This window comes from Caloenas nicobarica, chromosome 12 (assembly GCF_036013445.1).
Source record: "Caloenas nicobarica isolate bCalNic1 chromosome 12, bCalNic1.hap1, whole genome shotgun sequence".
Classification (NCBI taxonomy): Eukaryota; Metazoa; Chordata; class Aves; order Columbiformes; family Columbidae; genus Caloenas; species Caloenas nicobarica.
The window spans coordinates 651,954-722,511 of NC_088256.1; the positions used below are offsets into that span (position 1 = coordinate 651,954).

The 70,558-nt window shown below is 51.1% G+C and overlaps 2 protein-coding genes across 2 annotated transcripts; both read left to right on the plus strand.

The window, feature by feature from the left end:
- Positions 1-17,716: 17,716 nt before the first annotated feature.
- Positions 17,717-18,652, plus strand: LOC135993619 (olfactory receptor 14A16-like). Its single transcript, XM_065643612.1, has one exon. It carries the CDS (start codon positions 17,717-17,719, stop codon positions 18,650-18,652), a length of 936 nt encoding a protein of 311 aa, XP_065499684.1.
- Positions 18,653-27,989: 9,337 nt separating this feature from the next.
- Positions 27,990-34,155, plus strand: LOC135993661 (SUN domain-containing protein 3-like). The gene is made up of 9 exons (XM_065643671.1): positions 27,990-28,106; positions 29,284-29,348; positions 29,808-29,866; positions 30,335-30,543; positions 31,118-31,202; positions 31,591-31,706; positions 32,537-32,704; positions 33,222-33,314; positions 34,000-34,155. Exons 1-9 carry the CDS (start codon positions 27,990-27,992, stop codon positions 34,153-34,155), a joined length of 1,068 nt encoding a protein of 355 aa, XP_065499743.1.
- The last annotated feature ends 36,403 nt before the right edge of the window (positions 34,156-70,558 follow it).

The window sequence follows — 70,558 nt, forward strand, 5'->3', positions numbered from 1 at the left end:
ACACAGCCTCTCAGTGCTGCTTTCTCCCCCTTCTCCCGGTGCCTTTCCCTACCCACCACCATGGGTGGCACCATCCCACTGCGGGGCACGGCCATGGGCCCCCAAGTCCCGGGGCCATGTTGTTGGTGCCTCCTCCTGCAGAAAATCCTGCTGCAGGCAAGCTCAATTTGGTGCATTGCTCTGACCAGTCTTTCAGCACAGACAATCAGAAAAAGGCAACTGTTTCTGAAGAGGTGGTCAAGACGACCCTGTTATGACCAGGAAAGCTCACCATGAGCTCCGGAGGGAGAGAAAAACTTTATAGTAAGTAACAGGGAAATCAGAAACAGGTTTCTTGACCAACAATGTTGCTTCAGCATGCAATGAACTGGTTCATTCTGAGGTGGTCACAGTTGTTGACGACAAAAGGCTTTGTATTTGAATATGGCACATATTTTGGTCCATGTGAAAACAAGTTTGAATGTTAAATATTTTCTTATAAATAAATAAGTATATATATAACTAAGACACATGGGTATGGAGGAAGAGAGTGTTGTATGTGTGACGGTGTGTGTGTGTTTGTGTGTTAAAGACTGGAAGAAGCTGTGAAATAGAGGGGGATGGTAGGGTGTCATGCTGAAATGAACCAAGTTGAATTTTGATTTTTAGGCAGCAGAAGAAGGATGTGCTGTTAAGTCCTGGGATATGGAGCAAAAAGAGGATTCAAGGGAGTCTGGGGGCTGGGACATCTTCTGTGCTTAAGGAGCATTAGCTGGGCTTTGGAAGAAGTTGCAAAGCTTATTGGGAACTCACAACCATTGGCAAAACCTCTGAAAATGACAGCTTGGTGTTTGCACTCATTGTCAGTGAGGAAAAAAGTCATCAGTTAGCTGGGGACATGATGGGGCCAGAGCGAGGTGAAGGAGCAGGAGTGGTGGTTAAAAATCTGCAGAGATGGAGGCACAGGCATAGCACAGTGTAGGACAGCCTGTGGTGGGGACAGTCCCTTTGTGGGGGCTGGGAGCCCGCAACAGAACTGAAATTCTTGTCCTTTCGGCTGTGGCTGCTGTGACTTCCACTGAGACCCCTGAGAGGACACGAGCTCCTTGCAGCTCCAGCGCTTTGTTGCCTCCTCACCCACTCTCCACAGAGCCTGGGAGGAGCCCTACCACTGTCCTGCCCTCAGCATCACATACCCCAACATGTCACTGCTCCCAGGAGGAGCCCTGAGCATCCCATCAGGGAAAGGTTCCCTATTTCTGGAGTATGGGGGTCAGAGCTTGAATATCCTGCTTGGTGAAACACACCAAATGTCTTCACAGAAATCTCCACTTTGGATTTTCAACCTGTAACCAGTCTGTCTGACTTCCATTAGCTCAAATGAATGGCAGCCTTGTCTGCTCATTCCTTCCATGGTCTCTTCTGTGTTGGCCCTCGGTGGGGCCCACTAACTCCCTCAGAAACTTGGAGTTCTGCTGCTGCCTTTTCCCACTGTAGAGGCTCATTCAGTCCACTGTCAGGACCTGCAGTCCAGCGACTTGGCACCAGAGGGGTCATGAACATGCAAAATACACAACAAGCCAAATCTCTCAGCAGAGTTTTCTTAACTCCTCAGTTCTTATCTGGTTAATTAGAGAGATTTCAGAAGTGCACACAGTGTTGGCAGTAAGAGCTGTGGGGTCACTGTCAGTATAACCAATGAGCACATAGCAGGAGTGTGTCCTCTGGGGAGGACGGTGGATCTCAGGGGAGACCCAGGGAGATGAGGCGATAGCTGGGGAGGGTCCAGAGAGCCCTGGAAGATGAGGAGGGTCCTGGGGAGGCAAAGGAAGCCCTGGGTTATTTTTTAGAAGAGATTCTTGTGGAATCTAATTATGCTTTGCCATTCAGTCCTACCCAGAATATACGCCTGGTAGAAGTCAGGTAGTATCTGTGGTCTTGCTAGAAATTTAGTGTAACACAATAGCATCCTAATTTTTTAATCTGAAATTTCAATACACAATTTTATTAATAATATAGCTATTTTATTTAATTTTCTATCTACATCCTAGAAAAAACTAAGTTGAAATCTGTACTCAGTCCCATTGCAGTTGCAATAGAGGTAGAAAAGCGCAGGTGCTGTCATTTCCAGTGAGGGTCCAGGTGTTTTGGTCCCTTGGTGGGCGGGGCCTGGGGTGATTGACCCCTCCCCTTCCCCAGGTGATTGTGGGAAGGGGGTGGGTGGGGCCCGGGGTATTTGAGCCCCAGCCCCTAAGCAAGGAGCTCATTGTACTGCAGGGCTGCTTTGGTGCTAGCTTTCTGCTGCTCCTTCAGCACTTGGCAGCTTTTGTGCTGTTTAATCTACGTGGACAGATGTGTTTGGAGAAGTGGAGGTGTCTATTTGAGGTAAGAGCTTAAGGAGCAGTGAAGGTTCAACAGCAGCTGTAGTAGAGAGTATGTTTGTAACTATGCTTAATTTATTGATTCAATTCTAGGAGCTTTGCATTTTCCCGCGACTCCTGACTGCAATGAAAATGCAGTGTTGTTTTTTGGTTTTTACTGCTGTATACCAAGCTGCTGATAAAGTCTCTTCTCCTAGGACTGATGCTCAGGTTATCTAGCGGGGGTTAGAGTAAGCGTCTTGTATCTGTAGATGGAGTTCTAGCATTTCTGAAGGAAGCAGCAGGGTCATAAGGCAGAGTGTCTTTCAGGCTATGGGGTGGCTCATTGTCTCCCTGTTCACCCACAGAACACCGTGTTGTCCCCAGAACCCTTGCAGTGTGCAGTGGCCCCGGTAGATCATTCAAATGTACTTCCCAGAACTCAGCCAAGGTGAGCAATGGCTAGTGCACTAGTACTGGTAAATATTATCCTGGTGCTAAATAGTGTGCTTGTGATTTTTCTTTTTTTTTCTTATTGCAGGTGATGAAGGGGAAAGTGGCAACTGCAGGAAGATCCCCGCTAGCCCATGTGGTGTTTTCGTATGTTGAGGATGAATTCAGTCCCTTGGCCCTCCGAAAGATAAGTGGAGGCATGGGGGCTGAGAATTGCGGGGTGGGGGAAGTTAAAGTTCTCAGAGGGGAAAGGGCCATCCAGGAACAGTCCCCTTTGGGTGGCTAAAGGGTGCAGGGAACCTTACAGTGCAATGCCAGCTTGGGCAGGGCAGCTCCAGCCTGTGTCTGCGTTGGTGTGTACTTTGGGAAGACTGCCTTGCGCGTTTTAGACAATCCTGGGGTCTTGTTGTGCTTGAAGGGCACCACAGGCATCTCAGGTGCCGTTCCAGGGTCTGGAATGGCGGTGCCAATTGGCCTATTGCCAGTTGGGTGCTGGTTTTCTTGTATCAGCAGCTGAAAGCGTGGATGGTTCTTGCGCCTCAGACATTTCTGGTCAGTTGTATTTTATAGTGTTGTTCCGGGCTGCGTCAGCAGCTCTGCTCTCTACCCATCCAGTCTAAGGGAGTGGCACTTCACGATGCTGGGAAGAAGTTCTTAGGTCTTGCAGGACCCGGTTGTGCCAGTGCCGCCGTCTCGTAAAGAGCCGTGATGTTCGGCTCCTTTTTGTTTTGGGGTTGCAGTAGAGGCTCCTCGCCTCACCACTACCTCCCTGTAGTTTGTTTTGGTGCTGTCTCTGTTGTTGGAGTTGTTCTCCTTGTTGAACGTTTTTTGGTGCTGTTGGAGTGGCGGTGTTTGTAGCGTTCTGTGGAGTGTCAGTATTTGCACATGCGTGTTTGTCTGGGAGCTGCACTGCCCCGAGGCATAGAGTCAGGTGTGGTGGACTGAGCCCTAGGAGTCCATGGTTAATTTCTTGACATATTAAATACTGTAGGCAAAGGTTGTACCATCATCTGGGATGGAGTAGCCATGGCCGGGGGAATGGATGGTCCCTTCACCAGTGTTTTAGGGACTCGGTTAGAGCTTCAGGTGTTGTTTGTGAATAGAAAGCAGACCTGTGGAATGGTCAGGCTGTTGATCAGCTTCTGGGTGACCTGTTGAATAGTTGATTTCAGATGCAGAGGGACAGCTTGGCCCAAAAGAGCGACAGAAGAGGCAAGCAGAGCGCCGTAAGCAGGTGGGCTGGTGCGTGGTCTCAGAGAGAAGGTGTGCCATCTGCCTCTATGTAAGTTTGGTTGTTTCTCTACTTTATGGGTGTGAAGCAAAGAGGAAAGCCGGGTATCGGCAGCGCAGCTCCTCGGGCAAGGTGAGCAAGGAGTGCTGGGCTGAAGCAGCAGCTCGTTTCACATCTTGTGCTTGTGGTGCAGGTCTGAGCATCTTTTGCTTGTGTTTTACAGGTGGCAGCTGAACCTCAATGTGGTCAACAGCGTGGCAGTTGAAAGTGACAGAGGCCAGGTGGGTGAGCAGCCAAGGTAAAGGAATGGGAGATGGGACTGTCTGCAGGCAGGCTGTGCTTTTGGGCAGCATATGAGCATGTGCCTTTGTTTTAGCAGGTGCTACAGGCAAGCTTGGAGGGGTGAAGCCGCATGCCGACCAGCAGCCAGGAAGGTGAGGTGGTGGTTGGTGTTCAGGAGCGTAGTAGTGCCTGGTGACTCGGTTCAGCGTTTCCTTCTTGTTTTGCAGGTGCTTTGTGGACCCCTTTGGACTCAGAGGACTGTTTGTGGTGAGCAGGGGTAGGGGCGAGGAGCAGAGTGGGGCTGGGGACTTGTCCCAAGCGCTAGAGTTCTTTTGTTTCCTGCTGTCTTAGGTGCCATGAGTGATGAGGGTTTCTGCCTGCGCCCATGGCAGGAGAGCCTCAATGGAATGCCTGGGAACTTAAGAGGAGGTGGGTGTTGTGGAAGGGGTCAGTGTTGACCTCATGATACTTTGTGCTGGCACCGCTTAGTGAGTGTGTGTTTTCTTGTGTTATTACAGATGTTGAGGAGGAACCTGGCAATGCAGGAAGATCCTCGTGAGCCCATGTGGTGTTTTTTCTCTGTGGATGGATTCAGTCCCTTGGCCCTCTGAAAGATAAGTGGAGGCATGGGGGCTGGGGAGGGGCTGGGAATTGCAGGGGGTGGGAGGGGGTTGAAGTTCTCAGAGGGGAAAGGGCCGTTCAGGAACAGTCCCCTTTGGGTGGCTAAAGGGCGCAGGGAACCTTACAGTGTGCCAGCTTGGGCAGGGCAGCTCCAGCCTGTATCTGCATTGTTGTGTACTTTGGGAAGACTGCCTTGCGCCTTTCAGATGATCCTGGGGTCTCGTTGTGCATGAGGGGCATGACAGGCATCTCAGGTGCTATCCCGGGGTCTGGAATGGCAGTGCCGATTGGCCTAGTGCTAGTTTTCTTGTATCAGCAGCCGAAAGCGTGGATGGTTCTTGTGCGTCAGACACTTCTGGTCAGTTGTGTTTTATGGTGGTGTTCTGGGCTGCGCCGGCAGCTCTGCTCTCTACCCATCCAGTCTAATGGACTGGCACTTCAGGATGCTGGGAAGAAGTTCTTAGGTCTTGCAGGACCTTCTTGTGCTTGTGCTGTCTGTGTTTGCTGTGCCAGTGCCGCCGTCTTGTAAAGGGCCGTGATGTTCGGCTCCTTTTTGTTTTGGGGTTGCAGTAGAGGCTCCTCGCCTCACCACTACCTCCCCACTGGTTGTTTTGATGGATGCAGTCTCTGGTCTTGGAGTCCCTCACTGTTGTGCGTTTTTTGGTGCTGTTGCAGTTGTGTTGTTTGTAGCGTTCTGTGGAACATCAGTCTTTGCATGTGCACGTTTGTCTTGGAGCTCCTCTGCCTGGAGGCGTAGTGTCATGGGTGGGTGGACTGAGGTCTAGGAGTCCATGGTTAATCTCTTGACGTATTAAATAGTGTACGCAAAGGTTGTACAGTCATCTAGGATGGAGCAGCTGTGGGCAGGGGGAATGGATGGTCCCTTCACCAGTGTTTTAGGGACTTGATTAGAGCTTCAGGTGTTATTTGTGAATAGAAAGCAGACCTGTGGAATGGTCAAGCTGTTGATTAGCATCTGGGTGACCTGTTGAATGACCTGATTTCAGATGCAGAGGGACAGCTTGGCCCAAAAGAGCGACAGAAGAGGCAAGCAGAGCACCATAAGCAGGTGGGCTGGTGTGTGGTCTCAGAGAGAAGGTGTGCCGTCTGCCTCTCTGTAAGTTTGGTTGTTTCTCTACTTTATGGGTGTGAAGCAAAGAGGAAAGCCGGGTATCGGCAGCGCAGCTCCTTGGGCAAGGTGAGCAAGGAATGCTGGGCTGAAGCAGCGTCTCATTTCAGGTCTTGTGTTTCTGGTGCAGGTCTGAGCATCCTTTGCTTGTGTTTTACAGGTGGCAGCTGAACCTCAATGTGGTCAACAGTGTGGCAGTTGAAAGTGACAGAGGCCAGGTGGGTGAGCAGCCAAGGTAAAGGAATGGGAGATGGGACTGTCTGGGGGCAGGCTGTTCTTTTGGGCAGCATCTGAGCATGTGCCTTTGTTTTAGCAGGTGCTACAGGCAAGCTCGGAGGGGTGAAGCTGCATGCTGACCAGCAGCCAAGAAGGTGAGGCGGTGGTTGGTGTTCAGGAGCGTAGTAGTGCCTGGTGACTCGGTTCAGCGTTTCCTTCTTGTTTTGCAGGTGCTTTGTGGACCCCTTTGGACTCAGAGGACTGTTTGTGGTGAGCAGGGGTAGGATCTCATGTTTGTTGTGGGATTTCAGCCGCTTCACATCCCTTGATCATCTCCACGACAGCCTATACTATGCTGTGGCATCACCTGCACCTCTTTCCTTGCAGGCTGGAGACATCTCCCCCTGCTACCCCACCTAGCTCTTGTCTGACCATCTTCCTTCCCTTGCTGATCTCTCTCCATCCTCCCCAGCTGTTCCTTGAAGCACAAAGCCTTGGGCCGATCTAGCATGTCAGGTCCTCCTCAGCGTGCGAGGTCCTGCTCTGTCCTGATCGGTGGGGTATTCTCTTGCCCCAATACAGAACTGGTCACTTCTTATCAAACTTCAGAGCATTCTGATGGCAAAACCAAGATTTTCTCCAGATCTGGACTCTCCCTGGACTGAAGCTCCATTTGCTCAGCTGTTAATGTTTGCATGCAGATGGCTTCTCCTGATGAGTGTGTCTCTCCCAAGACAACAGCATGAGGATTTACAGGACACCACAAATAGCCCCTCCTGGAGAAACTGTGGGGTCTTGGGGGTCTGGTTCTCATAATGCCAGAGGTCTGGAGTCACAGGGGAAGTTTGCCTTTATGTGGGAGAGCAGCAGCAATGTGTGGAGCTCTGCCTGGGGACAGATGCTGTCAGCTGCAGGTTGAGGAGTCAGCATGAGAGGGCAGAACAACATCGACATCAGCTACAGCCTCAGTGAAGAGGAATTAGATGAGGCCTCTTTCAGACAAATGAAGGAAGCCTCATGTTTACAGGGCTGTGTCCTCGTGGCAGATCTAAGATATCCCAATAGCTGCAAGGTACCAGCCATCCAGGAGGGTTTTGGAGCTCATTGACAACATCTTCCTGACATGAGTGGCTGAGGAGTCAGTGAGGTGAGGTGCCCTGTGGGACTTCACACTTACAAACCAGAAAGAGTTGGTCAGGGATGTAACAGTCAGGGGTGGGAAAGTGGAGTTAAGGCTCCTGGAAGATGATAACACGGCAAAGAGCAGGATTTCGGGAGAGCAGGCCTTGGCCTGCTGAGGGACCTACTTGGGTCCTATGGGATATGACCTTGGTCTCTGCAGTGTGTGTTTTTTCTCACACATTTCCTCCCTCCTCTCTCCCACCTGCTGTTGTGCAGCGGTTTTTACCCTTTCTCAAATACAATATGTATTTGGGGTAAACAGTCAACATGGCTTCACCAAGGGGAAGTCGTGCTTGACCAACCTCATAGCCTTTTATGAAGACGTAAAAAGGTGGATTGATGGTGGTAGAGCGGTGGATGTGGTCTACCTTGACTTCAGCAAAGCATTTGACACCGTCTCCCACAGCATCCTCACGGCAAAACTGAGGAAGTGTGGACTGGACGATCGGGTAGTGAGGTGGACTGTGAACTGGCTGAAGGAGAGAAGCCAGAGAGTCTTGATCAATGGGGCGGAGTCTGGTTGGAGGCCTGTATCTAGTGGAGTGTCTCAAGGGTCAGTACTGGGACCAGTATTATTCGATATATTCATCAATGACTTGGATGAGGGAATTGAGTGTACTATCAGCAAGTTTGATGACACCAAGCTGGGAGGAGTGGCCGACACGCCAGAAGGCTGTGCTGCCATCCAGCGAGATCTGGACAGGCTAGAGAGTTGGGTGGGGAAAAATTTAATGAAATATAACAAGGGGAAATGTAGAGTCTTGCATCTGGGCAGGAACAACCCCAGGTTCCAGTGTAGGTTGGGGAATGACCTATTAGAGAGCAGTGTAGGGGAAAGGGACCTGGGGGTCCTGGTGGACAGCAGGATGACCATGAGCCAGCACTGTGCCCTTGTGGCCAAGAAGGCCAATGGCATCCTGGGGTGTATTAGAAATGGGGGTGGGTAGTAGGTTGAGAAAGGTTCTCCTTCCCCTCTACTGTGCCCTGGTGAGACCTCATCTGGAATATTGTGTCCAGTTCTGGGCCCCTCAGTTCAAGAAGGATAGGGAACTGCTGGAGAGAGTCCAGCGCAGGGCCACAAAGATGATGAGGGGAGTGGAGCATCTCCCTTATGAGGAAAGGCTGAGGGAGCTGGGTCTCTTTAGCTTGGAGAAGAGGAGAGTAAGGGGTGACCTCATCAATGTTTATAAATATATAAAGGGTGGGTGTCACGAGGATGGAGCCAGGCTCTTCTCGGTGACAACCAACAGTAAGACAAGGGGTAATGGGTTCAAGCTGGAACACAAGAGGTTCCACTTAAATGTGAGAAGAAACTTCTTCTCAGTGAGGGTGACGGAACACTGGAACAGGCTGCCCAGGGAGGTTGTGGATTCTCCTTCTCTGGAGACATTCAAAACCTGCCTGGATGCCTTCCTGTGTAACCTCACCTAGGTGTTCCTGGCCTGGCAGGGGGATTGGACTAGATGATCTTTCGAGGTCCCTTCCAATCCCTAACATTCTGTGATTATGTGAACATCACAGAGGTGCCGCTAGCATCACTGAGTGGCTCAGATTTGTCCAGGAGTGGGTCCATCTTGGAGCCAGCTGAAATCGGCTTTGTCTGACATCGGTCCAACTCCTGTTGTCTTCTCGGAGAGGTGACAACTGTAGCACACCCACACTCACCCCCTGTTCCAAGACTTTGCCATGTAAACCCGATAGATGGTGACACTGTGTTGGGTGTTACAAACTATTTGATCATGGAGAAGAAATGGAAAATATCTTCCGTCAGCAATGTGAGGAAGTCACCAGTGAATGAGCAGGTTCCTATGGGGAACTGTAATTGTCCTAACATTCACTGGCCAGGCAAAGCTGCAGCTGCCAACAGTCCAGAGGATCTTGGGCCAACTGCTTTACAGAGGGGAGGGAGGAAGTCCAGCAGCAGAGCACAGGCTAGTGGGCTCCTGAGGAGAAGACTTTGGCATACTGGAGGGTGGCCGGTGAGATGGTGACATCGTGATATGGAAGTAGGTCTGAAGGGTGAAGGAGCTCAGGAAACCTGAGAAGCCTTACACAACAGCCTGCTCCAAGCACAAGAATGATCTCTTCAAGTACCCACGAAAAGAAGCATTTATCTCATGAAGCTGCTCCTCTGAGCTGGTGCAGCTCCAGGGCAAAAAGGCAGCACACAGGAGGTGGAAGCAGGGGAAGCTGCAAAGGAGGAATTTAGAAACCTTGTCCATGGATGTGGGGATGATGCCAAAGCTCCCCTGGACTTGACTCCTGCAGCAGAGGCTGAGGGCAACAAGATGAGCTGACGCTGCTTCATTTACAGTAAAAGAATAGACAGGGTGAATGCGGGCCTGCTGCTGAAGTTAGTAAGAGAGGACTGAAAGTCGTAAGACAGGACTGAGGTACTTCATGGCTTCTTTGCCTCCATCTTCATCAGCAAGGTCTGCTGGGACTTTGTTCCTGTAAGCAAGAGTCTGGAGAACACCCAGGAGTGGATGGGGCTCAAGTCAGGGTTTACCTGAGCAGACTCAGACACTGTTACAGAAAAGCAGATGGGTCATTTGACAAGCTCCCCCAACACAAGTATGGCTATGCTGTTGCACCTGAGATTCCCAGGAACACCCACCTTTTGGTCCAGAGGAGGGTGATTCCTCTGGAGGTGCTCTCGTGACCTAGGCACCCACATTTCTGTCATATTCAGTCTTTATCAGGAGGTGCTCCACATCAATATGAACAGGAGACTGCTGATACCACCTGTTGTGGAAAGGGGGGGAAGGGTGAGGAGGAAAGGAAATAGAAGAAATACTGCTTTATTGCTATTTACTATGGAAATGCTCTCTGTTTGGCTATTCCTGAAATCTCTCTAATCATCCACACCAGACTTGAAGCATTTAGGAAAATGATGCCTAAAGCCTTGCCACGTAGGGGCATTTTAGATGTTAATGAGCCCTCTGCTGCTGTGGTCCTGAACTGCAGCTACAGAAAGAATGAACAAACCTCTAATGAAGTGGAAGGCCAAAGCAAAACTCAAGGTTCTGAGCGTGCTTTGGACTCCATGAAGGGCCATCACTGACACAGCTGTGAAGGAAACAACCAGTCGATGTCCCTGTCCCTGGGGGCTGGTGAAGCAAAGACTTGGAGACACTGGTTACAGGTAGTGAGGGCAATGTGGAGGTAGCTCTGCTGCCATGTCAGCCCTTGATGCTTGTTTATCACCAGAATGGCTGAGCTCTGACACCTGGTAGATATCTCTCAAGTGTTTTTTCAAGGCTTTGCCTGTGGTCATTGTGGGTGTTTTGTGTTTTGGGGCTGGGTTTTGTGTCAAGTGCTGTTGCTTTAACTGGAAGGCTCTGGTTTTCTGTGGAGCTGGAAATGCCTGTGAGTTCCTCACAACTCATCCAGCTTCTTTCATGCACCTGGCAATGGTCACCAATCACCTCAATGTCCCAGTCCCAAAGGTGTTTGAGTCCTCTATTTGTATCTGTACCCCATCACTCCAGGAAGTTCATGTTTCCTCCAGGCTCATGGTTGATTCCTGAGGATCATCCAAGTGTGGGGAGTGTAAGAGAGGAGCAGAGCAAGGTCAGCTCGTGGGCCATGCCTGAGCACAGCCACCCCCAGCAGCAGCCATTCCCCATCTCCCAGGCACAGCCATGCCCACAGCATGCAAATGTCACTGCCATGTATGACTAGTCCAAGAGAAGCCTGCCTTCTTTCTAAAATCACCAAAAATCTTTCTCCTATTCCTCCTCCACCTGCAGACATCAACCACATTCCATTTGCAGGCTCAGACATGGTTGTAAGGATTTGCTGAAGTCATCAGCCATCACCCTTTTCTACCTCACATCCCCTGACCATCTCTCCCACACCTACACATGGCTGCTCACTGCTGCTCAGGGCCTTTCACTCTTCAGAAGAGGCTTTGAGCTTCTTGGTTTTTCCTGGTGATTGTTATGATCTTCCTCACTCCCTCCAGAGCTCATGCTGATATTTCTTGTCCATAACAGCACCTTACTAAATGAGTGTCTGTCTATGAGCATTTGTGCAGAAAGAGTAGTCACAGGAAAGCACCAAATACATAAAAACTGCTGCTGAGTGAAATGCCATGAAGACCTGATGAGTTACCCCCATTGCTGTGTCTTTCCTGGAAGGAGTGTGTCCCGAGAAGGGGATCCAGCTTCTGCCACTCTCTGGAGAGGCACATGAGCAGTGTCCATGCACCTGGAGAGGAAAAGGGTGATTTTTGCCAGACCACCCTTCATCTGAACCACCTAGATATGTACATACCGATGGGGTATCATGTTTTATACTGAAAACACCTATTGGATTGGCACTGCCAGTGGGGCTACCACAGATGCAGACTGCTGTGTTGCAGATGTTTATATGTAGGCAGATGAACCCTTTTGTGTTTTTTAAAATTGTTATTTTTAATACTGACACTCTTAGAGAAATTACAAAAACACTTGAATGATTATTGATGCCTTTTAACATGATTATCCACAGAAGGCCCAGCAGCTTTGCATCTCAAGAAATGGGATGCCAGAGGCCAAGGGAAGGATGGCTTGGACTCTGTCCTGGGATCTGGAAACTGAAGTGTGCACCCATCTCCCAACACCTGCCCTGCTCAGTGAAGGGTGTGAGAAACTCTGCCGATGAGCTCTGAAGTCACAGCCATGACAGGTATCTTATGTCTAACTGCAGACAGTGTTGTCCTGCCAGCTCAGGATTGGAGCTTCCATCCCTGAAGGTATTTAAAAGATGTGTAGACATGGCACTTAGGGATAATGTATAATGGGTGGACTTGGCAGTGTCGTATTTATGACTGGACTTTATGACCTTAAGAGTCTTTTCCAAACAAAATTATTATTTGAGTTAAAGTCGTTTCAATTCCCATCACATCCAGCTTCCCCCGAGGTTGGCTGTTGTGTGGCACAACTGGCTTGGCTCTCTAGGCAGGTTGGGCATTGGTTTGATGCCTGCATTGGGAGTTTCCCCTTTCTGGGTTAAAAAATCTTCGATGAGAGACAGTTGTAGAGATCTGAGTTGCAGAGATTTCAAGCACTCCTTTCAAAATCTGAGCAGGCTCAGTTTCGAAGCCAGCGAAAAATAGAGACAATCTGAAGGATATTTTTGAAGAGTGGTACAATCACTAATAAGAATAACAGGGAATTCCTTCTTCCTGATGATGATGAACTAAAGTTTTTAAATTTCATTCCCAACAGTCATTCTTGCTTCTCAAAAGAACTGCTATGTCTCAGTAGCTAATCTCTTGCATGGAGTTCTTTTTAAGAGCTTTTTCTCTCACTTCTATTATTTTTATCATTCTAAAAGTATTTCTTTGGACAAAATTGCCCTGAAATCACCCCTTTCACACTTTTCCCCCTGTTTTTCTGGTGTGAGGGGAGGTGACATAGTGCAGTTTTATTTCTTTTTTAGCCAAAGAAGACCAAGGAACAGATCTCAGGTCAGTGCAAAGGCACAAAGGAATCCAGAGTGTTGAGGTGGTGCACACTGACACACACCGTCACCTGCATTTCCAGTCTCTGAAGTTCCAATGGTGCAGCAGAATCTGGAGTTCTGAGCTCCTTCCATCTGTGTAACACAAGTAAAATGAAACTACCCCAGCCAAAGGGTTGGTTTTGTTTCTCTTCATAGCCTGAAGCCCCACATGGGTCAGGAGACAAGTCAGGATACCCAACAAGGACTCACATGCTCTGCACTTCAAGTTCAGGTGTTCCCGGGAATCTCAGCAGACAAGTTGTGTCAATTCCTGGGTGCAAGGAGCTGGTCAAGAGCCTCGTCTCCATTTCTGTAACGATGGCTTTGCTGCCTGGCTGATGTGCAGACTCTGTACCTGGATGCTGACACCTGTTGAGCAACCTGCTCTGAAAGGATGAACAAGATGGGCATGAGGACAGCAAAGAAGAAGAACTTGGGTTGGGGCAAATGAAAAGGGATGCACAAGATGTGGTCAGGGCTGTTTGGGGGCACTTGTAAAGCAGCCCTGCACCTCATGTGAATTATTCCTATGGTCAGGGAGAACCTGAGAGCTGTCCCTAAATTGAAAACATGAAGGGGATGAAAGGACAGCGTCATTCAGGCTGGATGGGACCTTGGGAGGTATCTTGACCAACCTCCTGCTCAAAGCAGGGTTGGACCAGATTACTCAGGGCTTTATCCAAACACATCTTGGTCACTTTCTGGAGTAGAGTGGATGCGCAATCCTGGGAAACAGCTTCCAGTGCTTGACTCTCCTCATGATTAGAAAGTTTCTCCCTTTCTGTAGCACGTTTCCAAGCTCAAGCATCCAGATTGGTTTTTACTCATCTACTTACACACTGACACAGACCATAATATCCTACCTTGGACACAAGGATATTGTGGGGGATGATGCGGAATGCCTTGCCGACTTCCAGATAACAGACCACCACAGATCTCCTCACGTCCAGCAACCCTGTCCTTTCCTCACAGAAAGCAAAGAAGATGGACAGACACAACCTACCCTGGGTAAACCCCATCACCTTCTCTTTCAGACATCCAGAAATGGGGTCCCAGTGGACATGCTCTGGGGCACAGCCCTTAGTTCCCCTGCTCACCCATTGGCCATTTTTGAAAAGTGCACACAATGTGTGAGAGCTGCCAGTGGTCAGGGAGCCCCCCCCAGTCTCCATGAGCTTTCAAAGATGGTGGAGAGTGTCCTCACTGTGACATTGTCCTGCTGTCTCAGCTCCTGGGATGCTGCCCCTCCTGTCCCATAAACTGGTCAGGAATGTGTTAGTTCCAGTGACCCCTGACTTGATCCCCATCCACTGCTGGTTGTTCTGCCTCCAGCCACAGAGGCCTGAGGGACCTTGCTGGTGAAGATGGAGGACCAGAGACACAGAGAACATCACTTCTTTCCTTTATTAAATTAATGAGTGGCCACCCAGTGTCTTTGTTTCTTCTTTAACTGTTCCTGCAGTAGTAACAGCTCATAATGGGGCCCTTGAATTGCCTTACGGGTCTAGACTGAGTTTTGCTCTGGACAGTTGCTGTGCTTGGAGGCTGCTGTCCTTGAAGACCAGATGAACTAACTTCTGCCACCCTGCCTTGGCAGTTTATTCCATCCATGTCACAGCTCTGTCTGCAACACTGACAGCTCAAGCCCACCCTGTCAGGTCCCTGGCTGAGGCCATTGCCTCACATCTGGGCTGAACCACCCCAGCTGTGGCACCAGCCCAGCTCTGACCTGCCCCAAGGAAACCTGGTACTAAGTGTCCAAGAGCCCATGTGTGCAAAGCCTTTGCCTCAGAGCACGGACATGACACGGCCAAAAGATTGCTGGATGTCTCTAGACCTAGGAGTATAAAACCAGAACAAAACACCTAAATTCATTCCACTGAAGATATTCCTCCCCCAGCTTGGAGAAATTAGATCCTTTGCTGTAACCTCATGGTATCGTCTCTAATGATGGGACAAGAAAAGATGATTCTCATACCAATTTATTTTTTAATACAAAGAACACAATGCTGGCAAGAAGTGTCTCTGCAGAGGAAAGAGAATCAACATCATTGATTACTTCAGGTTGTTTCAAAGGATGTGACCCTGGAGACCCAGGGACACCTGCAGGGAGCCCAGAGGGGACAGAGAAAGGGACATCATGAGCTGCTCCTGTGCTGCTGAGCTGGGCTGGACTCCTGGGACAGACAGAGCTCATGGCAAGCGGCAGTGCTGCAGAGAGACAGCTCTGCCCAGGAGCAGCTCCTCTGCAAAGCGCAGCAGGACTGAGGGCTCTGCCTGTGGCACCGAGGGCAGAGGAGCCAGGTAGAGAGAGGGGAAACACAGTCTGGGGTGGGAGGATGCTGAGAGATCACTGGAAACAAAATCTTCACAGATATTAATCCTGTGGCTGCAGGGCCTTGCATCTGCAAATCATGGTAGGATCTCAGAAAGCTGGCAAATCACATAGACTACAAGAGATGTAAGTACAACTCTCAGAGAATCTCTGATTAGAGGAGGAGGCTGTGCTGCAGAGCAGGGATTGCCTTCTGCACCATCAGAGTGAAGAGGCATGAATGATGTGTTTCCCCAAGGATGGCTGTGGGGTGTAAATGTCAATGTGCACCCAGGGGTGCCCAGGGCTGTCCCACAGAGCAGGGTCCCTGCACCCCAGGGCTGTGCCGGGGCAGGGACTCTGCCGCCTGCCAGGGTCAGCACTCAGCCTGCCCGGGGAGATCCCAACAACACTGAAGGAGAAGCTGTGGGGGGAAGGAGCGACCCCTATCAGGGCAGGAAAGGTGCTTCTGCTGTGGAGAGGATGCCGTGTGGGTCAGGGCTGCTCACAGCTCCAGCTCACCCCCAGGATTTTTCCAAGTGGATGCCGCTAGCAGGACATCAATGCAAGGATTAGCAGACAGATAAGGAGCTTTCCTGACCCTGTCTTTTCAGTTTCCTATCCCGAGGGTTGGGGGGTGCAGGAAAGGTTAAAATGAAAATGAGCCCTCCTGCTTAAACAAGTCACTGAAACTCCTGAACTGCAACTCAGAGTCATCAGTACATCTGCCAGAAGACTCGTAACATCCCTTTAACTGCTGCTCTGCCTTTGCACAGCACCAGCATCACATCTGCTGAACCCGTCAGCCTTAGTCTGACCTGTCCTTTTCCCTAGCCTGCAAACAGGAAGATGCCCCCAGATAGTGTCCTGTGAACAGGCAGGTTTCTGTAGGGCCAGCATGAGGGCACAGAGGGTGGGATGGGGTCTGTGAGCACAGACAGGGAAAAGGGACAGGGAAACACCTCTCAGGGGGAGATTCTCCAAACAGCAGTGAAATGATCAGAAATGAGAGGTAACTAAACCCAGAACTGTTATGGGAGGGAGAACACAGAAAACCCCGTATGATCCCCCGCAGTGCAGATCCCTCCTGTGAGCAGCCCCCTCGCCTCCTCTCCCACCCAGAAAAGCCTCTGCCCTCAGGGCCGGGGGCTCCAAGGCATGAAGCAGCTCCTGTGCAGCCAGAGCTCCAGTTCCCTCTGCAGAGCACAGGGGCTGAGAGCAGCTGCCCAGCAATGCTGGTGTGTGGGAGGTGGCTGCACAGCTGGGGAAGGGTGACGCTGTCTGAGTGCCCGGCTGCCTCTGCCCTGGCCTCTCTCACACCCACCCTCACCGCATTTTCCTTCTTGATGCACTGCTCTGGGTCACTGTTGTTGTGATCTGGTTCTTGCTGGCAGGCTCTCTGGGGATGGGAGTTTCAGCTGCAGAGTCACAGCCTGACCTTGTGGGTCCTTTCCTGCTGCTGTGTCCATGGGAACAAATGTCCCAGCTTTCCTCTGAGCTGTGGGGCTGTGGGCAATGCAGTCTGTGGGGTGGAGAATGAGCTGAGTCTCCCTGAATCAAATGCCAGCATTAGGACACTTGGCTGTTTCCTTGAGGTTTGCTTCCAAGCTGTGATCCTCCCTCCAGGATGCAAACGTCCTACAGCGTATGTGTGTTATCTGAAAGCCCCACGGAGAAGCACAGAGATGCTGTGACTCAGAAAATGCTGTTTGGTTTGTGAAATGATCCGTGTTTCTCCTGGGTTAAACATGTCACGGTCTGACGTGGACTGCTCTCAGCAGCGCCCAGTGGCTTTTCAGGGTAACACGGGAGTGTGATCAGCCTCCATCTCAGAAAGGTGCCAGCCTAGGGCAGCTGGAGCAAGACAGAGGGACAGACCAGCTGCCCTCACTCTGCACTGACCCAGTGACATCCTCTGGTATCGCAGGACTCGCTCTGTTCTCCCTGAGTGCAGCAGAAATGCTGAGGGTTTCTGAAACCCAGCAACACTCTCCAGGGGAGTTGAAGGATTGGACTAGATGATCTTTTGAGGTCCCTTCCAATCCATTGTGTGATTCTGTGAAGCTGTCAAAACCCCAGTCATTTCAAGCTTCATTTTACCATCCTGTTTCATTCTCGGTGACAGTGCAGATGCTGACAGGCCCTTCTTCACCAGCAGCAGTTTCAGCTGACAACTTTGAACCCCAGGTCTGGCCCCTGCCCCCGTTCCCATGACCCCCTGCTGCAGAGCAGGGCTGACTCCTGGGCAGCCAGCGGGCACAGGCCCTGCTCCTCACGGCACCTCCAGCCAGCACCACCCAGGGTTCAGCCACGGAGCTGAAGGAAGGTCTGGAAAAGGACAAGGGGTGTGGAGCAGGGAACGTTGTACGAGAAATGGCTTTGATTTTGCTCAGAGAAGTGTCTCCTATCTTTTCATTTTCTTTTCCTCCTATGACAGTGTCCACGCTCAGATACAGCAAATGTCCAACAGCAGCTCCATCACCCAGTTCCTCCTCCTGGCGTTCACAGACACACGGGAGCTGCAGCTCTTGCACTTCTGGCTCTTCCTGGGCATCTACCTGGCTGCCCTCCTGGGCAACGGCCTCATCATCACCACCATAGCCTGTGACCAGCACCTCCACACGCCCATGTACTTCTTCCTCCTCAACCTCGCCCTCCTTGACCTCGGCTCCATCTCCACAACTGTCCCCAAATCCATGGCCAATTCCCTCTGGGACAGCAGGGCCATCTCCTATCAAGGATGTACTGCTCAAGTCTTAACATTTGCCTCTTTGGTTGGAGCAGAGCTTTCTCTTCTCACTGTCATGTCCTATGACCGCTACGTTGCCATCTGCAAACCCCTGCACTACGGGACCCTCCTGGGCAGGAGAGCTTGTGTCCACATGGCAACAGCTGCCTGGGCCAGTGGGTTTCTCACTGCTCTGCTGCACACAGCCAATACATTTTCGCTGCCGCTCTGCAAGGGCAATGCCCTGCACCAGTTCTTCTGTGAAATCCCCCAGATCCTCAAGCTCTCCTGCTCAGACACCTACTTCAGGGAAGCTGGGTTTATTGTGGTTAGTGTCTGTTTAGGATTTGGGTGTTTTGTGTTCATTGTGCTGTCCTACGTGCAGATCTTGAGGGCCGTGCTGAGGATCCCCTCTGAGCAGGGACGGCACAAAGCCTTTTCCACGTGCCTCCCTCACCTGGCCGTGGTCTCCTTGTTTGTCAGCACTGGCATGATTGCCTACCTGAAGTCTCCTTCCATCTCCTCCCCATCCCTGGACCTTGTGGTGTCTGTTCTGTACTCAGTGGTGCCTCCAGCGGTGAACCCCCTCGTCTACAGCATGAGGAACCAGGAGCTGACAGTGGCACTGAAGAAGCTGATTGACTCATTTTTCTGTCAGCAACAGTAAGTTACCCATGTCTCTTCAGAAGTGATTTCCAGCTCATCTCAGGAACCTCCTGGGCATTGAGTATTTTATCTGTGATTACCATGTTTGTCAAGGAATTTCTTCACCCATAGGCACTTCCCCAGTGCCATGACTCAGAGGCCTGTCTACCTGTTTCTGGGACCCTGGTACAGCTGGTGTCCTGTGTCACATCTCTGTAATACAGGGTGTTTCAAAAGGATGGACCCATTTTGAAATCACTGTATCTCTGAAATTGGGGCCATTTTTTTGAAACACTCCATAAAGGGGATTTCCTCAGTTGCAGTATTTGGAGCTTAGGCTCTTCTTCCAAAGCTGTGTTCACCCTGAATAAATTTCCCTCACAAGGCCATGCTGCTGTGCTTGGGTTTTTCATGGGCTCAGGGGAGGACATGGGGCAACATGTTACGTCGTGGTGCTGGTTTGAGTGTTCATCTGTGGGTGCCCAGTGTTCCTGGAGATGGTGAAGGACCTTCAGTGACCTGCCTTGGACTGTCTCGCTGTGGTTTTCAGGCACCACAGCCTGCTCCCAGTGCTCTGTGCTTCAACAAGGGAATAAATGATGCACAGAAACCTATTTCTGCATTCCCCAGCTCAGGGCAGGCTGCTCTGTCACTGTGGTAGCAGGAGCAGCATGAAGAGCTCCTGGGCCAGGAGTCTTGTGCTGGTGAGAGGGGCTGGCACAGGAGGGCTGCCAGCAATGGCTGTAAAGGATCTCTTGAAAACAAGAGCAGGGGACAAAGGGGGACTGGCCTTGCTTCCATCATGCCATGGCTGGCTGATAAGGAGGCTGATCCTTCACTCGGTCCCAATCCATCTATCCATCCATCCATCCATCCATCCATCTCAGTACTCCATCTGGGGGAGCTGCTCAACCATGTTTCTCATCTCAATGAGATCATAGAATCATTTGGGTTGGAAGAGACCCTCAAGATCTTCGAGTCCAACCATTAACCCAACTCTGGCACTAAACCATGTCCCTAAGAACCTCATCTATATGTCCTTTAAAAACCTCCAGGGGTGATGACTTAACCACTCCTTGGGCAGCCTGTTCCAATGCCTCATAAACTCTTCCACAAATAAATTTTTCCTAATATCCAAACTGAATCTTCCTGGGTGCCACTCCAGGCTGTTTCTTCTCCTTCTACCACTTGCCACATGGGAGAACAGACCAACACCCTCCATGGTAGAACCTCCTTTCAGGTAGTTGTAGACAGTGATAAGGTCTCTCCTCAGTGTTCTTTTCTCCAGGCTAAACAGCCCCAGCTTCCTCAATTGCTCTCCATCTGACTTGTTCTCCAGACCCCTCACCAGCTTTGTTGCCCTTCTCTGAACTCCCTCCAGCACCTCAAGGTCTTTCTTGTAGGGAGGGGCCCAAAACTGAACACAGGATTTGAGGTGCAGCCTCACCAGTGCCAAGAAGAGAGGGATGATCACTTGCCTGGTCCTGCTGGCCATGCTATTCTTGATGCGTGCCAGGATGCTGGTGGCCTTCTTGGCCACCTGGGCACATGCTGGCTCATGTTCAGTCACTGTCCATCAACACCCCCAGGTCCTTTTCCGTTTGGCAGATTTCCAGCCGCTCTTCCCTGAGCCTGTAGTGTTGCATGGGGTTATTGTGAGGCAACTGCAGGACCCAGCACTTGGCATGAAGTTGAACAAGTCCAAGTGCTGGATTGTTCACCTGGGATAGAGTAACACTGAGTGCAAGTGTAGATTGGGAGAGAGTGGCTGGAGCGCAGCCCTGCAGAAAGGGATCTGGTGTGATGGTCGGCCACAGGGTCAATAGGAGGCAACGCTGTCCCCCAGCAGCCAAGATGGTAAACTGCATCCCGGGGTGCATCAAACACGGCATGGCCATGTGGTCAAAAGAGGTGACTATGCTGCTGTATTCAACGTTGGTGTGGTCTCACCTTGAGTGCTGTGTGCAGTTCTGGGCCCCACATATTATTACAACAAGGATGTGAAGGTCCTTGAATGCGTCCAGAGGAGAGCAACAAACCTGCTGAAAGGGTTGGAAGGATTGTCCTCTGAGGAGCTGCTGAGGACTTTGGGCTTCTCTAGTTTGGAGCAAAGGAGGCTGAGGGGTGACCTCATTGCTCTCTACAGCTTCCTGAGGAGGGTACTTGGACAGGGAGGTGCTGAGATCTTCTCCCTGGTGTCCAGTGATAGGACATGTGGGAATGGTTCAAAACTTGGCCAGGAAAAGTTTAGACTGGATATTAGGAAACATCTCTTTATCAAGGCTGGTCAAACACTGGAACAGGCTTCCTAGAGAGGTGGTCAATGCCCCAAGCCTGTCAGTGTTGAAGAGGCATTTGGACAATGCCCTTGATAACATGATTTATTTTTTGGTCAGCCCTGAATGTGTCAGGTATTTGAACTAGATGATCATTGTAGGTCCCTTCCAACTGAACTATTCTACTCTAGTCCAGTCTGGTTTATATATATACCCGTTCAGGGTGGATTCTTCCAGCAGCTGGGCTCAAACACTCAGTCTGCTCAGTAGCCTCCCCAGGACACCGGCCTTGCCAGTTGCAGACATCAGGACACATGAGCGCCCAGGGCCGCAGCCCCATTCCAGATACTGGTACAGACAACCCCAGTCACACACATGTGCGCGCACTCTTATGCCCAGTCACTCTGGTCTCTCAGTTGCTGGCATCAATGACATACAGGCTGTCTGATCCCCTGGTCCTGCTCCAGTTGCTACACTCACGGCTCCATGCTCACACGCTCATGCAGAGAAGAGATTTGCTCACATAGCGAAGACTTAGAAATTCAGTTTAATGAGAAGACAGGACAGGCTGCACTGGTTGGGGTCCTTCTCCAAACTTCCCATGGTAAGTCCTGTGTAATCCAAAGATGCTCTTCCCCTGCATCCCCTAAGGTGTCCTGCACCCCTAGGCAACAATCCCGTTAGTCTAAATGGTGATCCAGAGAGCTGCTCTCAGTGGCTCCTCTTGATGGGCTTCACACCTGGACAATGAGGCTGATGGCTCTCCCAGGGTAGCCTTGGGACAAGATGTTCGTTCCTCAGAGCCTGTAATTTGGGTTCCCACTTGCCAATGAGCCTCTGTGCTCTTCTTGGTTTTGGAGATGGGCTCGTGATGAGCTGGTGGCTCTGCAGTGATGGCACTGGGAGCAGCCGGGGCAGGGTATTAACTGATTTCCTCCTCCTGCCATTGTTAGTGCCTTCTTTGTGTGTGCAGAGGAGCTTTTTATCTCTTAACACAATGCAATGAGATAGGAAAAGAGGAAATGGCCTCAAGTTGCACCAGGGGAGGTTTAGATTTGATATTAGGAAAAAATTCTTCCTGGAAAGGGTTGTTGGGCATTGGAACAGGCTGCCCAGGGCAGTGGGGGAGTCACCACCCCTGAAAGTGTTTAGATGAGGTTCTTAGGGACACGGTTTAGCACTAGAGCTGGGTTATGGTTGGATTCGATGATCCTGAGGGTCTTTCCCAACTGAAAGGATTCTATGATTCTATAAATCTCCTGAGGTATCTCTGTCTCGAGGTTACATACATACACATTGGTATTATTTAACATATGATAGCAGACCACTGGAAGTGCTGTCCAGAAATGCCTCATGATTAGGGGAAAAGTTGTGCACTTGTACGGGCAACGGCTTCATTCAGGGCCAGTATCACAGTCTTGTTTCTAAGACTGTAGATGAATGGATTTAAGAATGGGTACGGAACAGTGTTCAGCAACGCTACAAATCTGCTGTTCTCCAAGGAAACATCTACTGAAGGACACACATAGAGAGCAATGCAGCTCCCATATACAATTGCCAAGGTGGTGAGATGGGAAGAACATGTGGTAAAAGCTTTTTTCCTCCCAGAGGCTGCTGGAAGATGTAGAATACAGAAAAGGATGCACATGTAAAATGCCAGAGTTAAACATAAGGAACCCAGAATGACAAATGATAAGAAAACAGAGTCTATTTTCCAAAGCAGGCTGGTGTCAGAGCAGGACAGTTTGAAAAACGGAGAGTTGTCACAGAAAAAGTGGTGGATCTCATTTGAGCCACAGAATGTCAGCTGAGAGAGGATGACCAGGCGGTAACTCAAGAGTGTGAAGCCTGTGACCCAAGTAGCAACAACCAGGTGGATGCAGAGCTGAGGCTTCATGATGGCAGCATAATACAAAGGTTGGCAGATGGCAACATAGTGGTCAAAGGACATGACAACAAGTAGAATAAACTCTGTACAGCCCAGGGTAAAATAGGAAGAGGATTGGGCAAAGCAGCTGCTTAGTGAGATTGTTCTCCTACCAGAACCCAGGATCACAACCAACTTGATGCTTGGGGAGGATGTAAACCAGATTTCCAGGAAGGCCAGATTGCCAATGAAAAAGTACATGGGGGTTTGAAGGCAGTGATCTGCATACACGAGGAAAATGATGGTAGCGTTCCCCATCACTGTTGTCAGGTATATGAGCAGAAAGACCAGAGAGAGTACAAGCTGCAGTCTTTGATCAAGCCCTGCGAAACCCTCTAGGATGAACTCAGTAACTGCAGTTTCATTTTCTGGTCCCACATTGAATTTCGGTTCGTCATGCCGAGACAGGAACATGGCAAAAAACTAGTGTGATAATTCCACAGTCTGGGTGAAAGGCTCCCCAGAACTCTGCTTCTTTCCTTTCTTGCAGTCGTCCTATAGTACACAGATAGAGGACTTCAAGCACTTCTCATACCTGGATTTTTCTGTATGAAATTTCATTTGGAGTTCTGAGAATGTGTTGTCTTCTTTCTACCTTTTTCAAACTCTCATAAAGAATTCTTCCTTCATAACACAGGATTTTAAAGTCTGTTAGCTATTTTATCCCATTCCTGGCAAATTCCAAATGCACACAGGTCTTTTCCAAACATCTGTCACACCTATGTGCCTAAATCATCTCTTTTATTGCACAAATGCCAAACTATCACATCAAATCAAATCAAATCAAATCAAATGTATGCTGAAAGCTTTTCTTTCTACTTTTCAGTACTTGCCTTTTTGGATTAGGAATCCCTGAGTATCTATTGATTTCAGAATAAGCAGTATCAAGCATCTCTTTCGTAATCCCGTGCTTTCTTCCACAGCTTTGTGCTCTCTGTTTCTTCAGGAGAGGGGAGGGGAGGGCAGAATAGGGACCAAATATAACTCATCTTCTTTAGTTACGGTTCCACACAGTCTCATCTGACATCCATCTGCACCGAAATGCAGTTACTTCCAAACAGCTGCTCATTGCTATTACTATCAAATGTCCTGACCTAAACGCAGATCAGGAGAATAGTGACTGGAAGAGATTTGTAACTTTTATTTGCGTGCCAGCTCTAGGTTGGGAAGACCCAGCCTTGAGAGTTTTCTCCTGTCTCCATTGATTATACAGGGAGCCTTAGGAAAACAAATTCTCACAGGCACCTGTTGTGAAGCAGGTGAAACTCACTATTCAAGTCTCAAACCTCCGATTCCTTAAGTTATTTTGTTTTTTAAATCAAACTACACATCTAGAAGAAAGAAGGACAAAAAAAAATCCCACATATACAATAAAGACTGGTGTTTTTCCCTTCATCTTTCCATTTGTTTTCAGGCATAGAAAGGAGTAGAGCAGATGGCTCCAAAAAAAAGAATAATTCAAAATGCAAGGGGAGAAGAGGGAGAGGAGGAGATGGTGGGTTTGAGGTGGTGAAACAAAGTTGTATGGGTGTGCAACCAGAGCTCTTCAGTCATTAGTCACCTGAGTGGTCCAAGGACTTTCCCATCTCGTCGTCCACAGACACAACAGGAGGAACTGGTCTGAGACAATGGATCAACTTGAAACCAAGTGACTGAGTAAAGTCAACCTCCTTCAATATCAACCACCTCCAAAATCAGTAAAAATTAATCACCTTCAAATTAATTGTTGGCCTGACTTGTGTGGGATTTCTCCAGGTGGGATTCCAGACAGTGCTGGTGACAGGCAGATCCTGCTGTGCCTGGGCCTGTTTCCTGTGCATAAAGGTAGTTATTAACATCCTGGGTGAAGAATCTGACTGTTTCAGAGATCCCTGTAGCAGTTTCTGCTGCAAAACTGAATAAAATTGAGTAAACAGTAATCACTTAACTTGCTTGCACATGCCAGAGAGGATGTGCAGGACAGCAGGCTGGCTGAATTATAAGAACTCAGCAGAACTGTTATACAGGGAGCCTCACTTGATCCAATTGAAGACACTGTTGCAAAGATCCTTGCAGAGTAGTCTCTTCCAATCTATGGTATTCCATAATTCAATTAATCTTTTCCTCAGGGAGCTCTTCAAATAATAGGCAAGGAAGTAAAAGAGACAGAGGGAAAGAAGTAGAGATATAAAATGTGCCAATACAAATTGAGAAGATCCTCTGAACAGTGTTTCTCAACTAAAACCATTGGCAGGCTATGTATTTTGGGAAATGGCTGCATAAAAACATTCATATAGAGATACAGTGTTTAATTAGCTTGCTGACACTTGCCCATGGTACTGTCAAAACAAACTAACTAACTGACTGACTATGAAGAGTTTCACAGAAATTAGTTTAAAAATACTAGCAAAACCCCAAACCCGAACCCCTTATTCTTAGTCTTATCCTTTTACTCACTTTAATCCCTAACCTGTATCCCTAGCCTTAAAATACCAGCCTTAACCTAGGCCTCACTACAACCCTAAAAAAAACCCCTAACTCACAAAGCTAGCCCATACCCTTAACACTAACCACGCACCTAAGCAGATTACCCGATGCCTAAATCCTAACCCTGAACAGCGAGCTCTAATCCCTAATCCCTAAATTGAACACCTCATCCCCAAAGCTCTCATTCCCATGCTCACCCCCATCACCTCCAACCCCTCTCCCTACCCTACTTCAGCAGTTTGGCCCCTTGGGGCAACCCAGGGTTGTGGGGTTGTCCTGTGCATGGACAGGAATTGGACTCGATGATCCTGTGGGTACCTCCCAATTCTGGACATTCTATGATTCTATGATCCTTTCTCTTTGATATTTTCTTTTCATTATTTTAGGTATAATTCTTATTATTGCATATTTTAATTTAATTTTTTTTTACATTTTCATCTATTTTTTTAAAATTCCAGTTATTAAAGTGTTTATATCTCAATGCACGAATTTTGTCGCTTTTACCCTGCCGATCCTCTCCCCCATCCCGCTGCGGGGAGTGAGGGAGCGGCTGCGTGGGGCTCAGTTACCGGCTGGGGTTCAACCACAACGGTCCTTTCTCCGCCCCTTGTTCCACCCCATGGACGTCAGGCTCAGGTCCCACACGATCCAATACGTCCTCACCAACCACCGCTCCCCTGCCCACCCTTTGATGTCACACACAGACAGTTGCCCTCAGTCCATGGGCCGCCCTGTGAAACATCCATAAACTGCCACAACTCCCCGTTGAGCTCATGGAGTCCGTGGCTTTGGGCTCCGTCTGTTCCGTGGCCACTCCGGACAGCACAGGTGTCCGTTCCGTGGGGTCACGGGCACCAAACCCAGCTCGGGTGGGAACCAAGAGGGTCCCCTCATGTTCAGGGCCCAAAGCGCCATCTGTAGCATCTGCCCGTCCTTTTGAGTGCCCAGAGCCTCCTTCTTGGGGCCAAAATGGTCACGTTTAGGGTCCCGACATGTCTTTTATCACCCATGGCCTTTGTTCAGGTCCCACAGTTTCATTTTCAGGTGGAGCTCATTGCCTGGCAACAACCGCCCAGAAGTTGGTAGGAGTCAGTGGACCCAGGACAGCCAATCACATTTGAGGAGGTGGGGCAAGTCATGTGATTGATATGTAACCAGCCAATCAGGCTTTGAGGCCTGCAGGAAAGATGGCGAGAGCTGAACAAACCGGGCAGCGTTCAGGGGTGGGCTGTGCTGGCTGCACCAATCACGCCTGGTGGGAGTGCAGCACATGGATGATTGACAAGCAGTCTGACCCATCACTTGGTAGGGGGAGAAACGAGAAATCCCAGCCGGCCAATCACAGGAGACATTACCTCGGGGTGGGGCGGGCACTGTGGGGGGGGGGGCGTGACCCCTAAGGCAGCCAATCAGATCCAGGATCACCTCAGGGGAGGAGACTGACAGCCCTCCCGACCAATGGCAGTGGAGCTGAGAAGGCGGTGGCTCTGTGGGTGGCCAGGCGGAGCTTTGCCGTGGCGCCCATGGAGCTGCCCCAAGGCTGAGCAGCCCCCAGCCCAGCACTTCCCTTCCCTTCCCTTCCCTTCCCTTCCCTTCCCTTCCCTTCCCTTCCCTCCGCTTCCTTCCTCTTCCCTTCATCGTTCTCTAACTGCTGCTTCTTTCTCCACCTCGATCGTCTTCCCTGCGCCTTTTATCCTCTCACTCTTGTGGAGTATCTTACAGACAGTCATCCTGACTTACTGGAACAACCTTGACCAAAATAGAGTGACAAACCAGAATGGTTTTCTACAAGAAAAGATATTTACAATGTGTCAGCCAAACTGCCGGAGCGTGTGAAAGATTAAGCAGACCAATCATAAGATAACTTTGAGCGCGTGGACAGCTGCCGTAAGCCAATTACAGCAGAAAGTTAAATGCGTGTTCAACAGCTGCTAAATATAAATGTAAGTGTCTCTTGGTTCACCCGCACTGCGAGTCCGTGCTGTTAATCCCTCACACTGTCCCTTTGTCCTGCTGTCTGTCCCCATCTTTTCTCTTTATTCTTCCCCGCTACCTGTCCCATTTCTTCTGGCAATAGACCCCTGTCCAGCTGGCTCTGCCTTCTGTTTCTCCTCTCTTCCTCTTTCCAGCTCCTCAACCCTCCTTTTCTCTTCCTCCAGCTCACTGTGGGTTCTCTCCCTTTGTCAGTCTCTCCATCCCCATCTTACCTTCGCTTTATTTCTCAGTCCCTTTGTTCTGCTCTCTGACCTTCCTTTTCTCCATCTGTACACACCCCTCCTTGTCCCTGTCTTTCTCTACCCAACCTTCCTTCTTCTTCTCCTCCCCATCCCCCATCCTGTTCCTCGATCCTCTTCTTTCTTCCTCCCTGTCTTGTCACGGCTCCTCGTCCCTATTTGTCTTGATCTCTCCATCTCTCCAGCCTTTTCCCCATGTGTGTCTTTCTCTCTCGGCTCCTCTGTCTTCTCTCTCGTCTGATTTACCTCTATCATCCCCAGCAGCTTAAGCTGAATGACCAGGTGTCCCTGTGTCCTGGTATTTCCTGAGCACTGCCCTGGGGAAGATCTGTGTCTGTAGGGCTGGGGATCATTTAGGAGCTGATCTGCTTCTGCAGACAGCAGAGCTGGGTGTAGTTATGGCAGCAGTTATGTGAACTGAACTTGTCCTGATGTACTCAAATATACTGGCCGAATATGGTTTCCTATGCAGCTCCAATTCCAACCTACGTGCTCTGCACTGAAGAACAAGAGACCTTGTGCTGTTTTCAAGATGTCAGCGGCAGCAAATCAGCAGAGAACATCACTGCCTTAGTGATGATGCTTTTCTGTTGTTGTTTTCTAACACTGTCTGAACTTTGGTAAGTAAGAGGAAGAGTGGTTGACAGAGTCTGTTTTCTGAAGTAACATGTTCCTGTACTTTTCCCGTCTTTCTATGGTGAAGGATTCCTTCCCTTGTGGAGAGGACTGCAAAACCCGCTCCTGTCAGGCTGGACTTTGCCTCCAAACGTGGCGCAGCCTCTTCCATTGTGGCATCACCCACTGCCGTTGATGTCACAAAGCAGCATCAGTGCTGAGGTGGGCACAGCAGGGTATAAGACCAGGGGTCTCCCTGCGCCTTTGTCACTCTCGATCTTGAGGGAACTGAGGTCGCAGAGTTTTTGGCTCGCTGCTGAGCAAGCAAGATGCTTGTTACCTGCACCTCAGCAGGTACCAAGAAACAGACAGAGAAGGTTAAGGGTCTGAACGGGTATGTTTGAAAAATCCTCCTCCCCTTTCCCCAGGTGATTTTTTTCCACCTCGTCAGCTGGGGTGGGTGGAGGGTGGACAGGAGAGGAACATGAGGTCAGCCTGAGAGCTCGATCTGGAGCTGATGGAAGGCAGCAGCCGCCTTTCAGTCTCCTCATGAATGCAAGGGTGAGGCCCAGAAAGCCTTTGATCTCTGCAGAATGAGGAACAGGTCTATTTTGGATCGCATGGATGGAGTCCCAAGCAGTGGCCCAGATACAGCCTGCCGTAGTAATTGTGAGAGCTCAGTCCTGTATTGTGCTCTGCAGGGTGGGTTATGTCCCTGAGCCTGCTTGGTTTTCCTCTCCACTTGGACCAGAAGGACACCAGCATTTCCTCTGTTGGCCGTGGATTTGATTTGTGTTCCTGACAGAGGAGGTTTCTTTCGGAAACCCGGGCAGTTCCTCACCAGGGCTCTGCCTTAGGAAAGGGGAACATGATCCTCTGAAGGGTACAAGGAGTTCTCTAGGAGAATAAAAGGGGATTGTTTATTCCTGATGAAGTGTATGCTGTGAAGCTTTTGAGAGCCTCCTGGAACAGGCAGGAGGAATTTCCACCTTGCAGAGCGCTGTGTGCTGTGTCTTGGCAGATCAGGCTCAGGGCAGCAGGGCCCAGCCAGCAGAGTGTTTCTTTGGGGCTTTCTTGGTTGCCCGTTGCTTGCCAGCACGCATTCACATTCAGCCCTCCCTCCCTCTTTCCCCAGTCTGCATTTGTCGCCAGCTATGCCAAGAGAAGGGCCAGAGGTAACCCGGCTGCTAAAGAAATGCTGTGAGAGGGGAGACACACACCCCCCACCTGGCAGCTGTTGAACTGTAGGGGCACAGGCTGAACCTTCTCTTGGGAGGGGGAGGAGAACAGAATCAGCACAAGTGCCGATCAGATGCTGGGCAGGAGAAACAGGTGTTTGTTGTGCCTCTTCCATTTCCAAAGAATCCCTCTCCAGCCTCACAGATGTGAAGTGTGGCCACAGATTTTGTTGCAACTCCTGCTCTTAGTCTGGAGACAATCTTGAGCCCTTTGTCCCTAACGAAACAATCGCTGCCATGACAAATCCCCCACTGGTGCAGCTGGTGACAACTCCAGCAGTGACTCAGGCTGGTGCAGGACCAAGCCAACGCACACGCCAGGAATGCCAGGCTCAAGGGCTGCAGTCCCTGCTGCTGCTCTCCAGTCTGCTGCTGATCCGCACGGGAACTGCCAGCTTCACCAGCCTTTTCCTCCTTGCAGGATGATGAAGGCACTGAAGGCAATGATGCTCGTGCTGCTTTTTGGTCTGTTCTCTTTCGGTGAGTATCTGCAGAGCTCCGACCTGAGGATGGTGCTTTAGGAGGTACTCGGGGTCCATCTTGCCCTGGTCCGCTTCCCCCGCTGTGACCAGAGGAGCTCAGCTAAGAGCAGAAAGTCCCCAACAATGCTGTGCCAGTCTCCCTGCTCCAGCAGGATGGGTGTGGGGGTGAGGAAGGGGTGGCTTGCCTTCCCCAGGAGGGCTAAGCCAGTTCTCTTCAGCTGAGGGAGAGGCCATGGCTGAGCTCTCCTGCCCCAGGGGGCTGAGAATCTTCTGCAGGACAAGGAGCACAGTCCAGGGCAGGGAATGTCCATCTATTGTGGAGCCTGTATGCCATGTTGGCCACTGTCAAAGACAACAAGAGGGGAGAGAACTATGCCACTTTGGACAGACGTGGAAAGGGGAGCGGGCAGCCCAAGGCATAACCCAGCCTTAGACCTAGTTCTAAGTTCTGGTGTGTGTCTGACAGGTGTTTACCACGTGGGACGAGTTGGCACAGAAAGCCTCTGGAGAACCACAGCAGAGTTAGAAGTGCTGAGTGAAACCCTGTCCCTGCCGGACCAGCTCCGTAAGCTCCAGGAACAGCTTTATCATCTGCGCTGGAGCACAAAAGATGTCGCGGATCGGGCTCTCCAGGAAGGCTTGAACCAGGCAAAGCTGCCAGGCTATACCGGACGGGTAAGGGCACAAGGCAGAAGAATCTACTCAGGGGTTTTATCCTCCCTCCGGCACATATCCTACTCCATTCCCTTTCACAGCCAAGAGGCTGGTGCTGCTGGAACAAGTGCTGTCATGGCCACGCTTCCTTTTCCTGTTGCTCCACACTTCCTTATGGGGAAGAGAAAGCGTGACAGGAATGACAGCTGTTTGAGTCGTTCCTTCCTCTGCATCCAGATCTTGGATCCTCCTCAGGGGAGGACTGGAAAGAAAGAATGGTCTCAGCACTGCAGAGTTAAGCCAGTTCCATCTCATGCCCAGCAGGCTTGCCTGTCCGTCCTGCCTGGCCTGGAGCCTCTCCACAGGAAAAGCTCCTTCCTGCAGCTCCAGCATTCAAGGCACTGGAGTGAGCAGCCCCCAGTTCTGATCCCCGTCAATCACAGCAGAGCAAACTTGGGAGGCTTCCAGGCAATTTGGGCGTTACTTCCATCTGAGATGGGCCTTGTCCTCTTTCACCTTGGCTGGCCTTGCAGGGGAGCTGCTTGCCCCGTTCCTTTTCCTTCCAACAAGCGCTCTCCTTTGTGTTCCTTCCCAGGCTATTCAGGAGATCATCAATCAAGCCATGGAGAAGCTGGAAGAAATCCAGGTCCCGATGCCTGATTACGCCCTGAAATCAGCAGGTGCTGTGACATTGTACAAACAAACCAGTTCCAAAGCACTTCCTTCCAGATTGACAAGATGGGCATTGGAACGTGCCCAGGGGTAGGAGAGAAGGGGCGAGAAGTCAAGGGTCACCTCGTGCCCTAGAAGCGCCCCCGCTGACAGAGCCTGTAACGGGCCAGACCCCATGGGAAGCACAGAAAGCCTAGCTCACATTCCTGCCTTTTTCCGTGGCCCCATACGACAGTTCGATGACTCCCTGCTGTGTGTTCCAGAGGGGTTGTGCCAATAAGACAGAGGGGAACCCACTGTGGGACGTGGATGACTGTTGAGAAGCCTTTTTCAAGTTAACAGTGCAATATTCCTCCTGACACTGCCTGATGATTATGCTCATGTTTTAATTTCCAGGGGCTGCTGTCATTCATTCCAGGACTTCTCCATCCCTCCGGAATGCCACAGCTAAAGTCTTCCTGTATTCCCTGCCGGTGATGCATTATATGAGGTCCCCTGAGCTTATTCTGGAGGTAGGAGCACCAAGAAGCAGTAAAACAAAGGTCGGGAGAATGAACCACACATGCCGCTCAGAGTTGCCTTTCCCCCTGTCTTTGCTCCTCGAAGCTTCTTCTCCTGCCTCCTTCTCACATGGACCTACTCTCCTCCTGTGTCTCCCTGCTATTTCCTCTCCCAGAGAGCCCTAGGTTCTCCACGGGAGCTTCTACCAGGCCAGGCTGCTCCTGCACTCTGTGTCTGCCCAGTCGCTGTGCAAAGTGTCAGTACAGCACGGAAGGAGAATGGCAGAGGTGCCTGCAGAGCTCTGGGATGTGCTCTTGGTGAGCACCAGCGGGTGCTGAGAGCCTGCACTGCTGGAGGGCCCCACGTTGGGCTCTCAAGCCATCCTGGCCCTGCTCCGGGGCTGCCTGCGCAACCTGAAGAGCTGGCTGGTGCCAGTGGAAGGAGCTGGGAGTGGCTGAGAGGGAGCGAGTGCTTCCCCTGACAGGAAAGGTTCATCCGGGGGGCCCGGAGCTGCCACCTGCTCTGGGCAGGGGCCTTTCAGCCACACGGTCCCTGGCTTGTTCTCGGTGACGGCTCTGGACCAGGAGACGGCGGTAAAGTTCTACAACTAGCACACCCAGCTCCCAGCCATTTAAGTGCTTCTGTGCTGAATGGGTCTTTTGATATGTGAATTCTCACAACTGTTCCTCAGATCCGTATCCACATGGTCTGACTGCAGGCACTGGCTGTGGTTCAGAGTAGAACTGATTGGCCAAATGATTTCTTAATCCTCTGATGCTCGTGGCAGGAATGAGAGCCAGGGCAACCTTCTCCATGTCAATGTAGTTTCTTCTCCTTTCAGCCAGAAAATCATCCTGGAAACTGCTGGCCTTTCCCAGGAAGTCAGGGACATGTGTTCATCAAGCTGTCTGGGCCAGTCATTGCCAGAGCAGTCACCATGGACCATGTCTCAGGGACAGCTTTCCATGGAGAAAGTATCTCTGCAGCTCCAAAGGACTTTGCTGTCTATGTAAGTGATTTCTCTGGGGTGAGGGGCAGGGGCTTGCACAGCATTTTTTAGCAGGGAGGGAAGATGGGTCAAAGAGTCCAGTGGCCTGAAGCTTCCTCCTGGCTCTCAGAACAAACAGGCTCCTTGGAGTTGCTTCCTTCCCATTGTATTCTTCTTATATTCAATGTATCACTGGAAAGGAAACTTCTGGGGCAAGATGCTGCTTTAGGAGCCACAGGGAAAAGGAGCTGGACAGTGCATGGTCCTAGACCTTCTTGGCTTCCAATCCCAGTGGCATTTGTGATCCTCAGGTTTCCTCCCTCTCACTGGGAGCGTCTGCTCCTTTTCTGACTGGCAGCTTGGACTCGTTGAGTAGGCAAGTGTGACATGCTGCCCACCTGCAGCTTCTTGTCTTTTCATTGTGCTCATTGTCCTTGGACTACGTAGCGGAATTAACCCTGTACTTCACCGACTGAAGTTCAGGCTTCCCATGGTGATACCAGACGCTCTTGTTTTCTCCACCGCTGTCTTTCTGTAGGGCTTCAAGGAAGAACACGAGGAGCAGGGAACGTTCCTGGGACAGTTCACTTTCCTGGCAGCGCTGAATCCCAGTCAGACCTTCCAGCTGAAGGTATGGGGACAAAGAGGGAGGAGAACTGTAGGAGAGGAGGAGAAATGCGGGGCTGGATGGGGATGGGGTGCCCAGCCAAAGTTCTACAGGCAGCCCTGTCCTTGAGCATGTCCCACACTAGCCTTTCTTCTGCTTTAAATTGCTTGAGTGCCACTCTTCTCTTTCATTGTGGGTTTAAACTTCAGCACTTAGAAGTGCCACAGTTGAAGCTGGAATCAGCTTGACTGTCTGGACCCCAAGCGCAGAAAAGCAGCCACATCCCGTAGGATGCACGACTGCTGGTCTGCCAGTTAAAGACCAGTAATATTGGACTTCCTGAGGATTCTGTTGGTGCTGGCAGTGAGTAGTGATAGGAATGCCATTCTGTTTCCATGGCTTTCTAGAGAAGGCAACAAGACATTTTACTGACACCAACATTGGGTCTTCTGACTGTGGAAGCCTGTGCCCCAAAGCAGGCGAGATCTTTCCAGTGTATTTGTTGAGGCATCTGGTAGCTGCTTCTTCCTTTGCTGTTCTTATGGCCCAATGACGTAGAGCAAGATAAGAATGTCTCGACCACGACAGGTCAAAAGGCCTTGCGGGGCAGCTGGAAGGAAGCTATTGAACGAAGCTGTCACTGCGGCACTTCTGTCAGTGGTCACGTGCTAGAGAGGAAAAGGTGACTCATTTCTTCTTGTCATTTCAGAATGAGCTGCCTGGGGTCATGAATTACATCCAGCTGCAAGTGCTGAGCAACTGGGGCCACCCGGACCACACCTGCCTGTATCGGTTCAGGGTGCACGGTGATCCACCCAAAGACGGGGGAGAAGTTCCAGTTTCATCTGTCAATAAATTCCATTAATTTTGACCAAAGTCGAATTGCAGTCTGCTTTGCCTGTGATGCTGACTGGTCCTCCCTGAGCTAACTGCAGCTCCCTGTCCTTCTCTCGAACCACCAGCTTATGGGAGACTTGAGGAGTACACAGAAAGATTGTCCTTATTAAAAGAAACAGGAAAACTCAGCCACAAATCTGCAGAAAGCCTGACATCCACATGCTTGCTGCCTACACAGGAACATCAGCAAGGCCTTTCCTATACACCAAAGATTAAATTAAGGGAGAGGTTTACTGTGCAGGAAGCAACTGAGGATCGACTGAGCGGAACCATCTGTTGTTACCTGTTTTCACAAGAGGCACATGCTGCTTCAGCTTCCATCTTTCAGTCTGTTGCCTATGAGAAAATGGAAGTGTGTTTTTTTGTAAGAAGGAAACCTTAATTGGAAAGTTGGTTCATGGACTTATTTGCCTCTCTGGGCACACATCGACTTCATAGCCCAGGAAACGTTACAGAGTGATTAGCAAAGCAATCCCAGGACACTTCAGACATCCCATAACTACACAGTCTGTCTTTCCTTTTGACCCCGAGTTCCCCAGCCCCAAGGCAGGAGCAGGCAGGGCAGTCGTGCGCTCGAGTCACACCAGGGAGGAGAGAGCAGGAACAGCACTTGGCACCCAGGGCTGGCAACAGCACTTTGTGCTCTGAGCTGGGGCTTAGTCCATGTGCAAGCCCAGCACGGATCCAGATACCAAACTGAGGGTGTCAGTTCATCCCCAGTGCCACACACACGGCACCTTCTTCCATCGCCTCCTCCCGATGAGCTGTTTTCCAGCCCCTTCCACCTCAGCCCAGCTCAGATACCTGCACTCTGGCCCAGGGCTGACTGGGGCTGGTGCAGGAACCGGGTCAGCAGCAGGAACCGCTCTGACCCTGGTTGTGGGGCTCCCCATGGGCTGAGCCCTTGGGCCCAGGGCTGCTGAACTGGGCCGTGGTGGGGCCCAGGGGTAGTGGGTTCAATAGGTCACCCCGCCTGTCTGTGCTGGGAGACACCTGCTCCTGCAGCACCCCTCGTCCTGGTCCTGAACTTGGTCCCTCCTCATCCAGAAGTACACATTTGTTTGTTTGTTTGTTCGTTTGTTTCTAAAAATGAAGATAATTCAGGTATAGGGAGAGTCTGTTTAGAAGTTTTATTAATTTGGGGACAGAGGCCACTTGGGGACTGGGGCCCTCAGAGGTTGGCGCTTTTTCTACCCCGTGCCCTTGGCCTGGCGCTCACAGCTGGGAAGGGACTTTCCAAAATCCTGCTGGAATGACCCAGATGTGGCCACCCCTGGCACAGCCTCAGAGTCTACTGCCAACCTGCCTTCAGATCATCTCTTCCCATTGCCCAGGAGTCACTGCGAGTGTTGCTGTTCTCCTTCGGGCAGCACGGTGCTCACCAAGCACAGCCAGAGCTGTTCCTGTGCCAGGAGGAGACTTCACACAGAGTCTTGGCTGATGGTGACAGTTCCCACCAGCCGTCCAGCTCTGGAAGGTCCAGATGCCACAGAGGGGACACGGACTCGTTGTCACTTCTCTTGCAGGAACAGGACTGAACAGCAGAAGGGAGGCAGGACGAGAGGGTCCATGAGGTCAGAAAGCACATCAGACAGCTGGTACAGTCGTGATGGCAGCAGAGGGAGAAGAGATGCAGTGACCTGGCTGGGACAATGCTTCTGACGTGACACTTGCCACATGAACACAGAGACAGACAGAGGCCTTGGTTGGTTCTGGAGGAGGTAGGAAAGGTGCCTGGGAGGGAGGAGAGCATGGGGAGATGGGGACAGAGGTGCAGACAGCTGAGGTGTCTGTTCTGTGGGGTCACGGGCACCAAACCCAGCTCGGGTGGGAACCAAGAGGGTCCCCTCATGTTCAGGGCCCAAAGCGCCACCTGTAGCATCTGCCCGTCCTTTTGAGTGCCCAGAGCCTCCTTCTTGGGGCCCAAATCCTCATGTTTAGAGTCCCAACGTTTTTTATCACCCACGGCCTTTGTTCAGTGCCCACAGTTTCAGTTTTAGGTGGAGCTCGTTGCCTGGCAACAACCAACCAGGAGTCTACGGGGAGTCAGTAGCCCCAGGACAGCCAATCACATTTGAGGAAGTGGGGCAAGTCATGTGACTGATATGTAACCAGCCAATCAAGCTTTGAGGCCTGCAGGAAAGGTGGCGAGAGTTGAAGGAGCTGGGCAGCATTCAGGGGCGGGCCGTGCTGGCTTCACCAATCACACCTGGCAGGAGAGTGGCACACAAATGATTGATAAGCAGTCTGTCCAATCACTTGATGGGAGGAGCCAGGGGGAAATGCGAGACAGCCAATCAGAGAACACAGCACCTCAGGGTAGGGTGGGCCCCGAACCAGGGCAGAGTGACAGCCCAGGCAGCCAATCCCAGGCAGCATCACCTCAGGGCGGGAGACTGACAGCCCTCCCGACCAATGGCAGTGAAGAGTGATGTGAGCAGGAGGCGGCTCCGCGGGCGGCCAGGCCGAGCTCTGATATGGTGCCCGTCAGGCCTGCCCCGAGCTCGAGCAGCCCCGGCCCAGCCCCGGGGCCCCTTCCTCTCTGCCCCCCTCCCCGTCCCTCCCGTCCCCCCGGCCACCCCCATGTTCCAGACCCCGCGTCTCCGTGGCACCACCCGCTCACACAGTCGGTATCCCGGGCCGTGCCACTGGAACGCAGCCATGGGCCATCCGGCTTCTCGCCGCCACCACCGACCGTGTCCGACCGTTGTGGCCCCTGCTGTACCCTGGGCCACAGCCCCCGCCGTGGGGCAGAGGCCCCACCAGACCCAGTACCTGCCATCCTGACAGGGGCTGAAGAGACCCCAGCATCTAAGAAGCTTCATCTGTGCTCTGCCTCGTGGATGGTGGGAAATGCCCCATGGCGCTGGTTACAGCAATGGAAGCGGAGCCGCTGGCAGCGCAGAGCCCAACCCATCGGGGCTGCTGAATCCTGGCGAGATATCGCTGCCCGGCTGGAGAACCTGCCTGTGAGAGTGCGCCACGTAGAAGCTCATGTGCCCGAGAGTCGGTCAGTGAAGAACCCCATCCGAACACCAGCGGGGGGATTGAGCTGCCCAGATTAAAGTGTCTGAGGTAGGTTTGCACTGGTAAGATGAAGGTGAATTCTTTATGACCCATTGTGCCCACGGTGCCTCAGGTCATTGAGGAAGGGATGCAACATATGGATGGGCTCGTGATCGAGGGGTGAACTCGACCATGGACGCTGTTGCACAGATTATTCATCATTGTGAAACACGCACTACCATCAAGCAGGCCAAGCGGTCAAAGCCTGTGTGGTATGGGGGGCGATGACTGAAGCGTAAATACGGAGAGGCCTGGCAAACTGACTATATCACACTGCCACAAACCCGCCTCGGCAAGAGTTCTGTGCTTACAATGGTGTAGCCACCACCAGATGGCTGGAAACATACGCCGTGCCCCACGGCACTGCCCGCAACACTGTTCTGGGCCTTGAAAAGCAACTCCTGTGACGACACGGCAGCCCAGAGAGAACTGAGGCAGACAGCGGGACTCCTTTCTGGAACCTCCTCATAGACGCCTTGGCCAAGGAGCACGGCAGTGAGTGGGTCTGTCACATCCCCATCATGCACCAGCCTCCGGGAAAATCGAGCGGTGCAACGGACTGTTAAAGACTATGCTGGGAGCAGTGGGTGGTAAAACTTGAAGAAACTGGGATTCAAATTTAGCCAAGGTCACCCCGAGAGCACCCAGGTGCCCAGGGCTGAGCTGACCCTGAGCCTCCCAATGGGACACCCTGACCTCCCTCCCCAGGCGCAGGGTCACAGTGGGGCCCTTTGTGACCTCACTTGGTGACATCCTGTTGCGGGGGAGTAATTGAGGGGTTTTGCTTGCTGCAGAACAATGTTTAGATTTTTTAAAGAGAAGCGTGAATTAAAAGAGTTTGGTGGCAGGCTCACTCTATTATTTACTGCATGGGGGAAATATGCCAAGCTGAATGCTGCTGACCTTCTCTCCAGGTGCCTGTACCCATTCACGAAGCAAACTTTCAGGCATCTTCCCTTCCCAATAACCGTTTGCTCCAGCGGGCCGTGTCTTGGAGCTCCAGAGACAAACTTTCAGGTGAGGCCGTGTCTGTCGCGGTGCAAACTGTCAGGATTCCTGTTTCCCTGATAATTGTTCGCTCCAGAGTTTGCATTTTAGAACTCCAGCAGCAAACTTTGAGGCGAGGCCTTATGACCATGTGCAGAACAGACTTTCAGGAGACAAAATTCTCAGAAAATAAAAAATTTAATGGAGTAGAATAGCAGAAGGGCTGGCTCAAGCTGGGTACCTGCACAGAGGTCCGCCCCAGCATAGAAAACTACAAACTTTTATATCTTAACAGACCATTCACACCAAGATCCAGTCCAATAGCAAAATTTTACCACCAGGTCCTTTACTCCCCATTGGACCCTTTTTCCCTGACTCCACGTGGGCCTGTTTTGTCCAGTTGTAGACATTGGTTTTGGTCCATATCCTTGAAGGTGCCGTTTTGTCTGGATAAATCCTTTCCTCTCAGCAAAGTGCAAAAATAGGCCCGGCTTTGCAGATGTCTGTGATGTCTCTGCGTTAGCCTTGGATCATTGTTTTCCCTGTCAGTTCCATTTTTCCCAGCACAATGCAAGCTAGACTTTATCATGCAAGGCGTTTAGTGTAGTCTGCAGTTGCTTTTGGCAAAGACGAGCTTAAAATTTTAGCAAATCCAATCTACTAAGTAACATGAATCAAAGAGTATATTAAAAAATCATACAACCCTATATCTCTAAATAATCCATTACATTTGGTGTACATCTACTTAAGCTAAATGATGAATAATGAAGTTGAATTGGGCTCATCCACCGACCCGTGAGTAGTAAAACCATTGCCATACAGCTCACTTACTTAGCAGGGAGCGCTCAAAGTGGCTCATCCAGGCTGTCGTATTTATAGAATGAAGTGGTTGACTCCTAGTCAAATTGCATAGAGTAGGAAAAGTTTGCACGAGACTCCCTGTGCCCACAAGCCACCGGCGTTCCGCTTCCCTGTGGGTCTCCTGGAAGGAGTTCTTGGCCTGGCTGTGTCTCAGGCCCTTCCCTCCTCTGCAGCCTGGACCAAACTGCTGCGGGTTTGGCTGAGGGGGCAGTCAAGTGCACCTGCCACACTCCACTTCCTTGACCACAGTCAATCCCCTTCATTCTCTCATAGACTGGTAGTGTGGTTACCTCTTGCCTCTATGTCATAAATACATGGCATGTTGTAGTTCAGTGGTAAGAGTCCAATTGTTTGATAAACTATTTGGTTTAAATACTAATATCATCTATATACGGTGTTAGCATGCACATGAACTTTTGTTTAAGCAGATAGCTTCAATAATATAGAATATCACTATAAATTGTATTATCAGGGTGTTTGTCACAACAAATAGAGATCCTTTGCTTATATGTGTACCGGGCTTTTATACATAAAATTATTGTAAGTAACAAGCACAATAATGTTAGAGTTAACAGAATTACAACTAGATGAAGCATCACATTCAAAGTTCCTGTTGTGGTCGGTGACCATCCAAATAGAGTCTTCCACTTTAGTCTCAACAGGACATGGTGTGCCTTCAGCAGCAATAGGATGATATATTGTACTTTCATCTTACAGGAAGCTGGAAGACAAAAAGATGAAATAGACTGGTCTGAGCAGTGTTTGCCGGACAGGTTATGCCATTAGACATATGGAAAAATCCATTCTGCACTAATTCTGCATTTTGTAGCATTGCTTTTATCTTTGTCTGTAGGAATCTTAAGGATATATGGTAAGGTGTCTTTATGATTATTCACAGGCCTATTATCTAAACCCAGAGGTTCTACTTGTGGTTCATGTGCTTTTCTACATCCCAGCTACAGTGGCTTGAGTGTCCTTAAAATACTCCTCCTCGCCATTCTTGCACCATTCCCATGTATTCCACCCCCCTCAGTCAAGAAACTGCTTCTGCTGGGGCCAGCAAAGCCGGAGATTTTCACTTGGATTTGTGAGGTGTAGTACAGAGCAATTTATAGAGGTACATAATAAACACATACAGGAAGAGGAATAGACATATCTGTACAATGATGCTTTAAATCAGGTGTTCCAGTCATTTTATCAAGGAATTAAATGAGCCATTCATCCAGGCATCATCAGTAGATTGCTCCATTTGATGCGCAAAGTCTTGGAGATGTTAAATGTTGTCTTTCATGTTGGCTGATTCGTCACTAATGTTGAAGCAACAAATGTTTTTAAAATTGAAGCAGCTTTTTCAGCCGTTACCTGCTGAGGGAAAACAATAATATAAAACATTAATACCAAAAATCACTTAAGATGGTACAACTCAATAATAGAGATACCAGGGTTGGAATGCTGGTAAAACATATTGTCAAAAGATCTGCAGCTGTCGGTCTTCCCTTAATGCAAAAGTCAGATGAGTTAGTTACAGTAGAGGCAAACCAAATCTACATATTTACATGGAGAGATATCAGCAAAGGAAGGAAGATGCTCAGAGAAGAGCAAGGTGGGGTAGCAGGGGGAATGTCTCCAGCCTGCAGGGTTAGAGGTGCAGGGGATGCCACAGCATAGGACAGGCTGTCGTGGAGATGATCAAGGGATGTAAAGAAGCTGAAAGCCCCTAACAGACATGAGCTCCTTCTCCCCTTAGTGATGGCTGTTGTCTCCAGCTCTGATGCCTGTGAGGAGACACCTTGTCCTTACAGCACAGGGGCCTCATGGCCTCCTTGTCCCCAGCCAGGAACCTGGGAGGTGTCAGACCATAGTCCTGCCCTTGGCCTTGCACAGCCCCACATCACAGTGTCCCAGGAAGAGCCCTGGGCAATGTGGGAGGGACAGGATCTGACTTGCAAAGAGCTGGGGGTCAGGGCTTGACCCTTTGATTAATGAAACACATCCAGATTTACTCAGCATCAGAGAGACCTTCGCCTTGCTTTTCCTGACCTGTCATCTGTGCCTCCAGTCTTCTTCTCTAACCAGATACTGGAGTCATTTTGTCAATAGTGTCCCTCAGTGGGACCCATTAACATTACAAGAAACTTTGGAGCTTGAATCTGACTTGGACTTCTTGAGAGGTTTTATTCTTATTTATTCTTTATTTATAAATTCCCCTCAGGGTCTGATGTTCATGGACTCAGCACCAAACCCACCAGAGGCGTCATTAAAGCGCCTTGGGCTGCTCCTGTGCTGCTGAGCTGGGCTGGGCTCCTGGCACAGAGGGAGCTCATGGCAAGCAGCAGCGCTGCAGAGAGACAGCTCTGCCCAGGAGCAGCTCCTCTGCACAGCGCAGCAGGGCTGAGGGCTCTACCTGGGGATCTCAGGGAGACGAGCAAGGCAGAGAGAGATTAAAGGTGGCCAGGACTGGGAGAATGGCTGAGAGCTCACTGGAGGAGTAATCTTTGCAGCCCTTGCCATGGTAAGTCTCTGGGTGCAGGGCAATGCAGCTGTAGCTCCTGGAGGCATCTCCTGAAGTTAGCACAGGCACAGCTTGAGGGATTTGCGAGGAGGGGGCTCTTGTCAGGCAATTTTGAACAGCTGTGAAGCCAGGTGAGCACCCAGGGGTGCCCAGGGCTGTCCTGCAGAGCAGGGTCCCTGCAGCCCAGGGCTGTGTCGGGGCAGGGACTCTGCCGCCTGCCAGGGTCAGCGCTCAGCCTGCCCGGGGAGATCCCCACGGTGCTGTGGGGAGAAGATGTGGGGGGAGGGAGCGACCCCTCTGAGGGCAGGAAAGGTGCTTCTGCTGTGGAGAGGGTGCTGTGTGGGTCAGGGCTGCTCACAGCTCCTGATCACCCCCACGACTTTTCTGAGGGGATGCCTCAAAGAGAAGATCAATGCAAGGATTACTAGACAGATAGGGAGCTTTTCTGAGCCTTTCTTTACAGTTTCCTATCCGAAGGGGTGAGGGGTACAGGAAAGGAGAAAATGAAAATGAGCCCTCCTGCTTAAACAAGTCACTGAGACTCCTGAACTGCAGCTTTAAGTGATCAGTATGTCTGCCAGAAGCCTCAGAACATCCCTTCAGCCGCTGCTCTGCCTGAGCACAGCAGCAGCATCACATCTGCTGAACCCGTCAGCATTAGTGTGACATGTCCTGTTTTCCAACCTGCAAACAGGAAGATGCCCCCAAGCAGTGCCCTGTGAACAGGCAGAGTCTGTAGGGCCAGGGCAAGGGCATAGAGGGTGCGATGGTCTGTGAGTGCTGGCCAGCAAAAGACACGTCACATGGAAACACCTCCCATGGGGAGAATCTCCAGGCAGCAGGGGATTGACCAGAAATGAGAGGAAACTAAACCTGGAATTGTTATGGGAGGGATAACAGAGAAAACTCCATATGATCCCCGCAGTGCAGATCCTTCCTCTGAGCAGTCCCCTCGCCTCCTCTCCCACCCAGCAAAGCCTCTGCCCTCAGGGCCGGGGGCTCCAAGGCATGAACCAGCTCCTGTGCAGCCAGAGCTCCAGTTCCCTCTGCAGAGCACAGGGGCTGAGAGCAGCTGCCCGGCAATGCTGGTGTGTGGGAGGTGGCTGCACAGCTGGGGAAGGGTGACGCTGTCTGAGTGCCCGGCTGCCTCTGCCCTGGCTTCTCTCACACCCACCCTCACCGCATTTTCCTTCTTGCTCCACTGCTCTGGGTCACTGTTGTCGTGATCTGGTTCTTGCTGTCAGGCTCTCTGGGGATGGGAGTTTCAGCTGCAGAGTCACAGTCTGATCTTGTGGGTCCTTTCCTGCAGGTGTGTCCATGGGAACACATGTCCCAGCTTTCCTCTGAGCTGTGGGGCTGTGGGCAATGCACTCTGTAGGGCTGGGGAATGAACATTATCTGAATTCCCCACAGAGAAGTGCAGAGATGCTATGATGGAAGAAATGCTTTTGGGTTTGTGAAATGAGCCATGTGTGTCCTGGGCTAAACGTGGGGTGCTGAGACCTTAGGAAAGGGTGGGACATGTCATGGTCTGAGGTGGATCCCTCTGCTCTCAGCAGTGCCTGGTGGCTTTTCAGGGTAACATGGCAGTGTGATCAGCCTCCATCTCAGAAAGGTGCCAGCCCAGGGCAGATGCAGCAAGACAGAGGAACAGACCGGCTGCCCTCAATCTGCACTGACCCACAGGCATCCTCTGGTCTCGCAGGACTCGCTCTGTTCTCCCTGAGTGCAGCAGAAATGCTGAGAGCTTCTGACACCCAACAACACTCCCCAGAGTGGGAGGGCAGAAGGAGCTGTAGAAACGCCAAACCTCTCAAACTCAGTTTCTCAGGCCTGGGGGTACAGATGCTGACAGTCCCTTCTGCACCAGGAGCGGTTCCATCTGACAAAGCTGAACCCCAGGACTGGCCCCTGCCCCACCCAATCACACAGGGTCAGGCTGACTCCTCAAGAGCCCCTGGGCAGAGACCCTACTCTTCATTGCACACTCATCACGCACCGATGAGGGCTCCAGCCAGAACGTTCTCCTGGAAAAAGAAAAGAGTCTCTTTGTGGGAGGGTCTGTGGGAAATGGCTTTGTTTTTTCCCAGAGAAGTCTCATCTAAACCATCACTGTCTTTTCCTCCTTGCACAGCTCCTCATGCCCACAGGTAGAGCAAATGTCCAACAGCAGCTCCATCACCCAGTTCCTCCTCCTGGCGTTCACAGACACACGGGAGCTGCAGCTCTTGCACTTCTGGCTCTTCCTGGGCATCTACCTGGCTGCCCTCCTGGGCAATGGCCTCATCATCACCACCATAGCCTGTGACCAGCACCTCCACACCCCCATGTACTTCTTCCTGCTCAACCTCGCCCTCCTCGACCTGGGCTGCATCTCCATCACTGTCCCCAAGTCCATGGCCAATTCCCTCTGGGACACCAGGGACATCACCTACACGGGATGTGCTGCCCAGGTCTTTCTGTTTGTCTTTTTAATTTCAGCAGAATATTTTCTTCTCTCCATCATATCCTACGACCGCTACATTGCCATCTGCAAACCCCTGCACTACGGGACCCTCCTGGGCAGCAGAGCTTGTGTCCACATGGCAGCAGCTGCCTGGGCCAGTGGGTTTCTCTATTCTTTGCTGCACACGGGCAATACATTTTCACTGCCACTCTGCAAGGGCAATGCCCTGCACCAGTTCTTCTGTGAAATCCCCCCGATCCTCAAACTCTCCTGCTCAGATGCCTACCTCAGGGAAGCTGGGCTTGTTATATTTGGTGTCTCTGTATTCTTTGTATGTTTTGTGTTCATTGTGCTGTCCTATGTGCAGATCTTGAGGGCCGTGCTGAGGATCCCCTCTGAGCAGGGACAGCACAAAGCCTTTTCCACATGCCTCCCTCACCTGGCTGTGGTCTCCCTGTTTGTCAGCACTGCTGTGTTTGCCTACCTGAAGGCCCCCTCCATCTCCTCCCCATCCCTGGACCTGGTGGTGTCTGTTCTGTACTCAGTGGTGCCTCCAGCAGTGAACCCCCTCATCTACAGCATGAGGAACCAGGAGCTCAGGGATGCCCTGTGGAAACTGATGGCTGGATTCTTTTCCAAGTCATTAAACATCTCATCTTCTTCATATCACTCATGACATAACTCATGACAGATCCAACCTGTCTTGTTTATGTTTTGTAGTTGTGGATGATTGTTTGGAGTTGGGGGAGGGCTTGTTTGGTTTTGCTTTTTTAACTATGATAATACTGCCCACAAAGAAATGTTATTATTCATCTCACTTCTAATTATTTGTCCACCTTTATAGTTCAAGTGAAAGACCTTGTAAATGAGAAGTTGTGCTCTCTGTGTATTTAAACAAAATAAATGACCCTGCAGTGAACAGTTTGTCTGAGATCTTTCCTCTGCAACCTTTGTGAAGCTCAATACAAGATGTCCGTGGGCAAAGATGGAGGAAACAGTCCCAGCAGAGCAGCTCTGCCAGGGAGCACCAGCCTTGTTCTTTCCAGAGACCTTCTCTTTCCACTTCCCCACTCTCCTTCTCAGCCGTTGTGCTGCTGTAAGGCCTGAGGGCTTGGTCACAGTCATACTGTGTGTCAGTCCTGTGACCAGGACAGGCAATGGGCACTTCTGTGACAGAGCTGGCCTTAGAACAGCATCTCCATCAGCAAGGGGATCTCCTTAGCACAGTGCCTGAAGGTTTAGATCTTCTTCCAGAGTTGTTTTAAAGAACAGGCCTAAGGAACAGACTCTCAAGAGGCTCATTGTTTTGCTTGTTTCTGTGTGGGCTCAGTGTGATGAGATCAGGGTCCCAGTGTGGCTTTCGAGGGACTTCGGGCAGGTTGTTCAGCAGTTGCCCGTTGGTGGTCAGCACGCACGCACATGGTGAATAAGGCAGGGTCCCTCTGAGCACCCTCTATGGCCACCCAAGAGTTTGTGTGGGATGCGGTCAGTGGCAGTGACCACCATCAGCTGGGGCTGCCTCCCAGCCTGACCAGTATGGCCCTGCAGAGTCACCACAGCCTGGGCACCACAGCCCACTTGATCTACAGAGCAAAACCCCCAGCTCGGGGGCTGTGGGGAGTGTGGGAACAGTGTGCAGGAATGGCAGCCAGGCCAGTGCAGGTGTGCTCTCCCTAGGGAAAGGCTTTGTGGGGAGATGGGATGTCCCAGGAGAAGAGCAGGACACAGTGTGTGTGCAAGAGAGACATGGAAACAGTCTGTCATGCTGCCAGGTGCCAGCTTGGGGCTGTTGCCTCTTGCAGCCACCATTTTGATCATTGTCCTCTCACCACGGCTCAGAGAGCTTGTTCTTCCCCCCATGGAAGGACACCAGATGATTAGGTCAGAAGTCCAGGTGAGCACTGAGGGGACATGTGAGCATCCTGTGTGGGGGGAAACCAACCCAAATGAGCACAAATGTCACCAGCTACTCCTGTGAGTGCCATGGAGGCCTGTGGGACAGTGTATTGAGGTCACTTCATGTTGAGAGTAACTTCCCCAAGAAACCACCTGAATGCAGCACTGGGATGTGCTTCCTGGAACCGAGGTCAGTGTGACCTCCCTGGAGACCTGCATCAGCTCCACCACCCAGACCCAGTTGCTTCCCAGTTTTGTGGCTGACGATAGCACCATCTCTGCTCACAGACGTGTTAGGACTATTTTCTACAACTCTTGCATGTGCTGAGCGTTTGCATTTCAGAGCCATTTCTCCCCTTCCTGTTCACATGGGCATCCCACGAATGCATCACTGCTCTCTACCCCAGTGTAGACAGGCACAAGGCCTTCTCCACCAGCTCCTCTCACCAGTGCCACTGTTTTCTACAGCACCCTCATCCTTGACTGTGGGATGCCCAGAACAACCCTCCCAAGACAGTTTGACAAAGCCTTTTTTCTACACCATCCCCACATCCCTGCTCAACCCCCTCATCCACAGCTTAAGGACCAGAAAGGTTGTGCAGAAGTGGGGCACTGAGAAAAATGGTCAGGAAAGCTTTGAGGTGCACAGAGAAACCATCAACATATTGGCCTGCTGCTCTCTTCTGAATAGGCCCAGAGGACCTGGAGAGCATTTGCTGTGTCCCAGAAACTCGCCTGAAAGGTTGGGTTATGAAGAAAAGTTTTGGCACAGGAAGTGGCAGACAGGTGCTGGTGGAACTGGCTGGTGTCACCGTGAGACATCTCTCAAACACCTCAGAAAAGTCATGGCTCTCAGGGAGGTTGCATAGTCCTCTGAGAAAGAAAATATTGAAAATGACTTATCATAGAATCATAGAATAATTGTGGTTGGAATAGACCCTTAAAATCATCAAGTCCAGCCATAACCTAAATCTGGCACTAAACCATGTCCCTAAGAGCCTCATCTATCTGTCTTTTAAATACCTTCAGGGATGGTGACTCCTCCACCTCTCTGGCCAGTCTGTTCCATTGCTTCAAAACCCTTTCTGTGAAAAAATGTTTCCTAATATCCAACCTGAACCTCCCCTGGCGCAACTTGAGGCCATTTCCTCTTGTCCTCTCACTTGGTACTTGGGAGAAGAGACCAAAACCCTCCATGCTACAACCTCCTTTCAGAGAGCTGTAGAGAGTGATAAGGTCTCTCCTCAGCCTCCTTTTCTCCAGACTGAATCCCCCAAGGTCCTTCAGCTGCTCCTCGTAAGACTTGTGCTCCAGCCCCTTCACCAGCCTTGTCACACCCTCCTCTGATCTCTCTCCAGCACCTCGATGTCTTCCTTGTCATGAGGGGCCTAAAACTGACCACAGTACAAGGGGATGATCTCTTCTCTAGTCCTGCTGGCCACACTATTCCTGATACAAGCCAGGATGCTGCTGGCCTTTTTGGCCAACAGGGCACATGCTGGCTCCTGTTCAACTGCTGTCAATCAACACCACTAGGTCCTTTTGTGCCAGGCAGCTTTCCAGACACTCTTCCCCAAGCCTGTAGCACTGCCTGGGTTGTTCTGACCCAAGTGCAGGACCCGGCACTTGGCCTTGTTAGGCCTCATACAACTGGCCTCAGCCCAACGTTCCAGCTTGTCTAGATCCCTCTGTATGGCCTTCCCACCCTCCAGCAGATCAACACTCCCAAACAACTTGGTGTCATCTATGAACTTACTGAGGGTGCACTCGATCCCCTCGTCCAGATGATTGATAAAGAGATTAAACAGAACTGGCCTCAATACCGAGCCCTGGGGACACCACTCGTGACCGGCCACCAACTGGATTTGGCTCCATTCACCACAACTCTTTGGGCCTAGCCAAAGCATCCTTGTATTCCTCTTGAGTCTCCTGCCGCTCCTTCCAAAGATCATAAATTCTCCTTTTATTCCCAAGTTCCAGCCGCAGCTCTCTGTTCAGCCAGGCCGGCCTTCTTCCCCACTGGCTCACCTTCCAGCACAAGGGGACAGCTGCTCCTGCGCCTCTGAGATCACCTTCTTGAAGAGAGACCAGCATTCCTGGACTGCTTTGTCCTTCAGAACTGCCTCCCAAGGGATTCTGCCAACCAGCCTTCTGAACAGCTCAAAGTCTGCCCTTCGGAAATCCAAAGCAGCTGTTCTGCTGACCACCTTCCTGCCATTCACTCAGGTTCTGTCATTGGTCACTAAAGAGAAGAGCTCATTGCCTGCCCATCCTCCTCCCCTTGTGAGGAAGCTGTAGACCACAATGAGGTCTCCTTTAAGTCCCATCTTCTCCAAAATGAACAAACCCAGTGACTTCAGCAACTCCTCCAAAATCTTCACCAACTTTGTAGCCTCTTCTGGACACTCTCTAGCAGCGTAATATCTTTTTTTATCCTGTGGCATCCAGAACTGCAAACAGTGCTCCAGGTGAGGCTGCAGGAGTAGACCCTACACTGCAGGAGAGAACCAAGATCAGCATCAATGAGATAATGCTGCAATCATCTATTCTCCACACTGAAAAATAATAAACTATACCCTTTACCAAAAAAAAAGTCATTTTTATTACAAGGTTTTTGAAATCATTCTCTGTAACTACACTAGGAAACCTCTCTAATTAACTGTACAAGACTAGAAGGAAATTACAGGAAGAGACATGGTTTCTTAGAGATTTCTTCAGTGTAATGAGCCCCATGGTGCATTTGGTGCTGAGCCCTTGAACCTCAGGTGCTGAGAGGAGATTGCACAAACCTTTCCAGAAGTCAAAGTCAGAGGAAAAAAATACTAAGTCCCTTGAAGTACTAATGAGTTCCACTGAGGGCAAGTACCAGCAAAGCCTCCCCAGGGACTTGTTACAGCAGAGAATTGGAGGCCATGATGGCAGATAAACAAAGGGTAATGTGCAGGCAGCTGAGGTGCTGAGAAAAGCCTGGTTTTGTTGGATGAAGCAGAGAGGCCAAGGCCTGACCCCCAGCCCCTGGGAAGGCAGATCCTGTCCCTCACACGTTGCTCAGGGCTCTTCCTGGGGCAGGGGGATGTGGGCTGTATGATGCTGAGTGAAGGACAATGGTGTGACAGTTCCCAGCCTTACTGGGGGTGTGCAAGGAGGCCATGAGGTGCCCACAGTGCCTGAGGACAACATGTCTCCTCATAGGCCTTGGTGGCAGAGATGATCGCCATAGCCAAGGGGACAAAGACTTGGGTTCTCTTGGCGACATTTTCCAGTGCCCTTTGCCATCTCCACCACAGGTTGTCCTACACTGTCCCACAGCGGCTTCTGTTTCCCTGCAGGCTGTAGACACCCATCTCGCTTCCTCCCCTTGCTCTCACCCTGGTATTTCCATACATTCACTGATGTGTCTCCACTCTTATGCTCCACTCCTTGAAACACAAGGAGGTGGACTAATCTCATGCTCCTGGATGATTTCTTGTACCACAGCACTACCCTTTGAGTGACATGTCTTCCTCCTCATGTCCAGTCTCCACCATCCAAGCTGCGCTGTGTGGTAGTGTTTCTCTCTGCTGTAGAAAGGAGGACCCTGAAAACTACTGACCTGTCAGCCTCTTACCTGTGCCTGGGAAGATCATGGAACAGATCCTCCTAGAAGCTGTGCTGAGGCACAAGGAGGACAGGGAGCTGATTTGAGACAGCCAGCACGGCTTCACCAAGGGCAAGTCCTGCCTGACTAACCCCGTGGCCTTCTACGATGGAGTAACTACATCAATGGACAAAGGAAGGGCAATGGATGTCATATCCATCTGGACTTCTGTAAAGCCTTTGGCGTGGTCCCTCACAACATCCTTCTCTCTACATTGGAAAGGTATATATTGGATGGCTGGACTGCTTGGTGGGTGAGGAACTGGCTCAATGGTTGCACCCAGATAGTGGTGGTCAATGGCACAATGTCTGGATGGCCACTGGTGACAAGTGGTGTCCCTCAGGGGTCCATACTGGAATCAGTACCATTTAATATCTTCATCAATGGCATAGTGGGATCAAGTGCACCCTCAGCAAGTTTGCGAATGTCACCAAACTGAGTGGTGTTGCTGACTCGCCTGAGGGACAGAAGGCCATCCAGAGTGACCTGGATAAGCTCAAGAAGTGGACCCATGTGAATCTCCAGAGGTTCAACAAGGCCAAACACAAGGTCCTGCACCTGGGTTGGGGCAACCCCCACTATCAGTACAGGCTGGGGGATGAGGGGATGGAGAGCAGACCTGACGAGAAGGACTTGGGGATACTGGTGGGTGAAAGACTGGACAGGAGCCAGCAATGTGCGCTTGCAGCCCAGAAGGCCAAACACATCTTGGGCTGCACCTGAAGGACCATGACCAGCAGGTCAAGGGAGGGGATTCTGCCCCACTCTGGTGAGACCCCACCTGGAATCCTGCATCCAGCTCTGGAGCCCTCAGTGCAGGAAAGACATGGATCTATTGGAGACGGTCCAGAGCAGGGTCACCAAGATAATCAGAGGGATGGAACAGCTCTGCTGGGAGGACAGGCTGGGAGAGTCGATATAGTTCAGCCTGGAGAAGAGAAGGCTCCAGGGAGACCTTATTGCGACCTTTCGGTACTGAAAAGAGGCCTATAAGAAGGATGGGGACAGACTTTTTAACAGGGCCTGTTGTGATAGGACAAGAGGTGATGGTTTTGAACTAGAAGAGGAGACATCCAGGCCAGACACATGGAGGACATTTTTTATAATGCGGGTGATGAAACATGACCACTGGTTGCTCAGAGAGGTGGTGGATGCCTCATCCCTGGAGACATCCCAGGCCAGGCTGGACGGGGCTCTGAGCAACCTGATCTGGTTGAAGATGTCCCTGCTCATGGCAGGGAGGTTGGACTAGATGACCTTTGAAGCTCCCTTCCAACACTCTTTAGGATTCTATGATTCCTACCTCCAAGGAAAGCTCCACAGTCTGGGAAATAACCTTTCAAGCATAGAATCATAGAATCATTTGAGTTGGAAGAGACTATTGAGATCATTGAGTCCAACCATAACCTAACTCCAGCACTAAACCATGTCCCTAAGAACCTCGTCTATACATCTTTTAGACACCTCAAGGAACGATGACTCAACCACTTCCCTGGGCAGCCTGTTCCACTGCTTCACAACCTTTTCCATGAAGAAATGTTTCTGAATATCAATTCTGAACCTTGTCTGGCACAAGCTGAGGCGGTTTCCTCTCATCCTATCACTTGCTACTCAGGAGAAGACCAACACCCTCCATGCTACAATCTCCTTTCAGATAGTTGTAGAGAGCGAGAAGGTCTCCCCTCAGCCTCCTTTTCTCCAGGCTAAACACCCCGGGCCCCTCAGCTGCTCCTCAGAAGACTTGTGCTCCAGACCCTCAACAGCCTTGTTGCCCTCCTGTGCACTCACTCAAGCACCTCAAGGTCTTTCCTATAGTGAAGGAGCCCAAAACTGAACTGAGGATTTGAGTTGTTGTCTCACCAGCGCCGAGTACAAGGGTATGATCACTGCCCCGGTTTTGCCCACTACACTATTCTTGATACACGCCAGCAGGCCATTGGCATTTTGGCCACCTGGGCACACACTGGCTCAAGTTCAGCTGCTGTCGATCAACACCCTCAGGTCTTTTTCCACCAGGCAGCTTTCCAGCCACTCTTCCCTGAGCCTGTAGTGTTGCAGGAGATTGTTTTGACCCAGGTGCAGGACATGGCACTTGGCCTTGTTAAACTTCAGACAATTAGCCTCAGCCTAATGACCCAGCAACTCCAGATCCCTCTGTATGGCCATTACACCCTCCAGCAGATAAACACTCCCAGCCAACTGGTGTCATATGCAAACTTACTGAGGGTGCACTCGATCCTCTCATCCAGATCATTGATAAAGAGATTAAACAGAACCGGCCCCAATACTGAGCCCTGGGGACACCACTCATGGCCGGATTTGTCTCCATTCACCACAACTCTTTGGGCCCTGCCCTCCAGCCAGTTCTTTATCCATTGCAGATACACCCATCCAGGCCATGAGCTGCAGATTCTCCAGGAGATGCTGTGGGATATGGTGTCAAAGGCTTTACTGAAGTCCAAGTACACAACATCCACAGCCTGTGTGGCAGATTCACTCCCCCATGACAGGCTTTCCCTCATCTGCTAAGCCGGTCACCTTGTCACAGAAGGAGATCAGGTTGGTCAAGCAGGACCTGCCTTTCATAAAGCCATGCTGATTGGGCCCAATTGCTCGTCTCGTATGTGTGACCTCCCAGTCCCTTTCCCAGCCATGTTCCTGCTGTTGGCCTATCCCCTGCAGAGGCACAAGTGACCTCACAGTCCCCTCCACAGCCATTGGCTTCCTACTGGACTGTGAGTTCCTGAGACACAGCTGAGCACATGACATCGTACCCAGCCATCGCCCTCCTTGTGCTCCAGTGTGTGAGCAGATAAAACTAAGCTGCTTTCATCAAATTTATCTAATAGATTTCCTATCAAGGGTTTGAGTGGAGAAACGTTCCCCAGAGGAGCTGCTGTATTTACACTGGGGCATTTTATATCTCTGCTTCTGACTCTTTAGGGTTTTTTTTCTGTTCTTCTTCCTCTGTCTATTCTGTCTTGAAAGAGCTCTCCAAGGAAAAGATTCATGGAATCCTACAATAACACAGGTTGGAAGAGACCCCTGAACACCATTTCTGTCCCACTGACCTTTATGGCGCGCCAAGGAATGGCTGAAAGCATTTGTGCTCCCTTGGGTTCATCTTACCACATGCATACAATGGACATGCACATGAGGTGTATGTTTACAACTCATCTCTACAATGAAAACATGGGCTTTTGACCTAGTATTTCATAGAATCATAGAATGTCTTGAGTTGGAAGGGACCCACACGGATCATCGAGTCCAATTCCTGTCCCTGCACAGGACAACAAAAGGGTCCTTTGCTTCTCTTGGTGAGGGATCGTGTCCTGCTCTCTCCATCACACCTCCACCTCTTGGCTGGGACAGAGAGAATTTGCAGATCTGCCCTTTCATAAAGGGCTCCCCTTTTTCAGTGTGAGTCCAGTTTTGTTTATGAAATTGTTTTCAAGGCAGCACAAGGACCTACAGGGATCATGGAGTCCAACTCCTGTCCCTGCACAGGACACCCCACAGGTCACGCCGTGTGGCTGAGGACGTTGTCCAGTCTCTTCTTGAACACTGTCAGGCTTGGGGCCGTGACACCTCCCTGGGGAGCCTGTTCCAGTGTCCAGCACCCTCTGGGTGAAGAACCTTTTCCTCCTGTCCAACTGACCCTCCCTGGCACATCTTCCTGGGGGTGGTTAGTAGGTTGAGAGAGGTTCTGCTTCCCCTCTACTCTGCCCTGGTGAGACCTCATCTGGAATATTGTGTCCAGTTCTGGGCCCCTCAGTTCAAGAAGGACAGGGAACTGCTGGAGAGAGTCCAGCGCAGGGCCACAAAGATGATTAAGGGAGTGGAGCATCTCCCTTATGATGAAAGGCTGAGGGAGCTGGGTCTCTTTAGCTTGGAGGAGACTGAGGGGTGATCTCATTAGTGTTTATAAATATATAAAGGGTGGGTGTCACGGGGATGGAGCCAGGCTCTTCTCAGTGACAACCAACAGTAAGACAAGAGGTAATGGTTTCAAGCTGGAACACAAGAGGTTCGACTTAAATTTGAGAAGAAACTTCTTCTCAGTGAGGGTGACGGAACACTGGAACAGGCTGCCCAGGGAGGTTGTGGATTCTCCTTCTCTGGAGACATTCAAAACCCGCCTGGACGCCTTCCTGTGTAACCTCACCTAGGTGTTCCTGCTCTGGCAGGGAGATTGGACTGGATGAGCTTTTGAGGTCCCTTCCAATCCCTAACATTCTGTGATTCTGTGATTCCTTCGGATTCTGTCACTGCTCACCAGAGGGAAGAGATCAGTAACTTCCCTTCCTTCTCCCCTTGTGAGGAAGCTGCAGACACCATGAGGTCTCCTTTTAGTCTTTTCTTCAGCTCTGATGGTGAGAAACCCCTTGGTTTGCTTTCTGAAGCAGAAAGGAGAAGCCATGACCTCCAGGCAATGGGAAGGGGGATCCTGTTCCTCACACACGGCTCAGGGCTCTTCCTGGGACCGTGGGATGTGGGTGTGCAAGGCCGAGGGAAGGACAACACTGATACAACAACTTCCAGCTTCCCCATGGGGCTGCAAGGAGGCAACGAGGCCCCAGTGCCATGAGGACAACATGTCTTCTCCTAGGCCTCAGTGGCAGGGACAACTGCCATGGCCAAGGGGACAGAGACCTGGGTTCTGTTGGTCCCTTCCAGCCTTGCCAGTGCCCTTTGCCATCTCCACCGCAGGCTGTTCTACATGGTCCTACCCCTGCCCCTCTTTCCCTGCAGGCTGCAGACACCCGTCTCACTTCCCCACCTGCTCTCACCGCAGCATTTCTGTCCCTTCACTGATGTGTCTGCACCCTCACTGGCTGTTCTTTGGAACACAAACCATGGGCTGATCCAGCTCCCTCTGGGTGACCTCTTGCACCACAGCACTGCCCTTCCAGTGACATTTCTTCCTCCTGACATCCTGTCCTCACCTTTCAAGTTGCACTTTGTGACTTTTTTTTTCTCTTTCCTGCTTCTTCCCAGTATCAAGGAGAGCTCGACCATCTCACAAACTGCCCTTCATGCAGACCACCCAACCCATTAGGCTTCTTGTGGTCGTTCACCTCACCAGAGGGAAGTCACCTTACCATTATCTCCTACATCCCATAAGTGCTGGGTCTTTCAGCTTCTCTGACAGACACGACCATGTCCCTGCTGCTGTCCCATCATGTTCTCAGGCAGAATGGACATGACAACCTGTCTCCAAGGCCTCTTCCTGGGTAGGGCCTGTGGGTCCTTTGGCAGAGGTTCTTTCCCAACCATGTCCCTGCTGCTGGGCTGTCACCTCCAGGGACAGAACTGACCCCATAGTCCCCTTCACAGCCACACGCTGCTTACTGGATTGTGAGTTTCGGAGACACAACTGACCTCATAATACCACACCCATCCATCCCCCTCCTTAGCACCCAGGACCTGACCAAGACTGAAGCGTGTTCCACACCCCTGCCCCTCTTTTCCTGCAGGCTGTAGACACCCATCTTGCTTCCTCACCTTGTTCAAATTTGTCAAATATATTTCTTACTAACAATGTGGGTGAAAAGCACTCCTCACTGGAACTGCTGTATTTATGTTAACACCTTCTATATCTGCTCTTCTGCCTTTTTATTTTTTTACTATTCTTCTATCTATTGTCTCTCCAGAAAACTCTCCAAGGCAAACATTTATTCAAATCACAGAATAACTGAGGTTTGAAGAGAGCCCTTGTCTCACTCATCTTGTCTCACTCTCCTGCTCAGGGCAGGGTGAACCAGGGGAGGTTGCTCAAGGCCTCCTCCCAGGTTTGCATTATCCTCAAGGGCACTGAAAGTGCACTCTGTTACATCATAGAAGGGGAGAATAAAGTGTTGGCCCAAGTGCTAGTCACTGAAAGATGACACTGCTAACTGGCTGCAGGGATGACTTTGTTCCACTGATGATATTTGGGCTTGATGGTTCAGCCAACTTCCCACCCAGCATCCACTTCTTGAGCCCCATCAGCAGCACTCTGGCCAGAAGGAGACCATGTCTGAGGCCTTGCAAACGCCCTGTACACAACATGCCTTTCTTTCCCCTGTCCATTTGGGTTCAGCAATCCCTTCCTTGTCCTTCACATTCCTGGAAATGGCGGCAGGAGGACACTTCCCATCCCTTTCCCAGGACCGGAGGTAGGGTGGCCAGCCTGTAATTCTCCCAGTTCCTGTTCGTGCTCTTCTTGAAGATGGGTTTGAGGTCTGCGTTTTCAAAGGCCCCTCTAACCATTCTGGTTTCTATGGCACTTTTGAGAGCACAATCCGGAATCATGGGCAAGGGTGACATAGCAGACTGGAGCACTTGCAATGAGCTTGTCCAAGACAGCTGAGATGAATCTCATTGATCCAGTGGGGTTTGTTGCTGGAGTCACACACAGAAATATCAGGGTTCCTGTCAAGCATCCTCATCTGAGCTGGCCTCATGGACGCCTTATGCACCCAGGGATGTTCAGAGACAGAGTTTGTCCCTTTTACACACAGCGGCAGGAGTCACAGTGTCTCTCTGGCCTCCTGTTGCCACTCCAAAGGGACAGGAGACACCTCAGCCCTGTGGTGTGTCACTCTGCTCTGCGCTCATCTGACATGTCCCACGTCATGAGGAATGGACATGGGGACCTCAGTTCAAGGAAGCACATCCCAGTGCTGCATTCAAGTGATTTCCCATGGGGTGTTCCTCCCAATATCAAGTGACCTCATGATCTTGTCTGTGCCACAGGCCTTCATGGAAGCCCAAGGAATAGTTGATGGTGTTTGTGCTCACTCGCGTTCATGTCACCTCACGTACATGATGTGCGTGCTGACATCTCGTGTGTACAAAGTAAACATGGACTGCTGACCTACTCATTCAGTGTCCATCCATGGAGAGAACAACCACCTCTGTGGGTGAGAGGCCAGGGCTGGAAATGGTGGTTGTGAGGGGCCAGTCCATGACGATGCCCTGGGGCAGCTTCCGTGGAGTGTCCAGTGCACACGGGCACAGCCCAGACCCTGCTCTGCTGGTCCTGCAGGTCTCTGGCAGGAGGCCTGGCTGTGAGAGGACACTGCTGTGTGCCCAGCCCTGCACACACACACTGTTCAGCTGTACCCTGCTGTTTGCATCTGTCGCCACTTTCTTGGAAAAACTCTTACCCTGACGAGATCACCTTTCTTTCTGGAAAGGCTGCTCTGAGGCCAGCTCTGTCACACAAGTGCCCATTGCCTGTCCCTGCCTGCACTCACAGGACTGACACACAGCAGGACGGTGACCAAGCTGCTAGAGCACTCAGGTCTTGCACCAACACAAGGGATGAGAAGGAGAGTGTGGGAGTGGTTCGAGAACAGCTCTGGAAGGCCAAGCGCTGGTGCTCCCTGGCAGTGCTGCCATGCTGAACTCTTTTCCCCTCCTCCCATGCACACAGGAACTGTCCCTGCAGCTCCAAAAGGCCTTGCAGGAAGGATATAGCAAAAAAAAGGTCACTACAGGACCCTTTATTTTGTTTAAATACACACGGATCATGGCTCCTCATTTACACTGCCAGTGGTAACAAAAGAAAGGCAGACAGTGATTTAGAAAGGGGATGACAAGATTATCACAATAGAAAAAACACCAATAACAACAGAAAACACAGATGAGAGGCTGGACATGTAACTAGTTACATTAAAACTGCTATGTAGAAGCAGATATACACTTTATTGCTTCAGAAAACACTAAGATATGAGTTTCCACAGGGCATCCTTGAGCTCCTGGTTCCTCATGCTGTAGATGAGGGGGTTCACTGCTGGAGGCACCACTGAGTACAGAACAGACACCACCAGATCCAGGGAAGGAGAGGAGATGGAGGGGGGTTTCAGGTAGGAAAACATGCCAGTGATGACAAACAGGGAGACCACGGCCAGGTGAGGGAGGCACATGGTAAAGGCTTTGTGCCGTCCCTGCTCAGAGGGGATCCTCAGCACAGCCCTCAAGATCTGCACATAGGACAGCACAATGAACACAAAACACATAAAAGCTAAACAGGCACAAAACCCAAGAAGCCCAAGTTCCCTGAGGTACGAGTTTGAACAGGAGAGCTTGAGGATCTGGGGGATTTCACAGAAGAACTGGTCCAAGGCATTGCCATTGCACAGTGGCAGTGAAAATGCATTGGCCATGTGCAGCAGAGCACTGAGAAACCCAGTGGCCCAGGCAGCTGCTGCCATGTGGACACAAGCTCTGCTGCCCAGGAGGGTCCCATAGTGCAGGGCTTTGCAGATGGCAACGTAGTGGTCGTAGGACAGGATGGTGAGAAGAGAATACTCTGCACCAAACAAGAAAACATAGAAAGAAGACCTGGGCAGCACATCCTGCAAAGGAAATGACCCTGGTATCCCAGAGAGAGCTGGCCATGGATTTGGGGACAGTGATGGAGATGGAGCCCAGATCAAGGAGGGCGAGGTTGAGGAGGAAGAAGTACATGGGGGTGTGGAGGTGCTGGTCACAGGCTATGGTGGTGATGATGAGGCCATTGCCCAGGAGGGCAGCCAGGTAGATGCCCAGGAAGAGCCAGAAGTGCCAGAACTGCAGCTCCCGTGTGTCTGTGAACGCCAGGAGGAGGAACTGGGTGATGGAGCTGCTGTTGGACATCTACAGCCTCTGGGCATATGGCACTGACACAAGAAGAAAAGACAGTGACAAGTTACAGGAGACTTCTCTGAGCAAAATCAAAGCCATTTCTCATGCACCCTCCCCCTGCTCCACATCCCCTTGTCCTTTTCCAGACATTCCTTCAGCTCCCTGGCTGAGCCCTGGGTGGTGCTGGCTGGAGGTCAGCCCTGCTCTTCAGCAGGGGGTCATGGGAACGGGGGGCAGGGGACAGACCTGGGGTTCAAAGTTGTCATCTGAAACTGCTGCTGGTGAAGAAGGGCCTGTCAGCATCTGCACTATCACCAGAATGAAACAGGATGGTAAAATGACATTTGAAATGTTTGGGGTTTTGACAGCTTCACAGAATCACACAATGTTAGGGATTGGAATGGACCTCGAAAGATCATCTAGTCCAATCCTGCAACTCCCCTGGAGAGTGTTCTTGGGTGTCAGAAACCTTCATCATTTCTGCTGCACTCAGAGCGAGTCCTGCAAGACCAGAGGATGAGCGTGGGTCAGTGCAGATTGAGGGCAGCTGGTCTGTCCCTCTGTCTTGCCCTGGGCTGGCACCTTTCTGAGATGGAAGCTGATCACACTCCCATGTTACCCTGACAAGCCACCAGGCACTGCTGAGAGCAGAAGGTTTGCAGGCTGGAGAAAAGGACAGGGCAGACTAAGGCTGATGGGTTCAGCAGATGTGATGCTGCTGCTGTCCATGGGCAGAGGAGTGGCTGAAGGGACGTTATGAGGCTTCTGGCAGATCAGCTGATCACTCAGAGTTCCTTTTTCATTTATCCTTTCCTCCATCCCCCCCACCCTCCAAATCTTGGAACAGGAAACAGACTTGGGAATGCTCCTTATCTTTATAGTATTACCTGTATAGATCTTCTCCTTGAAACCTCCAATTGGAAGCAGTCTGGAGTGAGCTGGAGCTGTGAGCAGCCCTGACCCACAGAAAACCCAGCAGCAGAAGGACCCTGCCCTGCCCTGCCGGGGGTCACTCCTTCCCCCCACAGCTTCTCCCCTCAGTGTTGCTGGGATCTCCCCAGACAGGCTGAGCACTCACCCTAACAGGCAGCAGAGTCCCTGCCCCAGCACAGCCCTGGGGGGCAGGGACCCTGCTCTGCAGGACAGCCCTGGGCACCCCTGGTTCCTCACCCAGCTTCACAGCTGTTCAAAACTGCCTGATAAGAGTCCCCTCCTTACAGATCCCTCAAGCTGTGCCTGTGCTAACTTGATGAGATGCCTCCAGGAGCTACAGCTGCATTGCCCTGCACGCACAGACTTACCATGGCAAGAGCCTCAAAGATTTTTCCTCCAGTGAGCTCTCAGTCATCCTGCCAGTCCTGACCACCTTTAATCTCTCTCTGCCTTGCTCGTCTCCGTGGGGTCCCCAGGCAGAGCCCTCAGCCCTGCTGCGCTTTGCAGAGGACCTGCTCCTGGGCAGAGCTGTCTCTCTGCAGCACTGCCGCTTGCCATGAGCTCCCTCTGTCCCAGGAGCCCAGCCCAGCTCAGCAGCACAGGAGCAGCCCATGATGGTCCTTTCTCTGTCCCCTCTGGGCTCTCTCCAGGTGTCCTTGGGGCTCCAGCGGCACATCCTTTGAAACAACCTCAAGTAATCAGTGATGCTGATTCTCTCTCTTCAGCAGTGACACTTCTTGCCAGCATTGTGTTCTTTGTATTAGAAAACAAATTGGTATGAGAATCACCTTTTCTTGTCCCATCATTAGGCAGGACACCAGGAATGTGACAGCAAAGGATCTAATTTTTCCAAATTGGGGGAGGAATATGTTCCCCGGAATGAATTTAGGCATTATATTTTGGGTTTATACTCCTAGGTCTAGAGAGACATTCAGTAACCTTTTGACCATCTCATGTCTGTGCTCTAAAGCAAAGCCTTTCCATGCATGGAGTCTTGGACACTTGGTACCACGTTTCCATGGGGCGACTCACAGGTTTCCTGTTGCCACAGCTGGGGTGGTTCAGTCCAGATGTGAGGCAATGTCCTCAGCCAGGGACCTGACTGGGTGAGCTGGAGCTGTCAGTGTTGCAGACAGAGCTGTGACACGGATGGAATAAACTGCCAAGGCAGGGTGGCAGAAGTTAGTTCATCTGGTCTTCAAGGACAGCAGCCTCCAAGCACAGCAACAGGCCAGAGCAAAACTCAGTCTAGACCTGTAAGGCAATTCAAGGGCCCCATAATGAGCTGTTACTACTGCAGGAACAGTGAAAGGAGAAACAGAGACACTGGGTGGCCACTGATTAATTTAGTAAAGGAAAGAAGTGATATTCTCTGTGTCTCTGGTCCTCCATCTTCAACAGCAACGTCTCCCAGGCCTCTGTCACTGGAGGCAGAACAACCAGCAGTGGATGGGGATCAAGTCAGGGGTCACTGGAACTAACACAATCCTTTCCAGTCTATGGGACAGGAGGGGCAGCATCCCAGGAGCTGAGACAGCAGGACCATGTCACAGTGAGGCCACTCTCCACCATCTTGGAAAGCTCATGGAGACCGGGGGGGACTCCCTGACCACTGGCAGCTCTCACACATTGTGTGCACTTTTCAAAAATGACCAATGGGTGAGCAGGGGAACTGAGGGCTGTGCCCTAGAGCATGTCGACTGGGACCCCATTTCTGGGTGTCTGAAAGAGAAGGTGACGGGGTTTACCCAGGGTAGGTTGTGCCTGTCCATACTCTTTGCTTTCTGTGAGGAAAGGACAGGGTTGCTGGACATGGGGAGAGCAGTGGTGGTCTGTTATCTGGAAGTCAGCAAGGCATTCAGCATCATCCCCTGCAATATTCTTGTGTCCGAAGTAGGATATTATGGTCTGTGTCAGTGTGTAAGTAGATGGGTAAAAAATAATCTGGATGGTTGGGCTTGGAAAGGTGCAATAGAAAGGGAGAAACTTTCCAATCATGAGGACAGTGAAGCACTTGAAGCTGTTTCCCAGGGGTGCGCATCCACTCTACTCCAGAAAGTGACCAAGATGTGTTTGGATAAAGCCCTGAGTAATCTGGTCTGACCCTGCTTTGAGCAGGAGGTTGGTCAAGACACCTCCTGAGGTCCCATCCAGCCTGAATGATGCTGTCCTTTCATTCCCTTCATGTTTGCAAATTCGAGAAAGCTCTCAGGTTGTCTCTGACCAAAGGAATAATTCACATGAGGTGCAGGGCTGCTTTACATGTGCCCCAAACAGCCCTGACCACATCTTTTGCATTCCTTTTCATTTGCCCCAACCCAGATTCTTCTTTTTTGCTATCCTCATGCCCACCTTGTTCATCCTTTCAGAGCAGGTTGCTTAAGAGGTTTGAGCATTCATGTACAGAGTCTGCACATCAGCCAGGCAGCAAAGCCATCGTTACAGAAATGGAGACGAGGCTCTTGACCAGCTCCTTGCACCCAGGAATCGACACAACTTGTCTCCTGAGATTCCCGGGAACACCTGAACTTGAAGAGCAGAGCCTGTGAGTCCTTTTTGGGTATCCTGGCTCATCTCCTGACCCATGTGGTGCTTCAGGCTGTGAAGAGAATCAAAACCAACATTTTGGCTGGGGTAGTTTCATTTTACATGTGTCACACAGGGCAGATGAAGGGAGCTCAGAACTCCAGACTCTGCTGCACTGTTGGGACTTGAGAGACTGGAAATGCAGGTGACGGTGTGTGTCAGTGCACACCACATAAACATTCTGGATGCCTTTGTGCCTTTGCACCAACCGGGGATCTGTTCCTTGTCCTTTGGCTAAAAAACAATTGAACCTGCCCTATGTCACCTCTCCTCACACCAGAAGAAATGGGGAAAAAGCATGAAAGAGGGGTGATTTCAGGGAAATTCTGTCCTAGGAAGTACTTTTTAAATTATAAATCTAGTAGAAGTGACAGAAAAAGCTCTTAAAAAGAACTCCATGCAAGAGGTTATCCTCTGAGACAGATTTTTTGAGAAGCAAGAGTGACTGTTGGAAATGAAATTTAAAAACTTTAGTTCACTGTCATCATCAGGAATAAGGAATTCCCTGTTATTCTTATTGCTGATAGTGCCACTTTCAAAAACATCCTTGAGATTGTCTCTATTTTTCGATGGCTCCAAAACTGAGCCTGCTCAGATTTTGAAACGACTGCTTCAAATGTCTGCAACCTAGATCTCTACAACCATCTCTCATTGAAGGTCTTTTACCCCAGAAAGGGGAAACTGCCAGTGCAGGCACCAAACCAGTGCCCAACCTGCCTGGAGAGCCAGGTGAGTGGTGCCACACAACAGCCACCCTCGAGGGAAGCTTTGCTCAGGCATGGCCCATGAGCTGACCTTGCTCTGCTCCTCTCTTACACTCCCCGTGCTTGGATGGTCCTCAGGAATCATCCATGAGCCTGGAGGAAGCACCAACCTCCTGGAGTGTTGGCCCATTACTGGAGGACAAGAGTGAAAGGTCTGAGAGACACATGGGAGTGCAGAAAGAGAGGGGTCTATGTGTAGCAGTAAGTGTGTTAAAGAAGAAGACCTAAAGACCATGGTCTGGTCATGCTAATATGGAATAGATTGATTTTTATTTTTTATTTTAGGGCAGCAGAAGAAAAAACGTGTGCATTTCAGTGCTGGGCCATGGATCCAAATAGAGGATTCAAGCAAGTTTGGGACTGGGACAACTCGGGTGGTTGGTGACCATTGCCAGGTCTATGAAAGGAGCTGCATGGGCTTGTGGGACCTCACAGGCATTGCCAACTCCTCAGAAAACCAGAGCCTTGTGGTTAAAGCAAGAGCACTTGGCACCAAACCCACCCCCAAACCACAAATACCCTCCCAGTGACCACAGGCAGAGCCTTGAGAAACATTTGACTGAAAGGGTCTCCTTTGCCAGGCCCTGGGGGTCAGGGCTTGGCCATTCTGATGATAAACAAACATGAAGGGCTGACGTGGCACCAGAGCCACCTCCAAATTGCCCTTACCACCTCTGAACATCGTCTCCAGGCTTTTCCTTCACCAGCCTCCAGGGACAGGGACTGCTTGTGTCAGCGATGGCCCTTCGTGGGGTCCCAAACACCCTCAGAAATTTGGGATGTGTTTCTGCCTTTCACTTCATTAGAGGTTTGTTAATTCTTTCAGTAGCTGCAGTTCAGGACCATGGCAGCAGAGGGCTCATTAACGTCCAAAATGCGCTTACAAGCCAAGGCTCTCTGCAGCACTTGCCTAAAGGCTTCCAGTCTGGTGCGGATGATTAGACAGATTTCAGAACTGTAGCCAAACAGAGAGCATTTCCATAACAAATACTAATTAAGCCAAATTTCTTCTATTTCTGTCCCACTCCCAATGCCCTCATTTCCAGAACAGCTCGTATCAACCATCTCCAATAAATATTGATCTAGAGAATCTCCTGATAAAGACTGAATGTGTCAGAAAAGCGGGTGCCTGATGCACCACTTGAGTGAGGAGACAGGACTGGATACCTCAAGAGGAATCACACCCTCTGGACCCAGAGGTGGGAGTTCCTGGGAATCTCAGGTGCCACAGGACAGCAATACTTGTATTCAGGGAGCTGGTCAAGTGACCCATCTCCTTTTCTCTAATGGTGTCTGAGTTTGCTCAGGTAACCCCTGACTGGACCCCCATCCATTCCTGGGTGTTCTCCAGACTCCTGCCTTCAGGAACAAAGTCCCAGGAGACCTTGCTGGTGAAGACGGAGGCAAAGAAGCCATGAAGTATCTCAGTCCTGTCTGATTCTACTCTTACAAAGTTCAGCAGCAGGCCCACGTTCACCCTGTCTATTATTTTACTGTAAGGAAGCAATGTCAGCTCATCTTGCTGCCCTCAGCCTCCCCTGCAGGTATCAAGTCCAGGGCAGCTTTGGCATCATCCCCACATCCATGGACAAGGATTCTAAATTCCTCCTTTACAGCTTGACCTGCTTCCACCTCCCATGTGCTGCCCTTTTGACCTGGAGCTCCGTCAGTTCAGACAAGCAGCCTCATGATGTAAAGTCTTCTTTTCATAGGTACTTGGAGAGATCATTCTTGTGCTTGGAGCAGGCTGTCCTGTAAGGCTTCTCAGATTTCCTGAGCTCCTTCACCCTTCAGACCTACTTCCATGTCACCACCTTTATTGGCTGCCGTCTCCCAGTATGTCCGTGTCTTCTCCTCTGGAGCCCACCAGCCTGTGCTCTGCTGCTGGCCTTCCTCCCTCTCCTCTGGTGCCTGGAATCCCACTGTTGCTTGGTCATGACAGCCAAGGTGGACACTGATGTTCACATCCCTCACCAGCTCTTCTTTGTTTCCCAGTTCCAGATCCACGTGAGCATCCCCCTTGTTGTCTCACCAGGCAGCCACATAAAGAAGTTGGCCCAAGATCCTCTGGACTGTTGGCACCTGCCAATTTGCCTGGCCAGTGAATGTCAGGACAATGACAGTTCCCCATAGGAACCCACTCATTGACTTGAGACTTCCTCAGGTTGCTGACAGAAGATCTTTTCCATTTCTTCTCCATGATCAAGTAGTTTGTAACACCCGACACGTTATCACCCTGTACTGGGTTTACATGGCCAAGTCTTGGAACTGGGGGTGAGTGTGGGTGTGCTACAGTTGTCACCTCTCCGAGAAGACGACAGGAGTTTGACCGGCATCAGACAGAGCAGATTTCAGCTGGCTGCAAGATGGACCCACTCCTTGACAAATCTGAGCCACTCAGTGTTGCTGGCAGCACCTCTGTGATATTGTATTTGAGAAAGGGTAAAAAATGCTGCACAACAGCAGGTGGGAGAGAGGAGGGAGGAAATGTGAGAGAAAACACACTGCAGACCCCAAGGTCATATCCCATAGGACCCAAGTAGGTCCCTCAGCAGGCCAAAGCCTGCTCTCCTGAAATCCTGCTCTTTGCCTTGTTATCATCTTCCAAGAGCCTCAACTCCACTTTCCCATCCGTGACTGTCACATCCCTGACCAACTCTTTCTGGTTTGTAAGTGTGAAGTCCCACAGGGCACCTCACCTCACTGACTCCTCAGTCACCCCTGTCAGGAAGATGTTGTCCTTGAGCTCCAAAACCCTCCTGGATGGCTGGTACCTTGCAGCTATTGGGATATCTTAGGTCTGCCATGAGGACACAGCCCTGGAAACATGAGGCTTCTTTCATTTGTCTGAAGGAGGCCTCATCTAATTCATCTTCCTGATCAGTGAGTCAGTAGCTGACGGCCAGTCACCACAACACTGTCCATGTTGTTCTGCCCTCTCACGCTGAGCCCTCAACCTTCAGCTGACATTGTCTGTCCCCAGGCAGAGCTCCACACATTCCTGATGTTCCCCCACATGAAGGGAAAACTCCCCTCTAAGTGAAGACCTCGGGCACTATGAGTACCAGACCCTTAAGATCCCACAGCTTCTCCAGGAGGGACTGTTTGTAGTGCCCTGTAGCTCCTCATGCTGTTGTCTTGGGAGAGAAAACCTCATCAGGATAAGCCATTTGCATGCAAACATTAACAGCTGAGCAAATGGAGCTTCGGTCCAGGGAGAGTCCAGACCTGGCGAAAAGCTTGGTTTTGCAATCAGAAAGCTCTGAAGTTTGATAAGGAGAAGTGGCCAGTTCTGTATCAGGGCAGGAGAACAACCCCATCCATCAGGAAAGAGCAGGACCTGACACGCTGAGCAGTGACCCTGAGGAGAAGGGCCTGGGCACTACAAGGGCCGCCACACAAGCCTGTGCTGCACACTCACCATGAACAAGGCAGCTGCACACGGGACTGCATGAGGAGGAGCGTGGGGACCCAGACACCTGGAGTTCTCATCCCATTCGGTTCAGCACTGGTGTGACCCCACACACACGAGTGTGTGCCAGTGTGCAGCTTCCAAGTTTGGAGAAGCAGGGAGGAACTGGAGAGTGTAGGGCTCTGCCAAGGCAGGGTCCAGGACCTTGTGCACATGGTGTGGGATGCTGAGGGACCTGGGCTGCTTTGGCCCAGCAGCGCTGGGGAGGCTGCAGCAGTGTAGGAGTAGCCTGAGAGTGCTCGAAGGGTGGTTTCAGAGAGAGTGGAGGTTTTCTTCATATTGGGAAACACCGTGAGAAAGAAATAATGGCACACAGTGCAGCTGGGGAGGTCCAGGCTGGACATGAGCAGAAAGGAATGTGACTGGAAGGGCAGTGCTGTGGTGGAGCAGGTCACCCAGAGGGAGTCTGCATCAGCCCAAGGCTTTGCTTCAAGGAACAGCTGGGGAGGATGGAGAGATACCAGCAAAGGAAGGAAGATGCTCAGACAAGAGCAAGGTGGGGTAGCAGGGGGGATGTCTCCAGCCTGCAGGGTTAGAGGTGCAGGGGATGCCACAGCATAGGACAGGCTGTCGTGGAGATGATCAAGGGATGTAAAGAGGCTGAAAGCCCCCAACAGACATGAGCTCCTTCTCCCCTTAGCGATGGCTGTTGTCTCCACCTCTGATGCCTGTGAGGAGACACCTTGTCCTTACAGCAAAGGGGCCTCATGGCCTTCTTGTCCCCAGCCAGGAACCTGGGAGGTGTCGGACCATAGTCCTGCCCTTGGCCCTGCGCAGCCCCACATCACAGTGTCCCAGGAAGGGCCCTGGGCAACGTGGGAGGGACAGGATGTGCCTTTCCAGGGTTGAGGGTCAGGGCTTGGCCCTTTGATTAAAGAAACACATCCAGGTTTACTCAGCATCAGACAGACCTTTATTTTGCTTTTCCTGACCTGTCACCACTGACTCCAGATTTCTGCTCTAAGTGACCCTCGGGATGATTTCTCAGTTGTGTCCCTCAGTGGGACCCATTAACATTGCAAGAAACTTTGGAGAAGAAAGTGATTTAGAAAGGGGATGACAATGTTATCACAATAAAAAAAAGTCAATAACAACAGAAAAGACAGATGAGAGGCTGGACCTGTAACTAGCTACATTAAAACTCCTATGCAGAAGCAGATGGGCAGTTTATTGCTTCAGAAAACACTAAGATATGAGTTTCCACAGGGCATCCTTGAGCTCCTGGTTCCTCATGCTGTAGATGAGGGGGTTCACTGCTGGAGGCACCACTGAGTACAGAACAGACACCACCAGGTCCAGGGATGGGGAGGAGATGGAGGGGGGCTTCAGGTAGGCAAACACAGCAGTGCTGACTAACAGGGAGACCACGGCCAGGTGAGGGAGGCACGTGGAAAAGGCTTTGTGCTGTCCCTGCTCAGAGGGGATCCTCAGCACAGCCCTCAAGATCTGCACATAGGAGAAAAGAATGAAAATAAAACACCCAAATATTACTAAGAGACTAACCACAAGAAGCCCAAGTTCCCTGAAGTATGAGTTTGAGCAGGAGAGCTTGAGGATCTGGGGGATTTCACAGAAGAACTGGTCCAGGGCATTGCCCTTGCACAGTGGCAGTGAAAATGCATTGGCCGTGTGCAGCAGAGCATGGAGAAACCCAGTGGCCCAGACAGCTGCTGCCATGTGGACACAAGCTCTAGCGCCCAGAAGGGTCCCGTAGTGCAGGGGTTTGCAGATGGCAACATAGCAGTCATAGGACATGATGGTGAGAAGAGAATACTCTGCACCAAATAAGAAACCTACAAAGAAGACCTGGGCAGCACATCCTGCAAAGGAAATGACCCTGCTGTCCCAGAGGGAATTGGCCATGGATTTGGGGACAGTGATGGAGATGGAGCCCAGGTCAAGGTGGGCAAGGTTGAGCAGGAAGAAGTACATGGGGGTGTGGAGGTGCTGGTCACAGGCTATGGTGGTGATGATGAGGCTGTTGCCCAGGAGGGCAGCCAGGTAGATGCCCAGGAAGAGCCAGAAGTGCAAGAGCTGCAGCTCCCGTGTGTCTGTGAACGCCAGGAGGAGGAACTGGGTAATGGAGCTGGTGTTGGACATTTGCTCTTTCTTGATATGGAGGCCCTGGTCTAAAAAATGAAATGACAAGATAAAATGCGGGAAGACTCCTCTGAGAAGGGCACTGTATCTTTTCATAGTAAGCACCCCAATTCAAATGCATTTCCTTCCTCTGGTGTGTGCTGGCTGAGTGTTCTGTGAGGAGCAGGACCTCTGCCCGTCCTGGGCCAAGCAGCCAGCCTTGCTCTGCTGCAGGGGGGACATGGGAGCTGGTCGGTGACAGATCTGACGTTCACAAGCAATGCCAGATTTTATGCACCATTAATGGAAAAGTTCAATATCAGCACCCGTGACACTTAAGAGCTTGGGCTGCAGAGCAGAGGCTTAGCATACAATTATGATGAGTTTGTCTGTATTCTTAGTTTTCCACCATCGCATTTCATGAGTGGAATTTGCAGGCGTTGAATTCCTCATAGATATGACTGAAAATGTGAAGAGTCTTGAGACAGGACAGGCAAAAGGGCTCATCTCTCTGTGGCTCAGTGCAGAGTCAGGAGAGCAGTGTTTACCCATTTGCCCTGTGCTTTCGCTTGTGCTGCCTTGAAAATGACTTCATAAACAAATCTCTCTTTAAAAGAAAACCCAAAACTGGACTCACACTGGAGCAGGAGAGCCCAGTTTGAAAGGGCAGATCTGCAAACTCTTCCCTGTCCCAGCCCAGAGGTGGAGATGTGATGGAGAGAGCAGGACACAACCCCTCCCCCAGAGAAGCAAAGGACTCTGGCAGGAGAGTGCGGACCCCAAGGAAAGGCTCAGCACTCCTGGCATCCTACAGCAGAGCTGGGCCTTTCTGGGGGCAGCTGGTGAGCCCAGCAGGACAGGCAGAGCAGAGTCAGGGCTCCTGGAGATGGGATGTGCTAAAGGGACAGTCAGATCATTGCCCAGCAGACAACACGCAGCAGCCATCTGCAGAGAAGGAGCAAACGAGCTCCTGAACAGCCCCTGCTCTGCTGCCTGGAGCTGTCCCTGCCTGCAGCTGTGTCTCTGTGCCCAGGTCTCCTCCTGTCAGTGTCACAGACCCCATGCCAGCCGCTGTGTGCTCAGCTCTGCCCTGCAGACCCCTCCCAGCAGCCGGGCACTGCCCAGGGGAAGCTCTGTGTGGGCCGGCTCTGATGGGAACATCAGACCAACAATAATGAGCATGGAAAAGTCATGCTGATGTTGTCTGGAAGCCAGAGTGTGTCCATTTATGATACTCCCAGGTTTATTCACCTCTAAGAGTAATACATTTGGAATGTCAGTGCTTCGTCCTGAACTGAGACAGTAATTTCTGTGTTTCATTGACCACACAGACAAGTATGAGACTGTTAGAACAGGATCCTTCCCTTCCACAGAGCCCCTGTCTTGCTGTGCTTTTCCAAAGCCTCCTGTGCATGTCCTAAAGTAATCTGGACCTACGAGCAGGCTTGACTGATGCAGCCACTCCATACCAGGACCCTACCCAGCCAGAGGTGGCTCCTTCCATGCAGACTTTCTCCCCACAGCACTGTGGGGATCTCCCCGGGCAGGCTGAGTGCTGACCCTGGCAGGCGGCAGAGTCCCTGCCCCGGCACAGCCCTGGGGTGCAGGGAAACTGCTCTGCAGGACAGCCCTGGGCACCCCTGGGTGCTCACCCAGCTACACAGTGTTCAAAATTGCCTGACAAGAGCCCCCTCCTTACAGATCCCACAAGCTGTGCCTGTGCCAGTTTTGTGAGATGCCTCCAGGAGCTACAGCTGCATTGCCTTGCACACACAGACTTACCATGGCAAGGGCCTCAAAGATATCTCCTCCAGTGAGCTCTCAGTCATCCTCCCCATCCTGACCACCTTTAATCTCTCTCTGCCTTGCTCATCTCCCTGAGATCCCCAGGCAGAGCCCTCACCACTGCTGTGCTTTGCAGAGGAGCTGCTCCTGGGCAGAGCTGTCTCTCTGCAGCGCTGCCGCTTGCCATGAGCTCCCTCTGTCCCAGGAGCCCAGCCCAGCTCAGCAGCATAGGAGCAGCCCAAGGCACTTTAATGACCCCTCTGGTGGGTTTGCTGCTGAGGCCATGAACATCAGACCCTGAGGGGCAGTTGAAGAAATGTCTGAAGAAGTCCAAGTCAGATTCAAACTCCAAAGTTTCTTGTAATGTTAATGGGTCCCACTGAGCGGCATTACTGAGGAAATGACCCCAGGATCTGGTTAGAAAAGAAAACTGGAGGCTGAGAGGAGAAGTTAGGGAAACGAAGGTGAAAGTCTCCCTGATGCTGAGTAAACCTGGATGTGTTTCATTAATCAAAGGTCCAAGCCCTGACCCTCAACCCTGGAAAGGCACATCCTGTCCCTCCCACGTTGCCCAGGGCCCTTCCTGGGACACTGTGATGTGGGGCTGCGCAGGGCCAAGGGCAGGAATATGGTCCGACACCTCCCAGGTTCCTGGCTGGGGACAAGGAGGCCATGAGGCCCTTTTGCTGTAAGGACCAGGTGTCTCCTCACAGGCATCAGAGCTGGAGACAACA

Coding starts and splice junctions, on each gene's coding strand:
- LOC135993619 (XM_065643612.1), top strand. CDS start 17,717: ATGTCCAACAGCAGCTCCATCACCCAGTTCCTCCTCCTGGCGTTCACA.
- LOC135993661 (XM_065643671.1), top strand. CDS start 27,990: ATGGTTTCCTATGCAGCTCCAATTCCAACCTACGTGCTCTGCACTGAA. Junction 30,544..31,117: donor TGCCAGGCTATACCGGACGG/GTAAGGGCACAA, acceptor GTTCCTTCCCAG/GCTATTCAGGAGATCATCAA. Junction 31,707..32,536: donor CCCCTGAGCTTATTCTGGAG/GTAGGAGCACCA, acceptor TTCTCCTTTCAG/CCAGAAAATCATCCTGGAAA.